We start from the raw sequence: 72,089 nt of genomic DNA, 5'->3' as shown, positions 1-72,089 counted from the left end.
AACAAATAATCATTATATAATGAATTTTATGTCAGATTTTAAGACAGGTGTAATTCTGCATATTGTCTTGGTAGGAAAAATCTGCCTGTGCTGGCCTGGAAACTTTGCATATGCCTCATTTTTATTGGACTTTATATCCAGCCAGCTGTTCCATTGAATTCCTTTTTTTCTTTTTTTATTCTGAGGATATCATTGGCTGCGTTTTACTCGATTTTATTTAGGTTTTCGTATTTATGAAGGTAACAGTAATACAGCAATAGACTTGAGAGCTTTGAGGTGGAATCTGGGGCTCTTCATATCCTTTGGAAAGGTTAGTGCCAGGCAGCAGATCCCAAGGCACTTGTGTGCAACCTGGTGCCTTCACTCCTGCATTGCAGGAAGGAAACTAATCTGCACAGGGAAAAGGGACTTTAAGCCACCCACCCAGCCCAGCGCTGTATCCATGGGTGCTGGTGGACTCTGGAGAGGTTTGCAAGCACATGACAGACACTTAGAGAGATGTGGCAGGGCGGAAGAGAAGTGGGCTGGCCAGGTTTGTCTCTAACACATGCCAGTCGTGGACATCGGGAGTTCACGGACCTGTTCATGAAGCTCAGGCAGCAGGAGAGGGAGACAGAGGACAGTGGGTGGTGGGGGACAGGTTTGCCTGCACTTCCCTCCCACTCCAGGGAGGATTCCTGGGCCTGGCTGTTGGGGCTCACAAGGCAGGCCTGCATTCTGAAACCCGCTTGGTGTTGTGGTTTTTTGGGGTTTTGACTAAATATAATTTGACCGTAGAAAAGCAAACCCTTTAAAGCTCCAAAGTGTCCAGAAGGATTCATTCCTCTGACAAGTAACTTTAACAACATGTCTTCAATTGAGTCCATGTGTCCGCTTTCAGATTATTTCTACTGAAAATGCCTTCACAAGTAGAGGCATTGCTGTAAATAATCAGATTTCAAACGCTACAACTCCTAGTCGTTTTGAATATAGTCCTGGAGTTGGAATAACAAACATAAAACTGGCTTCTCTAATACAGAAAAAGGGACTGTAAGGCCATCACCAAAACCCAACCCAGGAAATGCTGCCAACTTAAGGCAAAGTAAACTGAGAGCAGTAAATCAAACTGAAGCACATATTTTATTGTGGACCGAACAATACAGGGCCTAACATTTCCACAGGCAAGGCACAAATATCCTTTTACTATCAAAACCAAAAGCTTTTAAAGCTTCAAAAGGAGCTGCAGGCAAAGAGGCAAATAATAAATGACAGGCAGATCTGGTCTGACGAGGCTTTGTGGGTTGTGTTACACAGGTCTTGGACGATTCACAAATGTCAGCTGGCCCTCCCAGCATCACTGCTGACCATGTCATCCCCAGCTGCTAACACTTGCAGCAATTTTGGGCAGGTGAAATAAAACAGCTTAACAAGTGACCTCCCTTCAGTTGAGTTCTTGCAAGTGTTTGTGTGTGCACTGGTAGCTGCCTCTGCTGCAAGGCAAAATATATCCACTTGTATTTCTTTTGCTGAAGATGCTAAAATCGAACTTCTGATAAAGACTTAAGCCCGCAATTTGAGCTTGTGGTGGGGACTGCTGGCAGGGACAGCTCAGCAGAGAGGAGGTACCCCCTTGAGCTCTTCTGGCTTAGTTGCAGTCAGTTGAGAGCTCATGCCCAGGCTATTGCTGTGACCCCTAATTCTGCAGCCACTGTAAAGGTAAGTGTGCAGCTGAACCCAGTGGATGGGGTTGGATTTTGCTTTTTAATTTAATTTTACTTTGTCGTTCAGTGTGTCAGTTCTTCTGAAACCTTATACGTGGCAGAAATACCCCTTGATTGCTCCAGAGCCTGAGTTTTCCCAACCAAAGGCAGGCAGCTGTTTAGAAATGCAAAGGAAGATCCTAGCTGCTATCCTGTTCTGTGTGGAGGAAAAGCAGAGAGGGCATTACAGGGCATCATGTTCACATCTGAGCAGCCCAGACACCTTGTCATCCTTTTGAAGTGTGCTTCAGAGTGCTTCATGATGATACTCCAGTCTTAATAATCCTTTTTGCATCCCAGCTTGCAGAGCAGCCATGTGCTGGAGCTGGGAAGGCGATTGCAGCCAGCAGAGGCCTGTGGCTGCCTTTCCTGTGCCTCCTCTCCTTAAAGCTCCTCCTCAGACTGCTGTGGGTGACATTTGGCCCACACAGGAAGATAAGAATTAAGATTGAAAGGAACTTCCGAAGTCATCAAGTCCTGTCCCCTGCTGTTGAAGGCAACCACATCATATGATGCCTTTCAAACACTTATCTGGTTCCATCTTGAAGCCATTTAGGTTTCTTGCCCTCACTACTCCTACTGAGAGGCTGCCTTTCTTCTCATGGTTACAAACCTTCTTCTAATTTCCAGCCTAAATACGTCCAGGGTAGTTCGGGCTGTGTTTAATAGATACTGAGAAAATAAATTAATCACCAACTTGCTTTTATTTATGTGCATTAAGCTTTTGATACAGATGTCTAAGGCCCCTCTGCTGCTGCATGTATTTTGAGATCATGGGAAGATGCCTGGGTGAGGGGGAAGTGGGACAACCCTGCTGGGTGCCCGCGTGCACCTCAGTTTGGGGAGGAGCAGGCAACCTGGACAGTCAAGGAGAAACAGGGGAAAAGGGAACAGGCAGAGAAGGAAAGTGAGGAATGGGAAAGAAGAAGAGAGCTGAGCTGGGGAAAGGGTCGGGAGCGAGGTGTTAGAGGTGATGAGTCCAGGTAATGAGCAAGCAGAGAAATTGTGAAAGACAATGTGGGGGGAAAGGCACTTTTAATAGAAAGAAATAGTGATACAAATAAAACATAAGCAAACAAATAGTATTTAGGCAATAAGAAAGAAGATGCGAAGAAATGTTTTGTAAAAGGGGAGGATTCACAAAGAGTTTAGGGCAGGGGGATAAAGAAGCCAGTTGAGGAATGAAAACAAAAATTGCTTCAAGTGTTGGGATGTCCCACTTGTTGGGCGCGCTTTACTTTTTGTGCACAAGCTGGCTGGAGATAAGCTGTTCTCCCAGTTTCAGATTCCAAGAATGAAGGCTTAGTCCTAATGAAAAAAAAGAGAAACTTTAGAATACAAAAATGTGTTTTCTGAAAATAGTATTTCTGTGGAGAGTGTAAACTTGAAGAGTGAATGAAGTTGTTTGCTGGTACTTAAAAAAGCTTCTTGCTCTGCTGGCCTGTGAGAAGTTGATTGTTACTATGGCAAATAAGAGTACTAAAAGCGTAGCCATCCCTGTTCATCAAAACAGACTTTAAATTGTGAAAGACAGTTTCTAATGAATCAAATCCTTTTAAAAATGGATAGTGCTTTTCCCCCTCTCCGAGCCTAGCACCCTATGCCAGCATTATGCGTAGAAATGTATGGATGAAGTAAGAAAAATTTGGGACAACAGGAATACATGTAGGTGAAAAAATAGACCTTTGCACTAAGCCAGTTTTTAAAATCCTGCGAAGAGCAGTGTTTACTTGTAGTTCATGCCAAACATTATATTTCAAGTCAGTAGAAAACCGCATCTGGAGGATGAGTGAGGGAGCTGTAAGATGATGTGTGTCTGCCCTGTAACACTGTTAATAGCCATTATGGATCCTGTTGTGTTGCAATTACTTTACACAGAGCAAATGCCTGCTCAGGGGCCCTGCAAGCTCCCAAAGCCCTACTGTGCATGGATGGAGGCAGCATGGGAGGTAGAGACACCAGCCACATCTAAGCCTCTAGACCTTTAAGTATGTACTTTGCTTTGAGGAGTCCTGGGGACAAGGCAGGTGCTTCTGCACGGCATATGTGCAGGCGGCTTTGCGGAGTCAGGACTGCTGTGAGAATTCTGCATGTGGTGCTGATGTGATGTTCAGTCATGGGAATGCTGCCAGTGACCAGAGCGAGGATGGCTCGGGCTTTGGGATTGCCAGTATTTATTATAAACAATAGAGGGAAATGGAATTTCAGTTGTCAGTGGGTGATCAGGCTGTGATAACCTCAGCTTTCCTATCAATTCTCCTGCTTTCCTTGAAATACAATGTTTTTGTATTTGTTGTGAGGCTTTTTCCTTACAGTACCTGGAACTCAGTGGGAAAGAATCTACCAATTCCTGTCTTTCAAAACCAGAACTTGAAACAGATTCTTCTCAAGCTAAATAGAAGCAAAACAGGTCTTTTAAATGAGACTGGTGTTGTCAGTGCAGTCCCAATCTGCAAATTAACCAGAATTCATTCAAGAGCATCAGTCTTGCGCTACTGTGGATTTTTTAGAAGTCTGTTAGTTGTTCCATTATTTACTCTTTTTTTCCTCCTCAGATGCATACATATGAAATGGATGGTTTCTGTCCTTTTAGAAAGAGACCTAGTTTCCATCAAGCCAATTAATGAACAGGAGATGATGTTCAGTGTGTACACCAGGGGCTGCCTCGGTGAGCTGGGGGCATTGCCTGCATCTTAGTACAAGTCATCAGGTGGCACATTCACCAAGGAGTCTGCCAGCTGTTTAACTTCATTACAGTTTATCATTATGTCTGCCTCCTTTCTTTATTTCTACATTTAATCACCTAATATCATTTTTATCGGCTTGTCAGGGAGTGGGAGAGAACGGTGGGGAATTTGTTTCGCTTTCTCATATTACATGTCTATTTTGGTAAAATATTGTGGCAAGTTTATGTCTGCCCTACTTTGAAACAATAGGTTTCAAGTGAACTAATTAAGCCTGTGAGTACCAAAACATCTAATTAGTATTAACTCTTGGCTGTAAAACCATGATAGGTGTCTACACTGAAAGATACATCTCTGTATCATTTAAAATGTGTAATGAACCAGTCACTGTTGCCAGAAAGTTGCTTAAAGATGGCACCTTCCCAGCTCAAAGCAGCCACTTGCTTTTGATTGAAGCATGTCATTGTCAGACTATCACCTACTGCGAGAGAGCCAACCACCCGTTCCAAAGGTATGTTCATCTGCAGTTGGATGAGGCATCAAACCAAAACAGTCTTCATGGCTTATAGCTTGGCCACCAGAAAGGGAGATGTCTTCTCTGCATGCTATACCTGTATTCTGGATGTGGAAATGTGTTGCAGTTTTGGTGGAGGCCTAAGAATTGGTTAACTCATACAAGATTTTAGGAGAGCAACTAATAGAAAGGTTGTAAATTGAAATTCTAGCTATTTGACATTTGCTGCGTGTGCCATACCTGGTTTTAGATGCTATAATTACAGTGGAAATACGTTTTTGCAGGACACCAATCCCTGAATAGCTGTTGTTAAAAAAAAAAAAAAAAAAGAGAGATTAAAAAATCCTGTAGGTTTCTAAGCTATCCTTGCATCTAGATAAACTATAAAATTATGAATTTAGGCTGATGTGATGTGTGCAGTGGTGTTCATCTTTTGATTCAGGCAAAGGCTAATTTAAGAAATATCAAGGTGACACTTAACATTCGTCGTATCTCCTTGTTCAAGAAGCTGCTTCAAAACAGTGATCCAAGTTTCACTGGAGATTCCCATTTGCAAATACACTGTATAAATCACACTTTCCCCACCTTCTCCTCTGCCAGCTCTTCTGTCTACTGACTGCATTCAGAAATTACCTCTCTCCCAGAAGGTCAGAACAAGTGCTACTGGTGGTGAGATCCCCTCCTATGGAATCTCCAGTCTGATTCCCTGGGGGACTGGAGCTCTTCTGATTGTTCTCCAAATTACTGCATTTCTCTAACAGGCTTTAGTGTCTCAAAAATTCGCTCCATTCCTGACCTTCTCAGACCTCTCAGCTGGCAGTTTTCCACAATGCCATCAAACTGCATGCTGTAACCTTTTAAAAAATGTTGTTAACGTAGGTTGAAATCACAGATGCGTTTTAGGTTTGATTTCTCTTTTAGAAATTCCAAATTACACTGCATATTGGAAAGGCCTGGTTTGGCTCGGAGCCATTCTGATAGATGTCATATTGCTAAACAAGATGGGCTTAGAAATATGCCTCAGTGTTTCCTTTTTTATTTCAAACAAATACAAGCAGTAGATTAACATTTGGCTGACCCTGGTGGCAATTGCTAAATGTAATGTTTAGAGCAATCTAACACTCTGATATTCTGTGGTCCTCCACAGTAGACTGTTGTTTTCAAACAGCTTTCCAAGTTGTACAAATTGTGGGCATTTCTACAACAGGAGCTTAACGTGCTGACCAGAAGATCTGGTGGCACCCAAACCGTGTGGCCACGTGATGTTATAGGGGTTTTTCTTTACCTGGTTGTGCGAGCAAGGTGTTCCTGTAAGCTGGCCATTTGCTTGAAAGTGGTAGATTAAAAATCATACTTTTGTATCTGTTATGAAGTTTGTGTGATATCCTGCCCAGAAAAGCTTTCAATAAACGGGGAAGCCCGCGCCAAAAAGCGTGTAAGCAAGTGATAGAGTCAAATCACGTGAGAGAAAATTAAATTTTCATGTCTTGTAAATGAAATATACATTAGGGACTCCCTCCAGTGACCTCCAGATTCTGTAATTTTTGGATCAAAGCTAAAGATCTAAATCATGTAGCCACAATGGCCTGTAACACGTATATGGTGGGTATTGCCTTGCTATGGGCCTGCAACGGTAAACAAATGGAACTAGTTTTGGAGAACTGCTATTGACAGTAAAATTCTAATTTTGCTCCAGCTCCCAGAACAGATGTACCTCAGAGTCCATAGACTGCAATACTTAACTGCACCTACTCAGCTGTGACCTTCAGCCTCAGGCTCACTGCAATAAAATTTTCATGCAACCATATGGAAGAATATTTTAATAGAGATTTACTGTCAGTAACTGTCCCAAAGGAGCAAATAAGGAAGCTGTAACATATTGCGTACAGTAAATCAAGGGGACTTCAATGGAAAAATGAAACCTCCCTGAGGCAAGCATCTTTAAAATTACAGGCAACACTTTGTACAAATATGTGTACAAAGGACTAGATATGCACTCAGTTAAGCAGCTCAAAATGGTTTTGATTTGAAGATATATTTATTACAATTTATTTATTGTATTTTGTACGTGCTAATGGGGGAGGGGGTCATCTCGCCAGGTTCGCCAGCGACTGATGTGCAAGTTTTGGCTTCACTGGACATGATGCAAAACAGGCAAAAGCGGAGAGAGGGAGGGAGCAGGAGCGCAGAGTCAACGAGTTCACCTGGTAAATTGCATCTCCCAACAAACACAACTGCAACAGTGCTCTCTGAGCCCCTCTGACCATACCAGAGGATTTTAGTTAGAAGCAATTAGCCTCTGCAGTCACTGGCTGCTTCCTGGAACCTGGTAGTACCAGCAGGGAATGAGAGGGAAATTCCTGCTGGAGTGCTAAGAAAGAAGCAGGAAACATAAATGCCACCGCTTTGGAAGCATGTCAGAGCTGGTCCCTGTTGGCACTCCTTGGGGGTCCCTTGTGTGGGCTGACCAAATCTGAGAAGCACACATGCCAAGAGGCCTGTCTATTTGAAGGTCTTTAGAGTTAAGAACTCACTTTTTAGGGTTTCATTCTCGTACCTTTTCCTTTGACAGTCCTTTGTCAGGAATTTCTGTAAATGGATAAAGGCAAACAGGAGTCTGAATTTACACTCTACTTTTACACTGTACACACGCTTGTTTTGCTCCTCTAACAAAGCTACTAACATGACAAGGCCATAAATCAGGATCAAGTAAATTAAATACTCAGGGAGATAAGACTGAGATATCCTTTGTGATGTTCAGTTCTGCCATGCAAAAAAACCAACCTACCTGAAAACATACAGGTGTCTGCTGAGCACACTGACTCAGGAAATATGTGATGAAAGAAAGGCATAGCAAAGCACACGGGGGGAAAAAAAGTAGCCAAGTGGTAGAATAAAAATCTGCCTTTCTGAAAGAAAAGTGGAGCATTGCATAGGAGGGACCTGTCAAGCCACAGAAACGAGGCAATTGTCAAATATGATTAAAGTAAAAAAATGAGATGTTATTCTTCACTTAGGTAACTCTCTGAGGGCAGAGGGTTTAAGGAGTGTCCTGTGCTCAGCATAGCTGTGAGGACACACAGCTCAGGGCTGGGGAGAATTAATGCCTACTGCTTTGAGTGGCTGAGCAGGAGAAGTAGCAGGGGCATATGTCAATATAAAACTGTGAAGAAAGGAGTTGCAGCCATGCCACAAACCTGTGCAGTTTCGGTGGGTAAGCAAAAGTTACAGGACCGAATGAAAAAAAGTGAAACAACCAGGATGTTCTCCATTTTTGCAAATAAACAAGCTGTGTAAAAGAAACCTTTGCACTTCGTCTCCCATGTTATCTTGAAGAGTGCTCTGTGAGAACCTGCATTTTGACTAATTGCATGGTCCAAAGTGGCCCCTGGAAAGTAAAAAGCACTTTTAAATGCTTGTTTAAGCCTGGTCTCTGAAAACATTGTTCTTTCATGCCTTGTGTGATGACTCTGGAGGAGGCTGCTGTAGCAGAGACCTAGTTCCAAAAGAACTTGATGATTTCCAAGAGCTATTTCAAAGGAAGGACAGGTTCTAACTTTAGAATGTGCCTATTCTGGATATAAATTAGAGATGTTTAAAAAAAAAAAAGTAATTTTAACAGGAAATATTTTTAAATTGTGGTCCTCAACCATCCCTTTTCTTTGTACTTTGCAAATCATTCATTTCTGTTGTCTAAAATAAAATGGGAAATCAGAGGCAGCATCTGTGTGATCCCCTCCTTGCTCCTCACATGTGCCTTCTTATCTGTAAGAATCCCTCACTTGCCCTGAGTCTGAGTGCCTCAGTTTTTCTGAGCTCTTGCTGTGCTGTGAAACATCAGCTACAGGCATGTTTGAAAAGCCAGGCAGAAAGTAGATTTTAATGACTGAAAATTTTGTCTCCCCCAGGCAAAAATCTGCCAGTATGTATTAATTTTGTTTTGATTCTTTTATTGTTGTTTGATGAGGTTTTTTGGTACTATCCATAGTGTGGGATTCTGTCTAACCTAAGGAACCTGTAAGGTTTTTTCCTTTTTGTTTCTGTGTTCTTATTTCCATCTTGAAATGCTCTGTTCAAAAAGCACCAAAATGAGAGGATTACACAAGTTTTGTTTTGCTGATCGACTGTTGACAGAAGCTTTTGAGGAGAGACAAATCACTGAGTCTCTGAGCATCACGGAGATTGTCTCTTCTTAGCTCAGTATCATTTAATCACCTGCAGGCATCCCAATTACCATAAGCAGAATTACTATCCCAATTAAGCAGCAGTCCTTGCCACTTGGTGTCATTAGGCTTAATTTGGTTCCTTGGGAAGTGTCCTGATTAAGTTGATTACCTGATTAAGTGGGTGTACTCTATATGATGGGCCTGATGCATCAGTGCTTTATGCCAGTTCTGCTTGTTGATTAAAGTGCTATTATGGCAGTGTAGAAATAGAGCAATGCCAAGGTGAATCTGGCCTGTTGCTTTTAGCAGTCATTGTCCAAGCTTGCAAAACACTTTGCATTTTTAGCAGGAAGTCACACAATTTCCCCCATGGGTTTAATTTTATAGTGTTACAGAAAATGAAACTGGGGTGAAATTGGACAGGTTTTTTTGGGTTGTTTTTTTTTTTCCTTCTAGGAACAAGAAAGTGAAATTTGCTGTCTGCAAGGGTGTTGGCTGATGTGGTCGAAATAGACTTGAGAAATGAAAAATAGAAATATTTAGAATTTAAAAAGGGGGGACGGAGGGAAACCCTAACAGCTCAGGCTGCTACTTTTGGCCTCATTTTTCCTTGCTGGAAAATACTGGTGTAACATATCAACCCCTTTCATCCATGAACTAGAAAACTTTTGTCTGAGAATATAGTCACAATTATGTTTTTAAACACATTTTATATCTGTTTGTGTTTCTTGGCTATCTCTGGGTCTAACATGGAATGCCAGAATATTATGAGCCACAAGCGTTCACTGGTTGACATCGTCTTGACATCATCAAAAGCAACTATCATAGGAGAGGTTAATTAGGAAAGAAAAGACATTATTTCTGTCTCAGATGGAAGTAAGAGGGAATAGAGTCTGGGAAGACTTTAATTTTTACTTCTATTTTAGGAAAAAAAAAGTGAGGTACTGCTTAGGTGTTCCATCATTTGTTGAGACAAATGACAGCACTCAAAATCTGCAGGTTAATCTTTAAACATTGACTCCATATCTAAATGACACCTGTAATTGCATTCACCCCAGCTATCTTTGGGCACATTTGTTGTAGAAGTCTATACTGAGATGTTGTGTCTTGACTTTTTTCACATCCAGGGAAGAAATCTCTTCTCCCAGGCAGCCAACAACAGGACAAGGGGACATGGGCTCAAGCTCTGCCAGGGGAAGTTTAGGTTAGATGTTAGGAAGAAATTCTTTACAGAGAGGGTGATCAGGCATTGGAATGGCCTGCCCAGAGAGGTGGTGGATTCACCATCCCTGGAGGTTTTTAAAAAGAGGTTGGACATGGCCCTTAGTGCCATGATATAGTAATTAGAGTTGGATCAGGGGTTGGACTTGATGATCTTGGAGGTCTTTTCCAACCCAATCTATTCTATGATTCTATGATTCTATAAATAAAGGAGCTTTTGGCGTTGATCCAACCTCGTCTAGGTGTCTGCTTTAGGACAAGGTGCCCTGTCAGTGCAAAGCAAGTTCCTTCAGCTTGCTCAGAGGTCAATGTCTGTGCTGGAGGCACCCAGACTGGGCAAGGCCATCAAACCCTCCCTTTCACTGAGCTGGTGCTACTGGGCCACAAACATGCCCAGTACCTTCAGCAGAACACATGGAGGAAAGAATCTGCCCACCTGGCACGAGATGGAAGGGCAGTATCTCCTCTTACTTTTATCTCTTGTCCCTTTCTTCCGGAGCGTATTGCTGCAACGGAAGTTAATACAGCTATTGGCAATGATATGAACATATTCGATTTTTTTCCTCCCATTAGGTTTTCTTGGAGGACAGGAAGTAATTTTCCCTCCTGTCATGCCATTTATCTAAGGATAAAGGAGGAGGGATGCAAACCTGCATTAAACTGTCTTTGCTAACAGAAATCAGTTGTCCAGCCATATCTGTTTGATCTGTCCAGCTGATGGAAGAGATACTGCACTGACTAGACTGACACTGTGTTTTCCAGGATGTTAGCCAGCTTTTATCCACCTTTTGGTGCAAAACGGGCATTGTACAGTCAAAGGGCAGAAAGAGGAAGGCTTGCCCAAAGGGCTAATTAGAGCAACACCCTAGTTTTGGTGCTTTGAAAACCTAAATGTGATGGATATAGGATCAGGGGATCCTCAGTTTAAAAGATTCTTAAAATAGCACACAACTGTTATCATACTCACATCCTTCATTCTTACCCATTCCTCTCTAAATATCATTCATCCCTAAACAGTCCTGCATGAGGATTACTAGGGAATGAAGAGGTTTCTTTCTTAATTTTTCAGACTTTTTCCAGGGAGCCTCCTGGTAGAGGTCTAGCTGACTTCTCAGGTTGATCTAATCTGTGCTGGGAAGTGGCTGGATCTCACCAAGATAACCTTTTCCTAGATATTTTCTCTTACATTCTTCAAAGCAGATATTTTAACCCAGACCACATGAATTGAAAATACTGGTTTGGACAGCATTGTCGAAAAATGCCTTTTGAAGTCCATGAACCTGTGAGATAGGGGCATATATAATTAACTGAACTTTTAAATCTCCTTTTCCTTTGGGTAATTCAACCTACCCCTCATTCCTATCAGGAGAGTAAACAGTCTGAGATGAGGAAATGATTCTGAACGTTGTCTGTAAGCACTCATGGGTCAGATTGAAAACTCGGGATCCCCGTTGTGGAATTGGGCTGATAGACAGCAGCTGGAGAATCTGGCCCTTTGTACCGACATCTCCTATGTGTGAACATTCAGCTGTTGGGACCTGAGCATGTGCAGTACATTATTTCCTCTATCTTTGCAATCTGGCAAGAAACTGTAGTGCCCTGAAAGGTTACAGATGTGGCTATAAAGTTTGCATGAATACTTGCTCAGCTGTGTGCGTCACAGCTACGTGAGCCTGACTCCTCCTTGGAGTCGAGTAAAGGAGGAGCAGGGATTTCTGTAGTGGATGCACCTTTAAAATAAGAACATAAACACTCACTGCAGCATCCAAGTCCCTAGGCTAGCTATAATCTGGGCTAGAGGGCCATATTCTGTAGCCAAAGATCCATATGGGAGTGTTTCCTACTTGTATATCCAGCTGCCTTTGGCTCCTCAGCCCGAACAGTTTTCAGAGGCATCAGCATTCAGCACAAGTCTGCAAGGAGGCTCAGCCTCCCGTAGATTTTGCCACACATGCCTCAGCTTGGTTTTTGCTAAGTATTAGGCATAAACCATTTATTTATTCTGCCTCTTTGTTTCTTACTCCTGAAGATATGATCCATTTCCACAGACGTCAGCGATGATATTCCCATTTGCGTCAGCGTGGCACAGCCGGGACAGGCGAAAGTTGCCCCTGTGGCTGTTCCAAGTGTGTCTGCTCCCTGAGTAATGAGTGATCTGTTCCTTGTTCCCTGCATGTGCCACACGTTCAAGGTCTGTTGTTTAGTTTTGGCTGGCCAAACAGGCTATGAAGTGTCACTTCTCTGTGACTGGATAAATGTAGCACTTAAGGAGCAGACATCGAGTTTGAATATTCAGAGCAAATGCACTTAAAACACTTCCTAAGACAGTTCTTCAGTACTTCATTTGGGGTCACTGCCTCTGAAAAACACTGTTGCCAGCAAGCTTGTTCACTAGAACACTGACAGGAAGAAAACACAGAAAAGGTGAAAACATAATTGAATCCAATTCCTTTCAAAATTAAATGAATGAATGAATGTTGCTGTAAAGTATTTACAGTAACCTCCCAGATGTCTGTCTTAGACTTTGGATGGACTTGGCTCAGAAGTACTTTTTCTTTTTTTAGATTTGGCTTTTTATTAAGTTTTTGAACAACACTTTATGACCAATAATAAAAAGGAATATTAAATTCATACAATCTGTCATAGCCGATGAAAAAAAGTGTGCCGTATCCTACCAATATATCACCCTCTCCAGGAATACTTTGGTACCTCAGAATTGGGAATGAGCCTGACTCCCCCAAACTGAGTTCTTCCCAGCATTTTGTGGGGTAAGAGTATTAGAATTGTAAATATCTATTCCTACAGCTTTCAATGAGACAACCAGAATGCTCTGTGCTCTGTCATGTATTTATAAAATGAGATAAATCATCAGGATGTGTCTTAGGAGATTTCCACCACTACAGACCTCAGAAACTTCATGAGAGGAGCTCATCTCCCAGAGTTCATGTCTTGCAGAGGTCAAAATCTTGTAGGAACACAGCTATTCTAAAGAATTAAATGTGAACCTGATGTTAGTACTGATTTAATCTTGCTCATAAACTTCCAACTCGAGCCAAAACCTCTCTACATGCGGATAGCAGAGATGACAGCTTGATGGATCTGAAACTTTAAGTGTTGTGTACAACTGGGATTGCAAAGCAGGATGAGGGATATGTAGAACCTTGGATAGTCCTGTTAGGATGTATAAGCCCTTCACAGACTTGTCAGATGAAGAGAAAAGACAGATTTACGTGTTACAATGAAGGAAACTGGAACCTTCGTACCAGTAAGGGTTAGGAAACCTCCTACATTTTCTGCCATGAATTGCATGTCTGCATAAGCCAAGGGGATTCAAAACTGATGTTTTGCATGCCAAGAGCTGTAGCCTTCATAGAGTGCAAGTGGTTCAGGGAGACCCCTGGAAAATAATACAACCTTCAGATGATAAAGGGTATTTTTAGGGACTTTTGTTTGTTTGTTTGTTTGTTTTTACAGTTTAAGAAAATTAATTGAAGCCCTAACTTGATTTCTCTTTGTGGATTAATCTGGGCTAATTATCTCTATTAATAGAACAGTGAGCCCTCAAGGTCCTAAATGTGCAGAGACTTGTACAGCTATTTTGCCTCCTATTGAAGCCAGAACTGACAAACAACTGCCTGCAAAGTTAAATGTACATGTCATTGCAGGATTTGGGCAGGAGAAAGGGATTGGAATCGTGGTTATTTTAAGAGCACAAACAAAACAAGGGATGGTGGAACACATAAAAATATTTCTCTTCATTCAAACACAATTTCTGATCAGTTGATGTCTTTGAGGCTTTCTAGCTAAGCTTTGTGCAGGCGAAAGTAGTAAGGAATCACAAGTGAATGACAAAATCAGTCAAAGGCAGGAAAGAAAAACAACTTCCTTGTTTTTGATAAGTATCAGTCCTGTTTCCTATGCGTTGGCTTCATCCACAGCCATCTGTAATCAATAATGTTTTTCTCTTGACTTCAGAGCACTTTGGGTGAAAGCCTGTTGCTGCACGTGGTTGTTTTCAACTGTGAGTGTCTGAACAAGGCTGAACTATACCCTGGGCTGTAGCACAGCAGTCCTGGACCTCGTGCTGTGCACAGTGTCCTGCAATCATCCCAGCCCAGATCTGAGGCCGGCAGAGCCTCTTGGTCAAGGAGTGCTGCTGAAGCTGCACCACTCTGCAGAAACATCTCACACCATTCCCCTCGGAACAGCTTCTGACTCAAAGGGAAAATGTGCAGTGAAGGGCATCTCGAGAGAAGTGAGTGCACGGCATTACAGTGTGGCTTTACCTAGCCAAGCTGGTTGGGAAGTGGTTTGTTTCCTCTCTTCTTTTTTAAAAACCTCCCTATTACTCCCCCTCACCACGCAAAAGCCCTCGCAAACAGCCATGACAGATTTTTTTGATCCTACTGTAGAAAAGGAAAAAATGCAATTAATTTTGATAGATACTTGTTTTTCAGTTTCATATGGAAATGATGAAGTTCTAAATTACTGCAGAAAAGAGACTCTTAAAAAAGGATGGAGAGACTAAAATGTGGATAAAAATAGAAGCATTTTTCAAAAGGAAAACCTTTCTGGGGAAAAATTTCGACTGTATTTCCTTGCTGTACTTTGCTGTACCTCTAGCTATTGGAAGCAGAGGCAAGGAACTCTGCACAGTGGTTCATCTGGCTGATTTTATGTATGTACATATGGAACAAATCTCTTTTAAGTTGCTAGATAGGCTTGGAAGACACATGGCTTTTAGGAAGCAGACATTACACCTATGCAGAGAATAAAGCAGTTGTCAAGGCTTCTAAGAATGAAAATTTTTAACTTTCTCCTAAATGTTTAGGTGAAATACAAAACTGAGGTGTTTAAGCTAATTAGTCATCCTGTGTGTTTCATAACAAATAACTAGGCTGGATTTTCCAGAGAAGTCCAGATTTGCTAGGTACCCAACCTCAGTGAAAATTCCTTTTAAAAACTTGGGTGAGGGGCCTGATAATGAGGGTCAAAGCAGGGTTGTGTCTGTGTCCCTAATGGCACGGCACAAATAAAGATGGTTGTGATATATTGAAGTATTACACAAAAGAAAAACTTCAGCAGCGAGGGCCTTTGATGGAATTATGTGGTAGGGGATCCTCTCAAAGCATGGACAAACTGTCTCTTGCTTCATGCTATTTTGAGGTGTAATTTTTGAGAGGTTAGCTCTAAGCACAGAGGCCCCAGTTGTACTCCTGTCCTGATTGTCATCTTTTGGGATCAGGTAGAAAGAAATAAGGGGATTTTCAAGATGGGTAGGGGACCTAACTCAGAGATTTTAATTTTTTTCCTCTAGAACTGAAGGCACTTCCCACAAAAATTGAAAAAGTATGTTATTGTACATTCAAATGCTCTTCGGGCATTAAATCAGGCTCAGCTTTTAAATACAACCCTCACACCCCGTTGTTATTTATGTAAGACTGGGCCACTCTGATTCAAAGACTGATAATATTAAGAATAAGAACAGTGACTTGTAAAGAATATTGAGGCTGAATCAGAGAGCTGTTCTTCTGAAACATAACTTTTCATTAAAAAAGATACAGTGCTTTCTTAGCAAGGAATTGCAGAGTGCTTTAAAAGGCTAGTGATGTTATTGGTAGGTGATACATTTTGCAAATGGAAGACAAGGAAGAGAAAACATAATTTCCTCTAAATTTAGCATAAATTCTATTACTTCTGTTATTGTCCCATAGGCCAATGGCAGAGCTCTCCTAAAGCATCTGCTTCCTAAATTATATGGTACGGTTTGTTCTTTCAGAGCCCTGTATTGTTTCTATGGAGATCAGTGCAAACACTTAGCTCTTCATGCCTATGTAGGGCTTATGAGTTAAAGAATAAAAAAGGAATGTGAAGCTGGGCATCTACATGCATACTTAGGCAGCAGTAACTTGAAATCCACTGGTGGATCAGCAGCTGTGAAAATGTGCTTCATGTTTAGATTCAGGGAGGTGAGTCCCAGCCTCTCCTCTATCTAGAAAATCTTGGCCAGGGTCTGCAAGTTATTTACTGATCAGTTGCAATTTATCTTGATTCCTACCTCTTATTTCCTTTTAGTTAAGAGGACTCTTGCAATTAATCACAGCATCATATTTAGACACCAGCATTGCTGGGGTTTTACTGCAAAAAACTTATCCCGTGCTGCTACACAGGTATCATAAAAAGCAGGATAGGAATAGGAAGTTTTGATATTCTCCCATTGCAGAGAGAAGGTGGAGGTACAAATAGACGATGTGGTGTTTTGTCCAGAGTCTCTGGCAGACCTGGATAGTGACCTAAGACTCTATTTTCTTGTTTGAATGTCTGTAACCCTAGAATAGCTCTTCTGCCTTCTCCCTCACAGGCTTTATTTGCATGTGGTTGGACCTTGGTGTCCCAGTCACTCATGGTAATTATTCAGCAGTGTCTTACAGGACTTGGGTGCTGGAAGTATTAGATCTATTCTACATAATTTATATAATTTACTCTTGAATGTCAGAAGGGAAAAGGAACCCCTAAGTTTTGATTAGACACTAAATTCATTATTTCATTTTAGAATTGCCTTCACCAGAGGACCAAGGATACTTATTTGATTCAGTAACGAGAGCTCCAAAGGGTACTAATTTAGTAAGACTATTGACTGTTCATTACTCTGATGTTGCTCAAATAGCTGAGAGCATGTGTGGTGTTTAATGTGATCTTAAACATTACTATCTACGGTAAATCAGAAACAGGGCACAAGTGCTATAGCTGCTGTTTAATGATGTATGAAAAAGCTGCCTGGTAAAGTGCACCATTAAGAAAAGCTAAAACCAGTGCTGAACAAAGACCTGATGAAATATTGATACCTTTGCAGCCAGTACGATTTCTTCTTACTTGGAAAGTGAAGTCTGGGTTTCTGAAAAATCACACTTAACTTGAGCAAAGCAATGCAATCAGATGGATGGGAGCAAATTATCTATTGGGGGAAAAAACCAAACAAACAAAACAGAAAACAGCAAGGAAAAGTAATACAGTTAGTCTTCAATACATCAGCATTTAGTTTATAATCAGGAAGATTTCTGTTCTACAATTAATCCCTTTCTATTGAAATACTGAACTTCCCCCACCCCATTCCCAGCTCTTTTTTCTTTCTTGGAGAAAGAATCTAATAAAAACAAACAAACAAACAAAAAAGAGTAGGACAGTCCATTTTAAAAGATGAACTGAAGGATGCAAACTTCATCCCACCTTTGAAAGGTATAAACACACTGATGCCTGGGGAAGTGTTCTCAGGTCAGATGCCATCATTGCCTGACCTTCTCTCAGAGATTCTTGGGAAAATCATCACTCCATCTGCAGTGGATTTGCTTGTGCTTAGCAGGGAGGATGCTTCTCTTCCCTGCACACATGTATCTGAGACAGTGACTTTGTTCAGCACCGTCATTTGCAGTGTTACTTAACTCCAAGCCAGTAATGTGCACTGACTTTTGCCAATATTTTGCCATAAAGCTAGAGTTTGTTCTTGTAGAACCTTACCTTAGGACTTAAGGTGACTTAATTCTTTTAAGCTAGGCAAGCACCTCTTTGACTCTTTGTGAACCATGGCTCAAATATCTGTGAAAATTAGACTATTTTTCTTTTCCTTTCTGCTTCCTTGTTACATTTTCCCCTCTCCTTCCACAAAGCTTGTGTTTTTGTGTACCTGGGGCTGTGGCAGGTCAGTGTTGTTGCTCGTTTTAGCTGCTGCAGGGTCCTGTGCCCATATGAAGAAAGTTTTTACAAGTCGGGACTCTGTTGTAGTTGTGGAGGATGTCAGGGATGGCTTAGTGGTTTGAGCATCTGCCACAACAACACCTCTGTAGGTAGTGTTCGGGGAGATCTGAGGATTCTCCTCTACAACTTCTGCCTGTGGCCTTTGCAGGTCCCATGGAGCCCTGTATATAATGAATGCAAAACCGAGAAGGCGCTCGGAAACGGTCAAGGCAGGGAGTTTATAAAAGCAAGACCAAAAGGAAGTGCAAGGAAGTGCTTTTTCACACAGTACGTAATGAAATTGTACTACCCATCGACACAGGATGCTGAGGAGACCTGAAGAACAAACTGATTCAAAATAAATAAAATAATGGGATTAGGCAACTTTATTAGAAGAGGTCTATTGGTGATTATTAATGAAGTAGGTGGGAGCTCCAGGTCAGAAAATCCTGGAGCCATTGATTTTAGGGAACAGGACACTGTAACCAGGAAAGAATTGTGCTTCCCTGGCCTCATTTTCCCTCTGGATTTCTGTTGCTGAGGTATGCCAGGGACCTCAGGTTGAAGCAGAGCAGCCTTTCTGCTGGAAATATCCTGAAACTAGGAGTTTGATTCAGTCCAGGTGAAACCCACAGGTCTCTGCTCTGAGAGGGAGGTTGCAATCTGCACAGGGGCCAAAACAGGAGGTCATATTTCAGGGTTTGGCACAGTTCTGGAGAGAGCCTTTGCTCTCAGCAAAGGCTCAGTGGTTGTTCCAAACTTGGGGGAATACTTTGGAAGCTCCAAATTTAGGGAATAAAGGCCAGACACATGGTTACTAAATCTGTAGTGTGGTCTCTCTCCTCTCTGTTGCTGCAAGGCACTTTGTATAGTTCTGTCTACTCCAATATGCATGATAAATGTACAGAATATGTACACATGCATGTATATATATGCATGAGTCTGGGAGATGAGCAGAAGGAAAGAAGAATGAAGAATCGTGTGCTCAGTCTGTGCTCCAGCAGCATTTCAAGTTTTTTTAGGGCTGCAGCATAACTTTTTTACAAATGGATATTTTAAAACTAAGTAATAAAAGAGATTTCTGAGATATTTGATGTAGATCTGTGGTACTGTGCAAGAAAGTGCCCTGAAGGAAGACCCTGAGACAGGCAGCTCTTTCAAGTTGTAATTAGCTCACAAAGAGCAGGTGGGGGGAGGGAGAAGCCTCCAGCCTTTTTACTCTTCTCCTTAAACAAAGACCACCTTTACAAATATGTGTGTATTAGAGCCTTTGGTCTGCAAATTTCTCTCTTGCTCACACCATCATAAAAGATTCAGAGAGCTGTATCTTTTTGATTACTAATTTATGCTGTTTACAGGCTGGGTAAGGGGAAAAGAAGAAAAGCTCTGAAAACTCCTGGAGCTGCGCTTTGCCACTAGGAGAAACCAGCATTCATCAGTTTTGTTCAGCCTGATACAGGATTTTGTTTAGTTGGAGAGGAAGGACCAGCCTGAAAGCAGGATGTTCTCTATTGAAGTAGAGCCCAGTTCAGCATTATGGGTTCTCAGGAAACTAGCATAGGGTGGGGAGTGGTAGTGATGCCTGGTTTAGGGAATATGTGCTGATCCCACCTGGGACCTCTGAAAGTTCTTTTTTTTTTCTTATTTCTCTTTTTCCTTTCTGTTAGCCAAGCAGAAATATGACTTTCCTCCTCCACAGCATTGCAATACTCACATCAAAGATATACATATTGTAATCCCTTTGCAACTTTTTCCTGGATTTCTTAAACTCATTTGATCATCTAAATATGTGAGCAAAGTTTTTCATCCCTTGCCTTGAATGGATCTAGACACTCTTATGTTAAAATAAAAAGTGGTATTGGGTGTTATCACTACTTCAGAGAAGCCAGAGGAATCAAATTAGGGCCATCACCTCCCTGATTCACACATCTGTGGGAAGGAAAATTGAAAGTTCAGCACCACGATTGAAAGATGGACTCCCAGTTTGTCATCTTCTTGTCTTAAAATATACACCTTAGGGATTTGACAGATCACAAGGATACCTATCTCTGAAACAAAGAAGTGGGAGATGCTCTTTCACTGGTGATGCAAAACAGCAGACACAAGCAAGCCTGTTGAGAATGCATCCTCTGTGAGGCACATAAACAGTTGCACTGAGATCTCTTGCTGAAGGTTAAGTTTGAATGTTGGCTAGACTGGGACTCAGACAAAACATTACAGGGAAGATGCCTCCATGAGAACATGAAAGGATTAATAAAATCAGGGTCACACTTTAAAATATTAGTGCTGATATGACAAATACAGAGTGCAGAATGTAGGTTTCTGTTAGCACACAAGCGGGCTCAGCTACTCTTTTTTTTTCTGTAGTTTTATTCACTAGTACACACACAGTCTGCAGATCCTTTGCTTTGAAAATGTATCCCCAGTACTGTTCTCTTTAACCTGCAAGGAGTTTCATCTAATAACCACCAGGCTTAACCAGCTCCATCGACAACTTACTTGCCTTTTCAAAAATCAAAAGGGATTAGAGAAACATCTTATTGAAAGGCAAGGCTGGCTTTGACATCTGTAGAGGGAGGGGGAAAGTAGCTGTCGTAAGTAGATCTTTTATTTGCTTTTCTAAAAGTTCAACAGGACTCAGTGGTCGGGCCTGAAAACTCGCAGCGCGCTTCCAAAACGTGCTAACACCCAGGCACCCGCACGCACAAAAATCCGCCCATCACGCCAACACATGCTTCTCTAGTTCAGAATAACCTCCTTCCCTGAAGGGCCACGTGCATAAAGTGCCAGTACATAACAGCTCATGTAACTGAATTTTAAACTCCTGAAAATAGCATCTTAGATTGGAAGTGCTGACATAGGCTTAGTGACAGCAGTGCCGATTTAACAGTTGTATGCACTGTGGAGTGTTCTTGCAACATTCCTCGTTTGAAAGACAATCTGTGCGTGGTATAGACTAGTATGGTTAAAAAAAAAAAAAAAAAAAAAGGAAAGGAATTGTGGGGGGAGAAAACCCCAACTGTGGTCTTGGCTGACAAGCTCTGTCAACCAATGCAATCTGTGCTCCTGATGTTTACTGCTTGAAGCTAAATAGGATATTTAGCCAAATTTCAATTCCTGCTACAAATAAAGCCCAATTTGTGTGTGTGCGTATGTGTGTGTGCGAGAGAGATGATTGCTCATTTAAATGACAACTTTATATATGATAATTACAGTCATTAATGAAGACACAGTTACTTTACCATAGATTACAAGGATAAAAGAAGATCGCCCAAGAATCACGTTCTGGTATAGACTAGAGTCAATAAGAAAATTAGTCCAAATACTACCCGGAAAATTGTTCTTAAATAATGCCCTAAAGGTTAAAGGAACAATGGGTGTAAATTCAATGGAAGAAATTTGAAAAACACACTAGAGGTCACTGTTGCTACTTGAGCAAAAGCTTTTTCTGCTTCCTTTTAGTTTAAGACACTAAAGATCAAATATTTCAGCAGAAAAAAAAAAAAAAGTACTTCTGTTTCTATATATTTCACAGCATGTACAGTTTGATATCCTGAAAAAATAAACAATATATTGATACAGAATGGATGGTCGTGCTATGATTGTGGAAATGGTATGTACTGTGCTTACGAAGAACTTGGAATCATAGGACAATGCAGTTCTATTTCATGCAGCATCTTTCATACAAATGGCATCCCCCAACACTTTATAGCTTGTAGCATTAAATAATATAGCTTCAAATTACAGAGATAAATAATCAGTGGGAGAGAAATTAAATGTTATGGGCAAGGGACAAAAGAAATGTTAGATATTTGAAAGCTGTGTGAAGGCATAAATTGCAAATCAGAGCCAAAGATAAATGAGGAAGCCAAACAATTAAGTTTTGTGATGCAGGAGAAAATAGTTCAGTCTTTTCAAATTATTCATGAGCTGGAGTATTAAAAAGGAAGCAATCGTTTTATATCATAAATACAGTGCTATGCCTGGTTGTATTTATGAAGATGTGTGTATGTGTGTGTGTAAAGTGTGTGCCTGAGTATATATATATATTTATATCTGCAGAAGAAATCCCTCTGAATGCCCAAGGGTGTAGACACTCACTATAAATGCAGGGCTAGACCATGGCATGTTGCATTTGTTACAGCCTTCAGCAATTAAAAAGGGCTGGATTTAGCGGAACATTCTTGCCCATTGATATGGAGAATAAAATGATACACTTCATATAGTAGGAATATTACCATGGACTTCAAAAGCAGAAGGTGAAATTCTCCTGCAAAATACAGCTGTTTTCTCCGAGGTCTTGGTGTTCTCTTGAATGCCATTAAATTTCAGCAGACACCCTGTTTCCTAACAGCTCAAGGAAATAATCTACCAGCGTAAATAAGAGTAACTCGTGTAAGTGAGTGAGAAGGCAGGTAGATTGAATATTTTCAGTGAACACTGTGCTGTGTTTGGTCTTCAAGCTCTAATTATCCTTTCACCTTTCAGAGCTGCCACTGAATTGGATATGGGTTAAGCTGATAGTTGCTGTTCCTGATGAGTCCTCACCCACTGACGTCATTGGGATCAGAATTTCCAGCTCCTTGGGAACATTGATACTTTTCCAGCTTTCCCTCAGACAGTCTTCTTGAAACCATGTGGATTTTACCTCTGTAGAACTGTTGCCCACTGTGAGCAAGGAACTCAAGGGTTATTATCTCATACCTGCTAACTCATTTTTAGTGATAAAGCACATCCTTCACAATTTATCGGTGCTCTTATTGTCCCTTTTGTTTGTATGTCTGGGATTGTCTGGAATCTGGCAGCCCACTTGGCTACTGCAGTCGCTGACTGGACTGTCTGGACAGTTGGCCACTGCCACAGGCATGCAGATCATCTCTGTATCTCTTGTCTGTTGTGGTCTGGCATCACTCTGTTCTTGGGGTCTTCAAACATCGGAAACTCAGGATTATCCCAAAATACAACATTGAATTATAGAACTAGGAAAGTAGCAGCAAGAATTTAACTGCATGTATTCTGTATGTATACAATATCAGTTTATAGATTTAATACAAGTCAAGGCTGTGTTAAAGCCTCAGGCTGTTCTTTTTTTCCCAGAGTTGGAATATTATTTTTTTTTTCTGAGCCAGTTTCTTCTTATAGCATTAGGCATGGCCCTATCTTTTCATGTGACTCCACCCAGACCTGCAGTGTGTTATATTTAGACATCTAAAGCGTTTCCTGGTACCAAAGCAGCTTTATTAAAAAGTGCAAGTTTCTTTGGGTGAGGATTAGCAGCTGCTGAGGGACATGGGACAAAAGTGATCAGTTTTCCACAATGATGTTTGTGTGGCTGTAATTTTTCTCTCGGCCATCTTTGGACTGAGAAATGCTCTCCCTTCCAAACAAAGCAATGCTAATGAGGGAAGCTAGGATGGCAAACTGGGGAAGTCTCCCAAACCAGTATGTAAGATCTGAGGTGTTTGAACTTGGATGCACAGTCTGAGGCACCTTTGGGAGATCTTATTTTGAGAGAACTGAACAAGCATTTTGTGGAAAGCCAGCTCCAGTGGCTTCTTGTGACTGTGATTTCAAACTGGATGTGGCCTGAGAGCAGTGTATGAGGGGAGGAGGGAATAAATAACTTACAAAGGCTGGCAGAAAAATTCAGTTGTCCACCTCTGATTTGCCTGTTTGTATTGGTATAGCAGTGGTCTTTGGCTATGTAACACCTGGCCTTGAGTCCTTTTATTTGGTCTTCTCTCGAACAAAGCTTTACTTTCCCACTCTCCTTTCCAACCCAGAAAAGACCAGAGGATCACTAAAGCAGAAAAAAAGTGTTGCAAGAGGACTCCTTTCTGGTTTGGGATAAGTGTGAGGAATTCTGTGCTGTAAGAAAGGCTCAGTGGCTCTCTGTGAGAGAAAATACAGGCCACAAGATAAGATATTTTGCCATTAGCTCTCACATCTAGTTTATCTTCTCCAAGTTTGTCAGAAAAGCCCCATCCCTCTTTCCTTTCAAGCTCCCCATCTGACTCCATTCCTAAAATACAGTCTTCAGTGAATATTATAACCAGAGATGGAAAATCCTTCATGTTCCTTTCCTTCTGTCATTCATCTTTGTCTCTGTATATCAGCTGCAGATGTTTCTTGTGCAGACATCTTCTCTTCTTCTGTGTCAAAACCAAGACCAAGGTATTGTGGTTGCCAGTGAATTCCACTGCATGGCCCAGCAGCTTGGATTGGGAATCAACACATAAGTGACCTGGTGAATTCCTAGTCCTGCCACCAAGCCTGGGCAGGCAATTTTCTCTTTCAGTTTGCCTCCCATCTTATTTTTTTACAGTAATTCTTTAGGATTGGGAATATCTGCTATTCTGTGAATACACATCACCTAGTGTAATAGCTACTAGACATTACTGCAATGCATATTATAAATAATTGGAAGATGATTTAGGATTTTTAAGGACCACAGTATTTATTTTCTTGCCAGCCTTTTTTTGCATGGTTATTTTTCCCTTCTTCTATTCAGTGATAGCTTTCTCTGAATAAGAGCAGAATCTTACTCTTTTCATGAAGCATACAATGAAAATGTGAAAACTCTAGGTACTGTCTCAATATTATTGAGAAACAATAAAAACATGTCCTAGTATCTAGAAATCACTGCATGTGAGAGAGAGAGGCAGGAAATAAAAGAATCATGTTGCATGCCCTTACTGAACAAATATTAGCTCTTCAGGGTACTGTGTTATCACAAAGCACTTAAGAAATCTGAATTATTCTAACAGTCTGAACCAAACTTGCTTAGTTCCTTCCCTGTCACACAGTCTCAGCTGCTAATGTTATTTTAATCAAAGATTTGATCAACAATATTAGGCAGAGAGTTAGCAGTGAAAATTAACACATACGCTTCTCGCTAGGGAGGAGATTATTATTTTTAAATCTGCATTTAGTTTCCCACTACCCAGAGTGATTTCTTTGGAGACAAGCACAGCAGCCAAAATATAATGTGCGCTATCTCAGTGTCAGTAGAAATAGACACAGTACCCAGAAATTTGCCTCAGGTTTTTGAGGGTTTTTGAGGTCTTTGAAAGAAAACAATTCATATCAGTTTTAGTATAAGGAGATGAAGGAGCTTTCCACTTCTCAGCTTTATGCTTTGCATGAACGTTATTGGATGAAGGCTATTCCTCTTGCAGTTGGATTCACAGGGTATGCCATAGTATTGGTCTTTTAATTAAAACTGGGTGCTGGAATATTAGAACAGCCACTTTGGGAGTAAGAAACGTTTTCTCCATTTACCCTATTATCCTCTCACAGCAGGGTAACTCAAGTGAATCTTCCTGTTTCCTGTGAGCATCAGGGAGACAAGAAGTCCAGGGCTTGGAGGTTGCTGTGCCCAGGTACTGGAATTAGCCCTTTTCCTTTCCTGCCTGTCATTCCTCCTTTCCCAGCTGACTTGGGCAGACAGCATCGCTGAACTGTGAAGAGTGGCTGCCCGTCCCTCTTGGAAGGAGCTTCCACTATCCTGTGCCATTGCCTTGGCCAAGCAAGCCTGGAGCAGGATATGGGATTTCAGTTCCTCTGAATAGCCAGGGGAGAAGCCTTAAATCAGCTCAGTACATTCAGATCCAAGTAGGTAGCGTGGTCCAGAATCCACATAACAGAGCTGAAACATGATGGCACAAGACATTTAACTGATGTCAAATTTAAATCCCTATTAAAAAGAAGTGTTCTCTAGTCTGCACCAGGCCATCCATTCTGGTAATCTCATTCCATATTTCTTTTTTTTGTTGAAAGAAGACATAGATTAATGACAGAATGAATCCCAGTAGAAGGAACGCGCTCCTTATAAGGGAGGCTTGGGGGGGAGATGGTGGAAATCGTAACATAGGACGACTTTGTTGGCAGAGAAAGTTGCATTTGTACCGTTTATATTTGAAAATCCTTCACTCAGGTCAGCGTAGTTCAGCCAAATTAACTCCATCTGGGTAGATGGAGCTGAGGATTACCTGTCAGGAAAGGACCTAGAATGGCATATCGTAACTTAGGGACACGTTTTAAAAACCTCTTAGTGACTGTGGCAGATCCATTCAGACAAGGTGGAGCTGAATGGGAGAGGTACAACAGGGACTCCTCAATGGGATGAAAAGGTCTGAACAAAGCCTGCTTGTTCAGCCCTCTCTCCCATCTAGTCCATCCCGACTTGTTGTTGCCTTTTAGAGAAATATGGTCGTGGTTCTTGATGGTCTTGAATTAATATACAATCTCACCAGACAAGTGAATGTTCGCTATTTGCTCCGCTGTCAACACATGATGTTTAGTGAGATTCCTGTGATGATTTCCAAAGCCTCAGGCTCTGGAGTCACATGAACACAGACTCATCCCTAGCTTCTTGTAAAAAAAAAAAATCCAACCCCAGCAATAAAATAGAACTTTAATCTTCACGAGTGTAGAAGAAAAGGACAAAAGTGCGTTGCCAGTTTGCGTGTTAAAAACAATGCATGGCAAATGAAAACAAACCACTTATTTATAACAATGTCATAGTCTTAAAACTCATCTTGTGATGGAAGGAAGAGACTGGTGTGAAGGTTCAAAGTATCATATCATGGTGTGGGGAAGCTTGTGGTATCTTAGTACCAACTAGTCCAGTCACCTGCAAGTATTTACGCTCTGGTTAAAATGTAGGACTGCAGATGTCCATAAAACCTGGCAGATCTCACAGAACAGGCATTCCCCTGCTGCTCACTGGCAAAACCTGGGCTTGTTCGAGGCCACCCAAAACATCAGCAGAGAAAGGAGGTAATGCTTTTCCCTTCCTATTCCCCCTCTGTTAGAGCAGTTCCCTGGGAGGTGAGACCCTTCCTCTACTGAGGATATCTGTGCTCCCATCTGCCTTCTGTCCTACAACTGCTCCAATGGGCAGGCAAACACATCCTCTCAGGTACAAGTCTGTGTTGCCAAAGCTGGTGGAGATGCAAGGTTTTGTTAAATATTCATTGGCCTGTGGAGGGGATCACCGAGATCATAATCCTGAGTGGAGTAAGGATGTGTACTCCAGTTTATCTTCAGATCTCAGTAGCAAACTCAAAAGTCCCTTTTTTAAGTAAAGACTTCTCTAGCTAATGGTCTCCTGCTGTCCACAGAAAACCAATGAGAGTGCCTGTGAATGGACCACAACTTCCTAAAGTACCTGGTAGCCTAGTATTACCAAACACCAAATCATTATATGTTTAAGGACTCTAAAGGAAGAGAGGCTTAAACTGCAGGGTACATGTCCTCAGAGTGTGGCACAGGGGGAAAACATGAAGGGAAGGATAATGTCTTCGTCTCTTTTTTGTACAGAGTTTGCAAAGTAGCTGTTCTTTTTAATGTATTTTTTCCTCTTTTTTTTTTTTTCTTACCTCCTAATGGAAATGTTACATTATGTATGTATTACCCCTATGGGAAAATGTTTTGGAATTTTTGTGGAGGAAGAGGAGGACAGAAAAATGTTCTATATCAACTGAAACAGATTTTGCTTTCCTATTTCAGCCACTGAAGTGAAAAAAAAAAAAAATCAATGATTAGTACAGACCTAATCTGGAGATGTATATTTTAGGGATCACATTATGCTGAATATGTGCATTACATACACAAAGTAAAAATCCATGCCATTATTGTGCCTGATCAGTAGCCACTTTTCAAATTGAAATATCTCAGCCATTTTAAATGACGTTTTTATTTTTGCAAAGACGCTAAAAGCAATTAGAGGGCAATATTGACTGTTCACTTGCCAAATTCCACTGTTCCAATGAAAGCTGCTTTTGAGTTACTGTACACAAGTGCAAAAAGCATCCCAAATCATTTTACATACATTACAAGCAAAACCAAAAAGAAATCACCATTTAAAAGAGAAGAAAAAGCTGTTTATAAAAGAAATGCTTGCTCCCAAGTTGAAACCATGTGTCAGCCTAGAGCAATCTGTTAAAGTTGAGTTATGAACCCCTGGAAAAAAATAGTTGTTTGCAGTGCCATTGCTGAGACTCATAATTAAACCAGAGACATGGTGCAGAGAGGTCTCGTGCTGATGTTCTGCATAGGGAAGGTTCTTTAAATGCCTTTGATGGGAGAGACGATAAATTTTGTCTCTTTTCTGTCAGTAACATTTGTTAAGTTACCTCCTTTAGCTGTTTCTTTCTTAATAAAAAAAGAATAGAAATATGAAACTCTAGCATACAACCATATACAAATGAACAGGATAGATTTTCTGTAATTTTAAAAAATTATGGTCAACCCATCTTTCCAGAATTCAAGGCTACCTCCAACTGACCTGAAGGGCCATTAATTTCTCTCCAGTGTGAATTTATGCAGCAGGGTCATTCTTAGAGAGTTGAGTAAAGGCACAGGTAAGTCAACTCAAAACTTTTCTGAGGAGCTCAAACACAGGATATTGTTCACAGCCAGAGAAAATTATCAAGGTGCTATTGCAAAGGTGCTTTTGTTTGGGTTGGTTGGTAGGTTATCCAGGTTGAGCTGGCAGGAGTTTGCAGCAGATACTGTTGTACCTTGGGGATTTGTTCTCCACCCACACTTAGTCCATGTGGTATAAAGGGCTGATACCCTTGGGATCAAATTCTCAGGATCCATAGTTTTGTTAAAATCAGTTGAGTTCCACTGTTGGGGTAAATCATAGGCTCTACTCTTTTGTCTGCCGTTAATTATCTGTGGGCTATGAGCCAACATCTTCTCTGACTCAGGGTTTGATACTCATGAATGCTGATGCCTCTTTACACCTTGGCAGTGAAAGGTGACCTTGCAGCAGAACTTTATTTACACTCGTTTTGTGGCCCCTTTTTTCACTTCTGGCACACTTTTCCACCTTTGCAATGCATAGCTCTGAAGAACTCACTGGTGTTTTGGTCTTGGACCAGTGTTTTCATGACTGTGTTGTCTTCCCTCATGCGTGGAAAACAGAGACTTTTGTCTGCCAGAAATGAATGAGTTTTAGTTGTAATGGTCCAAGCAAATGCCATGATTCAGAGCATAAGAGGATCAACAGCATAGATGAGCTGCACAATGAGTCTGTGTAAACAGAAGCTGAGATGTGAGAAGGCGTAATGGCTTCCTTTCCTTTCAAGAAAAATGTTATCCTAGGAGCAAACTGGGGTTACAGTTTCTGAATTGGGAAAGACTGCCCTTATTTTACAAGGCCAAGTCGTGTAAATACAAATTTCTCATCTCTTTTCTCTCCCCTCCCATTCCATCCCTCTCAGATCTTTGGGGAGCTGAGTTTTTTTTCCCTGGGACATCCCAAACACAGTTGATATATCTCTGGTATTTTCTGGTGTCTGCAAAAACAATTTTCTCCTTCATTTCAAAATAACAATTGAGTGCCACACCATGTGCCTTTGAGATATGAGACAGGGTAACCCTGTAAAGAATTAAACCACAGCCATGCAGAAAAGGAAAGGGGTTTATTTGAGTGGAGTGACACAAGGGCGATGGTTAGTAGGCTGCACTGAGCCATTGTTCATTGGAACATAGTCTTTATTTATAAATTATAAGTAAAGATCTGCTAACTGCCCAACTGAGGACACTTACTCATCTGCGCACTTCAGTCCAAGTGCAATAAATACAGATCAAATGTTCACCATCCATATAATAACAAGGATCTGATCCAAAGCACATTTTTATTTCTACAGGGTTACCTTCGATCAAGTTGTGTTTTGTTGTGTTACATAGGAATGCATCATTATTTAAAGGAAAACAGGGGACAGAGATGAAAACAATTGTAATTTCCACTTGGAACTCTTGATACACGCTCTTTGAAAAGTAGTACCTTAGCCAATATCTATTCATACTTTTTTTTTTTTGCGTAATTTACAGTGCCATTTATTTTGCATCATATCATATTGTTTCAGCTTGCTATGAAACAGGTTCAGCTAGTTTTGAAACAATTAAAATGGAAAATTTAAAAAGAGCCTACTGTCAGGAATTTGAAGTAATATCCAAAGCTCCTATTGACTGCAGTGAGAATTACAGGTGCTCTTTGGCTCTAGGAATGCAGCATTTGTATTTTGCTGGGTAATCATAAAGAACTTTATTGTACGAAACTTTGTGCCAGATTCCCCATGATGCTGCAGGAATGCCCTGCTTGCAAAATGAAGAGCTCAGAAATGAAGCAGTAATGTGGTGAGTGTGGCAGGCCTGATACACCTCCCTTCCACAGCCACATTTTGATTTGATCTTTTTTTACCTAATTTTGTATTGCTTTTATACAACATCCCTGCCTAATTGGGAACACCAGATGGAAGACGTGTAGCCAAAAAAAGCAGTTTGTTTCACATGCTTGTCATTGAGTACAGCTTTAATTTGTTACATATTATTCATCTCAGTATAAAATAAGTTTGGGGGGGGTTGCATTTTTTTTTCTTTTTTAAATAGCCTTACCCATGGCGCCCATTTTTTGCAGGTTATCAGAGAATTTGCAGGTATCAAATTATATTGATACTGAATTGAGGGTATCAAATTCTTTGAAGGTTTTACCTTCAGAAGTAGCCCTGGAAGTGTGTTTGTCCCAAATTCACATGCATGGATTTAGACACTTAATATAAAGCACTAAAGTCTCCTCTGGCTAGCATATATTCACTACAGGGAAGTTGATGTCACGAGAGAGCAACTCAAAGTAGGCAATAATTAAGGGTGTAAGGGGAGTCCTTGGCATGTGCTGGTGGAGGCATCTGTCTCTCCCCCATTATCCTAGGGCTGTAAGGGACATTTGGGGACAAGAATACAACAGAGTCACAAGAGTCTGCTAAGACTCAGGGAATTAGCTAGGCTAGTAGCAAATATTATTATCCCAAGCTGTTCTTCATCACTCATGTCCTGGAGATTATTGTACTCAGGAGCTCCATCAGCAGCAGAGAGCAGTGAGTGCTCCCTGCTCTGCCTCGGTGCTGAGCCTGCAGGTGAGCTCTGACTGCCCTCATTGCTGCTCTGCCCCAAAGCTCTGAACCACGCTGAAGGCAACCCATGTCATAGAATCATAGAACCATAGAATGCTAAAGTGTTGGAATGGACCTTAGAGGTCATCTAGTTCAAACACCTGCTGCCTTGGGCAGGGACGCCTCCTACTAGACCAGATTGCTCGAGGCCTTATCCAACCAGGCTTTGAACACTGCCAGGGTTAGGGCATCCACAACCTCTCTGGGAAACCTGTTCTAGCATCTTACCACCCTCACAGTAAAGAATTTCTTCCTGATACCTAACCTAAATTTCCCCTTTCCGTATGTACACATTCCCCCTTGCCTTATCACTACGGTTCCTGATGAGGAGTCCCTCTCTGACTTCCCTGTAGGGCCCTTCAGATACTGGAAGGTTGCTTTGAGGTCTCCACGTAACCTCTTCTCTAGTCTGAACAGGCCCAGCTTTCTCAGCCTGTTCTCACAGGGGAGGTTCTCCAGTCCCTTACAGGAGGTGCTCCATGTCCTGTTGATTTGCAAGACTCTGGCACAATACTGCACTCACAAACTGAGCTCTTTCTTGCTTGGACATACCTTTGACTGACTTTACGAGCCACACCCTCAGGCTACATGTAACTACGAGGCAGGAGCAGAGATCCTCCCAATACTGTTTAATGTATTGACTCTCCTGTTTCACCTCTTTCCTGCCTGAAATCTCAGGAAACAGAATCATGCAGGAGTTAATAAGAAAAAAAAGGAGAAACCTGTAGACTTGTAATGTTTCCACTCCTGGGGTATGAGTAAGGTTTCTGTAGAGATTTTTGTTTTGTTACGGGTGGGATGTGCCTCATGTCATTTTAGATGCCAGTGAAGTAGATTCCCACGTCTAAGCCAGTTTAAGTGTTTTATCTAGTGAGTGCTGGGGAACAGGCACTTGTCACTTGCGACTGATCTGACCTGTTTTGGATGCCTACCATGGCAGGAGCTGATTCACAGCCTAGGAGTACTTCTGTCCACGTGCTAGAGGGATGACTAGCTGGCCCCAAGGGCTAACTCAGAACTGGTTGCTTGCACTTGAACACTAAAATTGGAGTGGACTTCTCTTCTTGTCTTTGGAGTGAGTCTGTCATATTTTTGGGCCCCTGCTCAAGAGAGCAAGAGGGCTTGTTTTACTTTAAAGTGCTGCTTCCAGGCTTTGCTGTGGGGATGAGGCATTGACCACCCACACGAATGCCAGGCTGAAGTAACTTCTTAATGTTCTTTTAACCAGATGTTTACAAAGAATAGCAAAAAAAAAAAAAATTCCACTACATCCAGCTGTGTGCTAGACATCAAAAAATGCAGCGAAGATCAGTCAGCTGAACCAGAATTACAGAAGCAAGAATGAAAATGGAGTGCATGAAGTTACTTTTTAAAGCCCTGTTTAAACCCATGAATACAGGTCCTCTTCTCCAAAGCAGGGTATAGCTGTTTCTGTTATAGTTGCTACATTTTTCTTATATCTTTTGGCAAACTTTAAAAATCCTTTTTGCATCATTGATTTTAACAATATTACAGAAACGTACTTTTTACAGCTTTAGGAGAATTTCTTGGAAAACCTCTGTTCTGTCATCTATTACCACCAATGGTGGCCCCCACAAAAGAAGCATGTCTTCTTTACAGAGTACCAAAGTTTTTTTAAATGTGGTAGCAAAGAAGAATTTTCATGCTGTCTTTAGTTAAACTGGACAATGTATTTGTTTTTTTCTGGAACAAGTCTTCCATGTTTCACCTAGAAAGGAAGGAAATCTCTTAGCTCTAGCTTCTGTGTAAATATTTGCACAATGTTAATTCTTGAGTTTGTGTGTGATCATCTTTAATTGTTTTAAATAATCATAATAAAGAAAAGAACCGCTGATTTTTTTACCAGATAGACTGCATGTAATTATGTAGGGAGATTGAAGTAGTGGCTTAAATGTACAAAGTTCACTGAAATATGGAGGGAATGGATTTGGCTCAGCAAGTCTGAGATGAAACAGAGCTGTTTTGGGAAAACCATTACAAGTGTCAGCCTGGAAACTGGCTGTCTCTGCACCTGCTAAAGCACCACATTAACACCAGTTTCCACTGCACCATCTTTTGGTTGTATGAATAAGAACAGCACAAATTTGGATTTCAGAAGACCTTACTGATGGCATAGTAGAAGAGGGTAAAGATATGATGACTTCAAGAACAACAAAAAAAAGAAAAGGGTAGAGTAGTTGACAAAGGGTCCACTGTACGTTCAGAGGGGTTTGAAAGCTAGGCTGACATTAAAATTAAGGTTGTGGACTGATGTGAAAATTAAGACTTATCTCTTTGAAGCTTCTGGCAGCTGCCCTGAGAGCCCCGGTTGTTGCTACAGTTGCATCAACACAGTGACACCCTTAGTTACCTGGATTTTGCCCTGCTTATTTCTTACTCTCTTTGCTTGAGGCTAAGTTAAGATTGTTTATTTGCATGGAATAGGCCCTTATGAGTGTTCTCTAGGCTTTGATTGTTTGCTTTTACAGGATGTCGTTTAAACTCAGGGCTGGCCCTTCAGATTTCACGATACTGTTTAAGAGTCAAGAGCTGCTCGGGTGAGTATCACCACTTTCTACTGCTCCACCCAAACACCAAAGGAAAAGTGTCCTAAAGTGTCCTGAAAGTGTCTGAAAGGTGCTCTAGTTTTAGAAGTGTTCCTCACCCTAACAGTGAGCTGATTTGAAATCCTGTGTCTGACCAGCTCCAGGCTTTCCGAGATTTGAAAACTTAACTTCAGATCTGATATTTGGCTGAGCTTCTTAATGAAAATGGAAAATTGCATTTTGAGCCTCAGCCTTCCTGAAGAACAGTCTGTGCCAAACCTGATGGGCTGGAGATAAAACCCAGGATTCTCAGGACGCTGTGTCCCAGCTCAGACAGAGGTCAGCAGGAGTTTTGAACGGAGTGGGACTGGCTCCTCTAGCTGGAAACTTCTTTATTTGCCTCTCATCTCCACAGCCGCTGGGGTTTGAGACCTACGCAGGTGCGCGGTGGGGAGTGAGCCATTTGTTTTGCTCAGAAGAGGATATTTGTGATGAGGGAAATCACGGATTTTATGTGCTCACATTTTTTGTTTCCTTCTTAGGCAAAAAGGGAACCTTTAGAATGCCAAAATCTTGTCTTAATATTTCACGGAGGTAAGTCTTTTATAAACGCATGTTGCAAATGGCGCTATAAATTCTCCGCTATGGAAAATTGCTATCTGGTTTGAAACTAGGCAGGATAAATAGAACTATAAAAGGTTACCTGGAGTAAACAGATAGGGTTTCCAAAATGTACCACATGAGATAGATTGGAGCTCATAGTAATCTGTTTTCCATGCTTAACATACGCTCAGCATCAGCTGAACTCTGTAACCGAGCTGCCATCTGTATCAATCCTGTTCCTAGATGTCATGGCCCTGTTAATGAAATCTGGAAGTGGAATTGTAAATGGATTCAGTGAATGGTAGATGTCAGCCATTGCGTGATGGGCAATCATCAATCATCCACTGTCAGTTATTTCTGTCTCAGTGAGTAAGCCTTTATTTAAAGCATAAAGTAAGAATGTTGCCAGACCACAGGAACAAGCCCTGAGCTGTTTGCAGGTGCTGCTATTCACAGCTGCCAATTAAACCCCTGACATTTCCATAATGGCCAAGAGGCAAAGCATATGCACTTGATATAAACATTTTTGTAAAAATTAATCTCAGTTTATCAATACTTCACTTTTTTTTTTTTTTTTTTTCCCAGAGCGACATACAACATCCTACTTGGCCTATTGTTTGTTTGCTGTAGAAAGAGAGAAATACGAGTTGGAAAGCAGCCAGGGCATTCATTTCCCCAGGATATACAGTAGATTCCAGTGGCTCATTTCAACCCTTAATTGGGGAGGGAAAGCACAGTAGTGAGGAATCCCAGCTTCAGAAATGGTGTGTGTGCCCCTTTACCCCCCAGCCATGTGCACGTGCTCAGCTCCAGAATTTCACATCACAGGTTGGCCCTTAGCTGGGTAAAAATGTGGTGTTCAGTTTGGCAAATGCTGTTCCTGAAGTTACCCAACCCACTGTGGTTCTTCGCTGCTCTAGCAAAATTTTGCCTCATCTGGATTTTCATACAGATCTCTGGGTATACTGCTTCTGGCTTGCCCTTTTTATTACCCCTCCACTATCCAAAAAAGAAAAAATCCAAACCACCAAAACCTAAAAATGCAAGCACTTTTTAATATACTCATTATTTTCTTTTGGGCAGGAGAAAAAAAATAAATTGTCAACTCAACTTATCAAAAGCATTCATCAGTACCGTTGCAAATTTATATCTATTTCATAAAATTGCCAGTGACGAGCTAGGTTTTTTTTTTTTCCCAGAGAAAATATTTTCATGGGAAAAAATTTATATATTTCTACAGAAAAAATAAACTGCCTAGTATTGCCACCTGACATTTATAGTTTGGAGGACCTAAAACTTTTCAGAGGTTCTTTTATTTTTTACTCTCAACTGTTTATAGTTCTTTGGGGTACCCTGATCTGTAAGTAAATACAGAAAAAGAAAGGGCTGCATTCACTTTTTCAAGGAGATTTCATCACTGGCTGATTGCTCTACCCCATTTTGCTGCAAAGTCTAGACAAGGCAGAACACTGAGTGGGAAACTGGATAGCATCAGGGCATTTTAAAGTTGTCTTCTTCACTCTTCATGGTACTGAGGAAGATCACATAAGTCATCCAGCAATTTGAAGTGGATTCTCACGTTTCGTACAATCTGGCTGTAAAACACTGCACTACTGGATGAAATCAGTTTCTGAAACCTATAGAATTCTGTTAACATGATATATTTGGAGTTATTGTTAGAGGTCTTGCTGGCATGTGGGTATTAAATTGGGTGTGACTTTTTGCCTGATAGCTGTGCCAGTGTCAGTGTTAATTGTCAGATGCAGAGATGCCAGTGCAGTTTTATCAGCATAGTTAATTTTACTTCACCTAAATGAAACAAACTATCCTGCCTTAAGCACTTCATGGCAATGGAAGTGTATTTATACTGAGCAGTTTCTTACCTATAAATGTATCTGAAATTTTATGTACAGATCGATCCTTGTTCAGTTTCTTTTTCTTTTTTCCATGTAGGTGCCTTGTGAATTTCCATATCACTTCAGATTTCAGGGATAGATGTTGCTTCAGGACTGATTTGGAGTTAATTCAGGTAACTTTATTACACATTTCTTAATTTTTTAATTTTTTTTTTTCATTCAAAACCATTCAAAATGCTTGAGATCTATGAAAACATAGTCTGTAGATATTAAATATGAATGTTAAGGCCTAAGTAAGGTTGTTGATTCAGTCTCTTTAGAACCTGAAGGACCAAACTGGCTGAGTTACCCAGGGTAGGTCAACTAATCCCACATATACCACTTGTTAATTTTAAAATAATAATAAAAAAACCCCAAAGTTCTACAAAAAGGCTGACTTACTTAAAAAAGTTTTAAAGCAAAAATCTCCCAAGTGTCAACATCAAGTGCTTCTATGTAGCGTATCTTTTTGCCCACAAAGTAATTTCCTGGGTTCAGAATGACTCAATATTCACTATCACCCAAGATGACCATCTGCTTTGTATACCCTCACGTGAGCAGAAATCGCTGAGGTGATGCTGCAGTGTTGTCACCTCGTAGTTGGCCCCCCTGCGCTGAGCTAAAAGGCTAAGGTAAAAGGTAACTGTCCCCCTTCTGGGCTCAGTTCCTGTGATCTTGTAGACGTTAAGGCAGTAATAACAATATTGCTCTGACTGTGTCCACATGACAATGCAGAAATGCCCAGGCTGGCTGTAAATGAACCGTTGTGGATACTGGACGCAGTCAAGATGAGACAGCAGAGAACACCAAGAGGACTAATTTACCCAGCTTTTTGGCAGTGTTAGCTCCATATGGACTAATTTATCCTGCCAGAAAGCGGGCTCATTTATGGTTAGCTCATTTATAGCTTGTTTGAGTACCTCTTCACTGTACTGGAATTTGCAATGTAGACATGCTTTCTATTAAGGTGACAAGTGTGTGATTGTATTAAATAAAAATATGGAGGCTGGAATTTTGAAGGCACCTGAGGGCTCCTTCTGAAGGTGGTTTAAGAGGTTGCCACCTCCAGTGATTTGCTTTGCAGCTTCTGCTGAAGATGACATTCCCCATGGATCAGAACATGGGATCAGGTGCCCACCTAAGAGCCTCATGAGTTTACAGCACAGTATTTTAGCTTGAATCACTGAAGAGGTTGTGTTTGCGTTAAAACTCCACACGATGAACTAAATCAGAGCAGATGTATCCACTGGTATGGCACAAGCAGGCAGACAGTTTGGGTAGTAATGTTTCATATTGCTCCCTTTACAGAGCCCAAAGAGAGAACTGTGTGCCAGAGCCCATGGAATGTCCTTCTGCTTTACAGAGCAAAAGGGGGTGAGTACCTCATTACCCTCAAATCCTCTCAAAAAACCCTGTCACCAATATTTGTCTTTTTAGGGTTGTATAGATTCAAATGTCACTATCTAGTCATCTACTGTAAAGTCTGATCCTGACCAAGAAGCCAAAGCACAAACCCAGCATTCCAGACTGGCACAAGTGAGATTTCTCAGGTGCTTAAATCTTTTTAAAAACAGTTTTAAATTAAGATTTGTTTGGTCGAGCTTTGCATCCATTTACTTCAGGGTAGTTAATACCCATGAGTGCTTCTGGTGCAAAGGGATACTGGCACGTAGAGAAGGATTTGGCATCCAAGTAAGTGAATTAGTACCAGTTGCCTTCCTTTTATTGCTGCACTCACGTACAGTGAGCTCCAGGTTTGTCTCTTGCTTCCCTGCTCCTGGGGCTGCCCAGCTATGATCTACTGTGCTGACCTTACCAGCCAAGTAATGACTTTCATGCTGCTGAATCCCATCAGCAGCTTCATGTCTCTTGTGGTCGTCTTCATCCATGGCTAACTTGTATTATCGTTGGCACGCTTAAAATTGTGATGTTATGTTTCAAGTGTTTTTAAAGCCGAAACACACAAGCTCTTTTATTTCTCTTCTGCCTTGTAGGATTATTTCAGCTCTACACATGCGAAACCTCATATTATGCAAGAAATTAATCATATCGGGGTAAAGTAGCTACTGAAAAATTGCCAAGCACCATAAACATTGGTCAAAATGCAGGCCAGCCATTTGCACAGCAAGTAATTGAAGCTAGAGGTTCATTGGAGCGACGCGTAACTTTTCATTATGAATTAGAAAGCTTTTCAAACATAAAAACGATATCTGAGAAGACTGCACTACCTAAAAGGTTTCAGTAAACACTGGAAAAAAAAAAAAAAAGTGTTAAAATGTGCTGGAGAGATCAATCATGCTTTGTGGTTACTTGCTCCACGTAGTTTCACACACATTCTCTGATAAACAATGTCCCACACACTCTGCCCAGACCCATTATTTTCTTCAGCACCAAAGCGTCAAGGGCCAGATCTTCATTTGGTTTAAGTCAGCAGAGCTCTGCTGAGGTTGACTGCTTGCTGGCATTGATTTATGCCAGCTGAAGATCTGGCCTGAAGAGTGACAAAAATATAATTTTATGTTTTATTTATGGGTGTAAAACAATAGTCCTAAAGGGAGCAGATGTTCCATGTCAAGGGAGGAGGTTTATTAAATGCAATTCCAGACACAAAAGCTAATCTCTGTGGTCAGGGAAGGCATGAGGCCTGTTTTACATGATGAACTTTAATTGAAATCTTGCTCTTTTGTGTTCATTTATTTCTTCTATTTGGGAGCCGACAAGCATCATTTAAATTACTTACCAGCTGCCAGACACCTTAAAACAACAATAGATAGTTGTCTTAGACACCTGGAGAAGGTTAGACAGTCTTCATCTGTTTTTCCACTACCTGCTGAAATCGTATTAATTTGGTATCACATAGTTTTAATTAAGTGGTCACTTCACTGAAGAAATTTCCATCTGTTTCAGATGGAGCTGTAGGGAGAAAGACCGTTCAGTTTTATGGAGGGTTTTGCAATTGTAAAATGTCTCTCTTTTTTTCCAATTTGGAATTAAAACCAAAGGATTTTGAAATTCTCTCAGGAAGAGAAGGGAGTGTCTGCCTCTAAGTCTCAGACCCCAAACCTCTTATTGTCCCCAGCACCAAAACTATTCCCTTTGTGGACGATCTTCCCTCTGTAGACCCTAGAGAAGGAGTTCCTTGGCTGCTCTAAAGCTGCTGCCAAAAACTGAATTTAGGGAGCTGAAAGAAAATCAGTGGTAAAAGCCTGCTCGCAGGAATGTCATGGTTTTTGAAGCACTCTTCATCATGTTTTCTTACAGTGAGCTGACATTTTTGACTCCCATGCCACTGTACCCACCCTGAAATGGAGAGAGCATTCAGTGATGTATCTTTTCCTTGGCTTTATATGGCACAGACACTTACCACGGTGATATCTGAGCTCTTCAGAGGCACACAACAACAGTCAGCTGAGCAGTGCTGATTCACATCAGATAAATTTTGGACCCAAATGGACAAGGATGAGTTTTTCTCCCTGACCTTCTGTGTTCCTTCCCACACCCTTGCGGTCAAGGACGGTACATGGAGAGCTGGAGAACAAGCTGTACTTATCAGAGGCCAGCAGTGACATCTAAATTACAGCTTCAGTAAAAAGACGACAAGTGGAGGAAAATTGGAATTGAATATTCCTGTATTTGATTAACAGAGAAAAACAAAAGTAAAGATTGAGAAAGGCTGTGTATGAAAACCCAAATGGAGCAGGCGCTGACTCGCGTGTGTCAATTTAGCTGGAAATCCCAAATTTAATGTGTGATTTTGTTCTGAAGCAGGCTGAACATAAAAAGCTTGAAATTTTCTATGAACCAAAATTAGCAAAAAAGAAAACCAAGTCTAAACTGGCAATGAGATTCAGGGAACATTAAAACATTTAATTCATGTTTTAGCATGATTTTTTGTTAATTCGTGTTAGAAATCTGGAGCCTCTTCATTGTAACACTTTTCAGCACAAACAGCAGCAACAACCACAACTTTCCATTCTATAAACATCAAAGCAGGATCTTCCAAGGTTGTAAAAATGCCTAATTTTTGTTAACCTCCCTGGATAAGAAGTTAGTGGAATAAGTTTTTCACAACAGATTTAGTTTGTTAGACGTGGTGTTTGTTTCCTTTCGAAGCCACTCTGGACAACATTTCCAGTTGCACATTTCCAAGGGCATGATTCATTTCATGGGATAGGATATGTCTATTGGAAATGTATTCATAGCTACCCTGGTCCTTCCAGACTCCCTTGTAAATCTCCCAGTAGAGAAACAGGCCCTTTAGGACACAGTCTCACCTGATTTAAACCTCTGCTTTAGGATGATGTAAATTAGACTGTGGAACTGTCTTTCCCCACCACCAAAAAGTAGTGTAGGGTGACTAACACCAAGGATCAACCTAATCTCACCCAAATATTCTTGTCCATGGGGATAGCTGCTGCAGAATACTGTGGAAAAGCAGTTCACATCTCTAAACATCACATGCAGGCAAGTGAGAGAAAGAAGGTTTATGCATTTAAGCCACTAAAGAGTAATAAAATGCTCCAAAAATAGCAAGGGCTTAGTTAGAAAGAAGTATGAAAGCACCTAAATGTGTACAAATGCAAAGTGCAGGAGGAGTATGTTATATGCTTAATTATCACTTCAAATGTGAAATGCTACTTAGGGAGAATAAAAATTAATGCTTTCCAGAGGAACGAAAGAAAGAGGGTGGGTTGTGATAAAGGGGGAAATAATTTTCCTATCAGATAAGCTGATTAGTCTGGGGAATAGGTTTCAAGAGAAGCAGTAGCCTCAGAGTTTGAGTCATTTCATACCAGAGCTTGGAAATGCACAATAGAGATCACTTCTGTCTAGAAAGGGAATGAAAAAATAGGGTCCACCAATCTCATCCAGCCCTCACTTCATTCAGTAGGAATCTTTTCCACTGGCTGAAGTGGGATTTGGATCAGACCCTTTTCAACCTACTATGTTGATGGCTGTCTGAAAAGACTTCGGAAAAGGCACAAACTAGAGCCCAAGCATGGCACCGAGAATGGCTTTTTTGGCTGCCGTAAGGAAAAAGGCAAGTTGCAGAAAATGATGAAGCGGGCAGCTGGCAAATCAGAGGGACTGTTTTACAGCTGGGAGCTGAGTCAATCCCTAAAATGCCTTTACGGAATTAAGTGACATTAAGCTTGGGTGTTGGTAATTCCCTTAAAACTGTAAGCAAACACTTCCCGAGCAGCAGCTCTAAGGGCGGCGTCATCGCTTGGCAACTTTTGCTTTCGCCACAGCAGGGGCTCTGTGTATCCAGCTTATTTTATTTATACGCCCAGCATTTGAGAGAGGTTTTGTTATGGATAACAAAACATAGCTACATTTTATATCTGATTCGAAAGGAAATAATAATAATAGAAGTGGGGTAGCATTTCTGTATATGCCTGAGTGATTCCTTTTGCCTGTTTTGAACCTACCTAACGGCAAACCTCACTTCATTCTACTCTGCTCTAATTAATTTGACAGGACTGGAAACTTGCTCTTCCTGTTCACACTTATTATTCATCTCTTCAGAATGCCCTGTAGGGAGTACGGAGCACAATAAAGCAGTATTTACCAAATCCCTCAATGCTAAATACACCTTTTAAGCTGACTCTGCACAATGCCAGCAGTGAGAAGATCTGACTAAAGGGCAGCCAAAGAAAAACAACATTTTCCAGAGCATCGTCTCTTTACACATGGTTAGCAGGTCTCAGGCAAGGAAACTATGTCTTTTTTTGCCCCGCTTCAAATTCTACAGTAGGCTCTGGGGATCCCAGCTTATTCCTACTGTATCTGAAAGCTTTGCCGTAGCCAAAGCAAATGACAGAGTGATCATACTCAATAAGCTCTGATGTTACTTCACAAGAGCCACTGAGTAATTTCATACAGGCGTATCTTTTAACCTTTCATCACCCAAATTAGAAACATCATAACACAACATAAAACACATCTGAAAAATCCATCAGAGACGGGAACTCAGAAACATGCAAGTAGAAATAAGCGTTTAGAGAATTAGAAGGTGTTTAGAGAAAACAGTGAAATTGAATGTCAGGTTTCCTTTTTTAAAATTCTCGTTGCAGAAAGGGACCTTTTACAAACACACAAGGTGATTAAGGAATTTAAAAAGTGAAACACTCTTATTTGCACACACTGAGGAAGTAACTCAAGACATTTCATATTTTAAAAGTGAAAGATCAATGAAAGAGATTTTCAGCAGCAAGTTACCAGTTGAGTCCTCGACTCTAATCACCATGTCCCTTTGCACCTTTATGCCTCTGTAAATCTCACCTTACCTGAAGCTAAAGGTTAAGTTTGCAAAGTACCTGAGAAAATTTCTACATGGCACAGGGCAGCACTCTGCAGAAATACCCACATCAGCCCTAAATGAACCAACTCAAGCACGAAAAGGGATGGAATTGAAGTAGGGCAGTTTTCTCAGCTTTTTGCTCCTAACCCCCAAACCTTGCTTTGTGTGGCATTCAGCCAGAGTTAGATGCCACAGTATGCAAGTCACTGTTGAAAATGGGGACTTGGAGCCAATTTTCAAAGAGGTGTGGAGAAGCACATAGGTATTCAGTGGGATTTTTCAAGGCTCATGTAAAAATGGAAACTAAGTAACTAGGCCTAGGTGCTTTTGAAAATTAAATATTTTAAACATCTGAAAAAATCAGAGAATTAAATTCCTGACCTGCTTCTGAAAAAATTTATGTTGAGTCATTTTTCCTAGTTCCTGAACCTCCTTCTTCATGCTGGAGAGTAGCAGATCCCAGCATGTTTTATGGACAAGCATGCAGACAATCACACATGGGCTTCCTTATTTCCTTTAGTCTTGGCTTTTTTTTGTTTATCCACTTGTTGACCTGTGGAAAATTTAATCCCAATTCCTTTGCAGGCACAAAGTTCTTACACTGATGTTACATTGTTCATCACTAGGCAAAGCCTAATGGAGACAAACAGGAGACTCCCACCAGTTCAGCTTGGGTTTGGATCACAGAGTTTCATGCTGTTTCACAGAATATTTTGAGTTGGAAGGGACCCACAAAGATCACTGAGTCAGATCCTAATAAAGAGAGGAATTGGGATTATTGAATTGTAGATAGAATAACAGCTCAATTCCTTCAGGCGTAGCTCCTCTCTGAATTGCTGTAGTGGAAAACCCACTCTAAACAGATTGAATCTGGAATAAAACCTTGGATAATTGGGAGTAGAATGGGTCCATTGACTTCAAGGGGAACTACTGCATGAATAAAAAGGTGGGCTGGCATTGGCCTTTGCTGTGTTACATAAGAAAGATGGTTCTTGAAACTAATTAATCCTTGAAAAGATCAGCTGACCCATCTCATTGTTAGCAATACATTTTTAATTATTCATTTTAGTCAAGCATCATTTGAACACAAGTCAATTTGCAATTTCATTAGAGTACAGAAAAGGCCTGGGGTCTATTCCTGGTAAAAAGGAAAAAATCTCTGGCAAAATTTCATAAAGGATGTTAATCCTCTAATTAATTTTATGTATCAAGCAAGAATTAATGTGTCCTGCTATTTAGGCAGAAGTCATCTTGCCAAGAAGTGCATTTTGTCATACCTTCCCCTCCAGGAAAACCTCTTTACAAGCTTTGTGGCAAAATACCCTGGCAACTAATGACTAGCTTTGAAGCAACATTCACAGACCATTTGCTTTGATGACATTTGGAACTTTTTTCTCCCCCCCTACTCATTCCAAAGTCTATTGTAAGTGTAGTGCTCTCACTGCACTGCCTTTGAAAACTAATCAATAAAGTAAGATTTGTCAGGTTGCATCTGAGGAGTATCACATCTTTTAACTCCCTTCTTGGTTGAGCTGCTGTACACATTTTTAAACTAAACCTTATGAGCAGATTTGAGTATGTTGTACGTGCTGTATTCACAGGCACACGAGTGTGACTCCTTCCTTTTTCTCCCTTACATCAACTTCAAAAGCTCCAAAACTATGCCAGTTAACCTTCCGTAAAACTGGCATTATATGGTCATCATACATAATCAAGTGATGGATTGCATGTCAAAAAGTCACAAAGAGCAAATGTTTACCCCGTTATAACTATGACAATTATGGCATTGCAAAAATGGAAAAAAATGACTTCACCCACTGCTAAAGGACTCCAAAGAAAACACATCCATATTAGTAAATACTGAAACAAATCTTGAATACCTCACTAACATCAGCATAAATCCTAGAGTGAGGCAATCTGTACTCACAGCAGTGGATGGAGATCAGAATATGGGCCACAGAGTTTCATCTTTATTCCAACTTTTGACTTTCCCTAATCAATGCTAAAATCTTTAGGTCTGATTTCTCATTTTGATGGCTTTGTGTAATGTGTCTCTACCGTGCTTCATCTAATTTAATAAGATGCAAGCTAAGGAAGTACTTAAGTTACTTATCAAGGGTTTCAGATGACACATTATTATTGTACTCAAAAGTCAATATTTGCTAATCATGTTAGTACAGGAACTGATCCAGGGCTACAATTCTTGAATTGCAAAGGCATTTAAGATTAATTAAACCTGTCTCCTCCTCACTCGACACATACACACAGAGCACACACCCGCACCCCCACCTCTCCCCTGGAATGGGCAAGTTGGTGTCTTTGAAAGAAAAACCTGTCGAGTCCACAGCTTTAGGATGAAAAACTATTAATTTTCTCAGCTTTCTGCCTCCACAGTTGAGCTGGTCATTCAGAACCTGACTTCAAGCACCAGGGTAGCTCACCTTCAGCACGTTGGGGTCGTGCCCTTTCAACGCATGCAGTTGTGTCCTACCTGTGATCTTTGCACAAGACTGCTCTCAGGGGAGAGCTGCACGGTGAGCAAAAGCAGAGCCAATCTGGCAGCATGATGCAGTTTGAGAAAGCCTGATTGCTCATTTTGTTTCAGTGGGGATTGCTCATTTTGTATCAGCTGGGATTGCTCATCTATCAGTCTCACGAGTTAAAGGTACCGAGGTGTTGAGCAGGTCTTGTTCCACACAGTGGCAGGAGACCAGTGAGTTCACACTGTATGATTTGTTGTAATTTTTCTTTTATAATACATAATGGGAACAGTTAAAAACTGATCTATGTCTTTCTTTCCCTCTTTCAAAGCTGTTGGTGAATTTGGCATGTATAACATGTCAAGATTTAGTGCATTTCCTACAATGTGAGCAGGTAATGTGCAAGCCTTCACACGCAGACTTGCCAGTGCATTTTCAGGCTGGATTTGCAACCCTTCCACCATGCCAGCCTTGGTCTTCTCTGAGTGTACCATCAGCTGCACAGAGGCCATGTCTGTGTCTGGGCATGTATATTTGATAAGCGTGACTTCCTGATATCATATATTTATTATAATTATTCCTGATATTGTATATTTATTCAGAACCTGGTTTAGAAGGAGATACAGATTTGCCCTGAAGCAGGAATCTCTTAGGGGCCAAAATGTGACTTATCTGCTACCCAGCATGTATTACTGTAGTTTGTATGATATTATGGTTTTCCCTTGCTTCTTTGAGCCATTATTATACCGGTATAAACAGAGTGGATTAAAGTGTTTCTATGAAAATAATAGAGCAGAGTGGAGAATTGGAATCAGACACCACTGGGGGAGATTCTGATCTATGTAAAACGGGCAAACAAGAACGGTGAGTCTATCTGCACTGGATTAGCCCAGATTTACACTCACAAATGGGATAGCACTGTTGGAAGCCACAGGTCGGATTCACCAGAGTTACCTGTAATATCGGTGTGTTGCAAAGACTTATGAAGTGGGAAGTGCTCACTGCTTATCAGGAGATAGAGCTGATAGTGTGTATTAAACCACACAGTGACTGCATGGGTTATGGTAAAGACATGTAGAACATCAACATGCGCATTAAAAAAAAGCAACTGTTTTGAGTACTGTGATATCCAGCCTGCATTCATCTCAAATCAACCCAGTATTAAATAAAATACTCAGATGCACATTTTATGAAATCAAAATGTCACGTTCTGTTTAATATTCCAATTACTGTTGAACTATTAATCTGAATGTGTTAATAGTGGCTGTCATGTAAGTCTAGCATCTGAAAGCCTCTCAGCAGTAATCCACTATCCTCAGGTCATTTTTCTCCGTATTAATTCAGTATAAAATATTAGACAATTTACTCTTTTAAGTGGTTCCCCCCCCTTTTTTTTTTAATTAAACATTATTTTATGCAAGTCTTTTAACTTACTAATTTATTCGTTTAGACCTGCCACACACAGGCTGAGTTACAAACTGCTTTTATTTATTTATTTTTCCTTTAATCAATCACAGTACCATTTTTAATGTTCTTTGGAAGTATTAAAAATCTTAGATTTTTCTGTGTGGGTGCACCTATTTGCTTCAGTCAATTGCTAAGAAATGTCACACTTACCTTTACTGGTCTATGCAAGCTCAGTTTGATAATATTAGCTCATCTCCCAGTGGAGTGTGTGCTCGTGTCACAAATGTCACCTTTGAAACTGGCACTAATTGGCATTCATGTTGGAAGTCTCAGTAGAATGGCCATAGACACAAGGTGAAATTTTGGCTCTGTTGAAGGCAACAGGAGTTTTGTCACTGACTTTAATAGGGTCAGGACTTCTTCCAGAGACTGAACTGCCTCTCATACAGATGTTCATACTGGGCTGGGAGCTTCAATCCCTCTGTGATGCCTCATGATTAATAAAATGTGGATTTCTGCTACCTTTCATCCTACCTCTGCCAGGATCTAATCCTCTTTTTAAAGGGGAGAGTGAATAAGGTAAGACCTCCAGCTTCCTCTCTCACTGTCCTCCCCAAACCCCATTTCCCTTCCCTCTCTTTATACTTGGTTAGTTACAAAGTCTTTCCAGGCCCAGTGCAAGCTCACTGTCTTCTGTTATCACCTGATTCTTCTTCCATACTTGTGTATTTTTGACAGCTCTCTGTTTTTCTAGACCCTCTACCATCAAGCATACTCTGTCTGTAGAAAAAATGAAATTCCTTTAATCCAGTCTATGTTTTTAACAACCCACTGATTTCCTCAGGTACGTCTCCACTTCCCCACAAGCTGCTCTTTCTTCAGACTTATAAGAAGCTTCTCAGTGTCTGGTAAGAGAAGCTAGGCTTCTCCAGCTACTGTACCGGGCTTCATCTGAGGACAATCTTTGTCCTTTTCTTTACTGGTCTCTCTCTCCCTCCCAACCCTTTGCTTCTGTAATTCTCTCTTTCTCATTTCTAATTTGCTGTGGATACAGACCCTCACTGACAGCTCCTTTATTTTATTGTCTCCCTTTGCCACTTGGTCTCCCCATTGCCTCACAGAGGTATCCACATAAGAATCCTTGGTTCACTTGCCTTTCTCCTCCACTCATTCTCCTCTGCTCATCTAGACTTTCATAATCCCCTGCTTCCGTACATCCAGCTGCCACTTTTATAATAGCTTGGCCTCCTAAGATTACTTATTTAACACATCCTCCTGATTTTCAGATTCCTCTATTAGTTCTATCACACTGGCTGTATCCTGGGTTGTCTCATAGACCATCTTTTCTCTCATCTTGCTTTCCCTTCTGCCATTGATTGTCTTCCCTATCATGGTGGAAATTATGATTTTTTTTTCATCAACATGAGCTAAAAATATTATGATCATCTCTGTTCTTGATGGATGATGTCATCAAGATCTCCTGATTTCCTCCCTTCCATCTAATATACTGCTTGCCGATACTGCCTTGTCTCCACCAGCCAGCAGCTTCCTTCATTTTCTACTGCCTGCTATAAGAAATGCAAGCCATTAAAAAACCCTGGGAAATCTATTGCTTGAGGTTTTGCTGCCGTTTATCTTCCATTCCATTTAGCCGACTGCTTCTCCCATTCTTCTCTTTTACAGGTTTCCTCTGTCCCCTTTTCCCTCTGTCTGCACTTTCTGCTGTGCTGCTTCATAGACAAGGAAGCCCTTTATTTTTTTTGTTGTTGTCATCCATGAGCAATTTTTTCTTTTGCTTCCTGAAATATTTCATTAAACCTCACCTCTAAACTTTGAACTGTCCCTTTCAGTCAAGCAGAGGCTTTAATGCAGTGGAAGACAAAAACTGTGATGCTGGCCAGAGCCTCATTAATGCAATCTCTTTCCTCATGCCCAGGCACAGCCTCAGTGAAGTTAGGTAATGTCTCCCAAGTTACCTGAAACCTAAGGAGATGGCAGAGAGCACTGACTGGCACTCATGTTTGAAATACATGGATGGTGCTCAGTGTGCTACAAGATGCCGGTAAGAATGTAGAAGAATCACTCACTGAGAAATTAAATAAATACATTTGCCATATAGGAAAAAAAAAAAAAAAGAAAGAAAATGGTGAATATCTTGAAACCTAGAGCAAAGCTGAAAGCCCCAAATTGTGCAACTGCTATTACCTCGCACTGAAGCACACTGGCTACTGTTTTGAAAGATTTCCTTCAGAAGTTAGGACTGGAGTTCTTGGTACACACAATTGCTTTCTGTGACTTGGAAAGCGTTGTTACACAGAACTTCAAGTTTTACTGGGTGAGTTTTTATGACTAAGACTATGTAGGAGTCAGAATGAGGTTATCTCAGTTTTACAGAGCAGGGTGATTTTTTGCACAGGTTTTCATTTTGTTCTGCATAGGTGCCCCAGCCAACCTAAAGTGAGTGCTGGAGGAGTGGGACCACTCAACTCCCTATGACAGAAATAACAAAATACTGCTGTGTGTCGACCATTAAGTGAGATATCAGAAACATTCCCTCTGATACAGGGAGAGTATATGATGCCACACAGTGCTGCAAAATGCCTCATTCTTTAGTGTCATGATCTAGAGGCTGTACAGGCCTTGACTCAAGAGTCCAGGTGTGTTGCAGACAAGGGAGTCATTTTCCAGTTCATACAGGGCTGCCCTTGACCTTATGAACATCAGGTCAGACCAGTATATTCTGTGTTCTGCAAACGACTCTCTTTTTGTGTCAGGACCACAATACAGTTTGTACAAGGTCTAGAGTTGAAGCTTTTGAGCAGTGAGTTACACAAAAATGAATGGGAGAGTCCAGATTTCAATCTCCAACCTGCTTTCATGTATTCACATGCCACAACCTCTCTGGTACTCAAAACTCCTCTAGTACAGGGCATCAGATTAATTTAAATGCTTGGAGTCACTGCATGACCTCTGTACTGTGACTTTCTTATCTTGCAATCCATGTCTTGTCCTGATCCATTTTTCTTACAGAGTGTGTTAGGAAAGGTTTTCCTTTGGAAACACTGCAGTTCTGAGCCAGCTTTGACATCTGACTTGGAGTTCCTCACAAAGAAATCTGAAGGTGACCTCTGTCCCTCCACTGGGGCTCTGTGGAACAAAATCCTGTCTTCTCCTCTCCCACCTGTCTGTGTGTGAACAGCAGGTCCAGCTGGCTGTCCCTTGCCAGCCAGGTCGTAGTCCTGCCCTCTCAATCACAGAATTGATTTTAGATATGTTTATATGATTTGGTTTCAGTGCAAGTTAATTACTGCAAATTCCCAGCCTCTGAGCCAGTCAGGGCTAATGGAGCCTCACAACCCCTCCAGTGCAGCAGTGGATGGCTGTGCAGTACCCGTTTATCTAAAGACACTAAAAATCTGTGTGGGTTACCCCATGCTGTGTGGGTTATCCAGCTGCAAGTAAATTTTTCCAGGCCTTTAGAGTACACCTTAGAAAGGAACTTAAAAAGGCATCTCTCTGTTACCCATGGGACCATTGCAGACACCTGTCTTGACCAATAAAAGGTGAAGCACACCTGTGGGGAGTGAGAAATCACAGGTTTCTCACAGAGTTCAAAAGAAAGTTTGCATGTTCCTGCTGTGCAAGGACATTTTATGTATTGAAGCTCAACTTTCTGCACTTTCAGACGAACAAATCCTCCAGTTTTGTAAAGTGTCCCCAGCTCCACAGAGGGGCTGTGACAATTTACACTAGCTGAGGTGCTGCTCAGCATTTTTGGTTATGGACCCTATTTGCTCATGGCTAGTTAGAGTTCCCATGGAGTGCTGTTACAGCACTGTGTGAGTGTAAATCTTGCCTTAGATGACTTTGGAGCAGTTGGGAGATAGCCGGCCTGTCTCTAAAGTAGGAGCATCCTTGAGCATATGCTTGCCATAACCCTGCAATAGAATGGTGCCACAGCAAACTGAAATATAGCTATTTTTACATAAATGAAGACCTACGAATAATGTCCACTAAAAAGTTGCCACACAGGATAATTAGGTAGTAAAAAAAAATCTGTTTGTGTTTTGGCACACACCATTTCATTCATGTCTGAGTTTTTAAGCAGTCACAGCTGAGAGCAAACCTAGCTCCTCATCTACACCAGTATTGTGCTGACTTTCCTACTTTTCCTTCTAGAAATTGTTTAGTCAGGGAGTGGAGTCAGCCATTCTTTTATTGCAAACCAGCTGAACAGCAGCCTGAAGTAGGCAAGGCCTGAGGTACTGACACGGAGCAACAGTTTTTACTCATTGCGGTAAAATAGAGTCAGTGTAAATAAGAATTCACTTGTCTGGCTAGAGTGTTAAACACAGCTACTTTCTGTGTGCTCACAGAGGTAATTCACATTTCCCTGTGGTGGGATACAGCTGTGCTGCAAAGGCTGTGTGGCATTTTCAGAGCAATACAGACATTTCAGAACACATTCCTCTCCCCTCAACACCATGAGTGCTATCAGCAAAAAAAATTAGGGCAAGGAAACCATTACTGGCCTTTGTAAATCTCCAGCATGCACAAAGCCAACAGTGAGCAGGAGGAAGGAAAAGCTCATTCTTATGAGTCTTCATCAGTTGTCCACTCCTCAGGGGAAGCTGGTTCTGCAAAGCACAGCATGACATTTCAATGTGTTTTCTGGACATGGTACCCAAATTGCAAGGGATACAAAACTGTCCTACAGAAAGATGCATTTCTAGGTAACACAAAGGGGGAACAGTAGGCCCCCTTGAAAAAAAATATTTCCCCGGCATTTTTTAGCTTTAAAGATATTAAATTACAGTACAACTTCCCAAGAGTGTTCTTGCAAGTCATTTATACCATAACACATAAAATTACAGTAAGCCTCCATTAGTACTGTGGCTACTCTTGTAATCAGTTTTGAAGAATGTGCTCCATCAGTGGAAATATTTTGATTTAAGTTCATATTGAGGAGCAATCTAAAACGTATACTCTAAATTACACTTTAAAATAAGTCCCATGGTACATCCCTACAATATATATGGTGTGCTGACTTGGTGTAATTAAATTCTTGTCTAAAGTTGTCATTAAGTTGCAGTAAATATTGGAGCTACCTTCATTTTAAAATAGATTTACTTCTTGATTTTAGCTGATAAATATTCTTGTATAGAAAATTAACTAAAACATGTACACGTATATAAAACAGGGTAGGACTGGTGGTTTCAGCTGTTGTGACCAAGCAGCCTGGCAGTGGCTTCTATTAGCAGTAAGATTGAAAACAACATGGAGAAAAGCACAGGACTTCTCCAGGTGAGAATGAAAGGAATGAAAGTCCCAGGCCCTCTCCCATCTTCTCTCATTTCTAGATCAGAAATAACATCAAATTCATTATTAATTAATTGAAAGGCTGCCTGTGAAGAACAAGAATTAGACAGGTTTGGAGGATGGAAGTGGTCATTTCTCATAGGTGCTCCAGCCATCATGGGTACAACACTACCATCAAATGAAAAGGATGGAGAAATTTCACTGAGTAGACTGGGTGAGAAAAGGGTCAGCTCTTTAGAGAGTCTAAAAAATAATGGTATTTTTTCAGAAGTTTGATGAAAATGATGATGGAGGAGGAAGTCTCAAAAAATCCTGCATCTGCTGAAGAACTCAGGTGGAGTTCTACAACCATTCTTACTGGAGAATCCATGCTGGATTCTGGACTCAACCAAAAAAAGCTTCAATTTGAACTTGCATCTTTTAGTACCTCCATTAATTAGTCTGTAGGAAATCAGCCTTGATTACTTTCAGTGCTCACAAAACTACTTGTGTTTTTTCTGGAACGCAGACAGGCAAATTGCAGAGATGACAAATATACCTGACATGTCTTCCAAGATTCTCTCTCTCCCTTGTATGAATGCTTGAACCCTTCATTTCCCAAATGTATGCTTGTTTGACAGTTTTATAACTAACAGGTGTTTTATGTAGATTTTTTTGGTGCCTCAAACTTTTTAAGAAAATGAAAAAGGGTCTGTCTTTATCTGCTCTACACTGATTGACATTATCTTAAACCATCTTCAAATTTCTTTCCATTCACCTCCATAACTCTTTCCACAGGCTGACCTCCAAGTTTTCTTCATATCTCTCTGGTTATCTATTAAAGAACTGTCCCTTGGTCAGACTCTTTTTAATGTGTTATACATCTCTACAAATTTTTCATCAGTGATGGGGAACCCCTAAAACATTTAATATCCGTAGATTTCTGTATAACATGAACTTGCTGTTTTCACTCACTCCACACACATCCTTTAGACACAGTCCAAATATTCCTCTCCTCCACATCTAGAGATTACAGATTGTACAGTTTTAGCACATCAGACTTGGGATCCTGAAATGTCAGGGGTGGATGACTTATGCATTAGAGAATATCTGAGTTACAAATCTAGCTAAAAATAAATGTAAGTTTGAAACTGTAGATAGCTCCGATCTCCCATAAAGGAGCAGAAGTCTGTTGTTGTGGAAGCCTTAATAGGAAAAGATTCCTAGTTAGATGTACAGAGCACACTTAAAAGACCACATCAGACACCGAGTTACCAAGGAATGGAGAAGACAAGAGCCCTCAGGAGTTTCAAAGAAAGCCATTATAAAATTTGGATAGAAGGTTTCTGCGAAGAGCCTAGGACGGCCTTTGGGACCCAGAGGAAAATAGTACAGAAAATGTGTCTGTGGCATTTCACTCACAGCCCATGAACAACCACAGCTTTTTTTCCCCTCTCTTACTCTTGCTTGGCAATCTGGCCTCACAAACAAGGAGAAAATCTTTTGAGACCTTTTGGAATTGTGCTTTGGAAAATGAGGCCTTTGCTGGTTTGACTGTCACTTGTGTTGAGTGGTGTACATTGAAGTCATAAGTACCAGTCAGCATGCTGAAATTTCAGAGAGATAGAAAACATAGTAAAAATTGTAAAATAGTAACTGTAATTGTAAAAAATCAGGGTCATTTATTCACTACTAACACCTATTCAAATTCATTAAATGAATAGTTTTTGGTATTAATGTTGTCCTCATTTAAAGCATTATAATTCACAAAAACATCTGGCCCTATCCAGGTATAGTATAGCCTATAAGAAGCAAGCCAAGAAGACAGGAATTCAGATTTGTGATATTTCTAAGCATATTTCAGGCCTTTGCTGCAGAACATAAGAGCTAATTTTTAATTTTTTTAAAGTTCCTTTCAAGTCCTTATTGGAAAAGAAAGTGTTGACACTTCATCTGTTGTTTCCAAACTGTTATGCAAGCCTTGGAGAACACATTTTTTTTTATCTCTCATTATATCCATATATATTCAGCTTTCTGCAGGTCTCTAGCACCCAAAGGTGCAGCTAAGTACCCAATGGCATATTTAAAGCCAACTGTTAATCAAACTGTTTATCACACTACTCTGAATCACCAATGTAACTCCCCATGAGTAAATTCCTTAAGGTGCTTAAATATCCTCAGACACTTGACCCTACAGCCCTGATTCTGCAGAACATCCCAACGTACCCTCAGCTTTAGGAATGTAAGAAATCCCACTCTGTTCAGTCAAAAAATTGAATAATACCCCAAACCTTACTTGCTATGCTCAGTTGGAATACAGTGTTTTATTTGGACATCCTCTGTTCATGGAGAGTGTGGCATGCAAAGCTTCATTCCCATGTCTACATGGATCCTAATTTTCCAGGGTTAAAACTTGAATCAGATTTTTCCTTTAGTGAGGACAAGCTGCAAAGAGCAGACAATTTCCTTCATTAAAAAGGAAATCTATAAATCCTGTAGTCCTCAGCTCTGTTAACTACATTGTTTGAGGTGAAAGCTGTTAACTGTGGCCTTTAAGAGGTATGTGTAAATGCAATGTTTATCCCCAAAAACCTTTGAAAATGTGCATAAACAATAATATTTTATGATAAATGCCATGCTGTTTTACTAGATTTATGTGCTGAAGACAAGAACTACTTGCAATAATGAAATGCACGGGCTTGATTCTTTAATTACCTGAGTGACCCCTTTACCTCTAGTGGTTAAAGGAAATTGCTGCAGGAGCAGGATCAGGCCCTTAATGGTTTGCCAGCTCCATTCTGATATTATACCCAGACAACAGTCACCAAAATTTATATTTAGTTCCATAAGAACAGTTCATTAGATATCCTTAAGTGTTTTATGAGGCAGGACTTTTCTGACTGTTCTGACAGAACCACCAGTACGTGCAGAAACCAGAGCTGTGAACAAATATTGCAGTTATGATTTACAGCACAATTGCCAGAGTCTTCCCTGGCTTCATCTCTGATGGCTACTTACTCAGGCTGTCATTTTTAGCTCCACAGATTATATCTGCCTTGGCCTCTTCCACAAACACTGGATTCACTGGAGTGTGCTGCAGACAATACAGCTTTCAAACAATGAAGCATTTGTGTTCATTTTCTCCTATTTTATCTTTGGAATTCTACTATTTAGGTCACTATCTGTTGCTTCCAGCTATTCTTTCCTGAAAAATCGTAGCTCTTTTTAGGCTTAAAAAGATAAAATCAATGAATTCATCTATGTTATTCCTCTGGGTATAAAGGTCTAGATGTAATAAGTGGTACACATAGTATAAGATTACATTGCTATTCCTGAACTGCAGCCCCAAGATTAATTGTGCCTTATAGGCCAAAATTTGAAGAGCTGCTGGGTGCTGGCCTCTCTGAAAATCTGATACAACTAACACAATAAACCCCCAGTATTACTAAATTTCTCAAATGCTTTAAACGTGATCCCTCACCAGCATGAACAGGAAGGCCGTGAATGTGTGTGTATATTCCACAACACTGAATTTTAGATACAGATAAGGAGAATAAAGATGAACAGATCCTAATCTTATCTGCCTTTCCTATAAGAAAAAAAAAAATCCACCACAGCTTTTACTCGAGAAAGATAATACTTGGATTTTAGTGAGCAACATCACTTTTGAAATCCATCAATATCTGTGGAATAAAAATTATACTTTACTTAGGTATGAGGACATACAGGAATTCCATTTACATTTAAGCTCACTGATTGCTCACGTAAAAAACTGCTATGCTCTGAATGAAAAGAAGATGAGCGCTTAAGCAAACAGTCATAAATTAATTTATAATGAAACATGACAGTCATAATTTAATTTAGAGTGTATTTAAGATTGTTGTTACTATTTGGATAGGTCTTTTTTGCCTGGAGGAAGATTTGGCTTTACAGTGAAATGTCAGCTATTGAAATACTAAACTTCTTAAGCGTACACATGTATTAATTAATTAAAATTATGTAGATTCTTTCCTAATGAAGATCTGTTGTCTACTGCAAGCAGTCAGACAAAAGACTGCATGATCGAGGCGTATCAGTGGGTCATCAGGAACTCACCAGGAAGTATGAAGGATGCTGAGAATAACCTGTAAAATCTGTAGGGTGGTGAAGCTGCTGCTCAACTTCCTTTCTCAGCGGTGAGGAGAGGAAGCAAGTCAAGTCACAAAAAGAAGTCATTCTATTCAGCTTGTTAACTGAGAGATGGTATGCTAGGACATTTGGGGATAGTCAGGCTGTGACCAAAAAATACCTTGGTGGTTTGTCTCACCATGAGGTAAGACAGCACGCTCCCAAGAACTCGTGATTTCTATTGGGAAAGTAACGTTTAATAAAAACCAAATTACGGGCCTTTGAAGTCTAATACCTATGCTAAAAATAGGTACTTATAAAAAGTAAAATAAAGAACAAAATCCCTCTGTCGTGATCAGATTAATAAGGCAGGGCAATGGATGCATTTGCCTCACTGACAAAATGCATGTGTTTCATGCTGATCAGCTAAGAGAGTCTTTAAATATGGTTAAGCAGCACACAGGAGGTACTTGGGTTAGTAAGAAGTGACAGTAATTGGTTAAAATGGAGTTTGTGTCTTCCTCCAGTGGGAAAATTTGCAAAGGGTCCTTTCCATACCCCTTATAGAAAGAGCATTCCCCTTGTTATACATTGAACTCTCTTGCTAAAAAAAGACTCTCCAACACCTACAACAGTTCCTTCCTTTTTAGTTAGCTCATCTTCTCCAGTCATAAGTATAATTAGCCAAATTACCCCTGAAAAGAAAAATCACCCTGAGTTCTTTACAGAATTATTCCTAGAGAAATATCCTGGGGAGGGACATCCCGCTAAGCTGAACGCTGTCCTAGCAAAAGGCCCATTTTTATCTTTCCCAATAACATTTGACATTCTTGTGCATCAGTACCTTAAAAGACAGTTTTACAACTCTCATATTTAATACTGATAGCAGAAGCCTCTTCTCATTGCCATTTTCTTGGCTAGTAGTGCATCTGGCAAGTTACCTGATAGTTCAGATTCTCCTAGAACACCACAAAGAGAAGCATATCCCTCAGCTACACAGAGCAAACATTTTCAGGATAAAATTTTTGCAATAGGCTCTATTTGGGGCTTACATTTATTTGTCAGACTGGACACTAAACAGTTGTGTGTTGAACTAGTTCCTCCAGAAAGGATTTTTAAGTTAAATAAATCAAAGGAATCACTTTGTCGCCAGTATAAGTAGAAAACTGGGGCATGGAATAGTCAGGAAAATTACCAAGTGAGGACATTCAAGTAAAGTTCATACGGCATTCCCATTTCACTCCCTTTTACCAGTTTCTGTAGTATAGTACTTTCCAGAACAGATTAGAAAAATGTAAAAAAAAAAAAGTTTAATAATGACTTACAAATATACAATACTTACATTTTTAAGAGTTACAAAAATGGCACATGCTACAGAAACCAAAAGCTTCCTCCAACCTTTGGTACATTTTATAGTTATTTATTTACAAAGAAAAATTACAGTCACTTTTCATAGTGTCACATGTTTACATATAAGCATTTCTCAGTTGAAAAATATCTTGCAGCTTACCCAGAGGCAGTTTTGGCAGTTTGATCTCTACACCCATCTATCACATCAAAAATTCTATCAGCCCCTGTTAAGCTGACATGACATTGCATTTTTATGTTTCAACAGCCCTCAGCCTGAAAATATGTACAAGCCATAAGGCTAAACCGATGCAGAGCTGTTGAGATCTCACCTGGTGTATTATAATTGCTCATGGTTTGGTAAAATGACACAGCTACCTTTTTTAATTAGCCTGTGTTTAGAAAAGGGTGTTCCAATTTTGTCAGGGTATTTCCAACTCTTCATAAAAGGAATTTAAAAAAAATACAACATGTCCTTTGCAGGATGCTTTTATACCTTATGAAACTTTTATATTAAATTTTTCCTTCTCTGTGTACAATTCTTACCTCAGGTAACAGAGACAAACTGACCTTTCCAAAGCCTGTTCATTTCCATTAGTTTTCCAATTGTTGTATGTTTCCTAGATTGTACTTTATTTCAACCAAAACTTAAAAATTGTCTTCTACCTGAGAGCAAACTTCATTTTGTATTTCTTAGTCTGTGTGCACTTGAGAGTCTTCTTAAAGATTAGGATACTTGCAATAACACAGCCAAAACATACAGTCTGTTTTTGACACCTTCATTATGTGTGTATACCAATGATGCTTTCATGCTCTCATGATTTTCAGACTATGCAATTTCAACATGTAACAGTATGTGAACTCAACATTATCTTCATCTTGATGAAGGTAGTTTGGGACTACACATTTACAATTTATAGTTTTTAATTAAGACTAAATACCACCAGAGTATTAGTTATGGTTCAGGTCCAGATTTTTTTACATTGAGAAACAGAAAAAAACTTGCCATTAATAGATGTGAATGGAGTTTAAAAGGTGTCTTCCAGCCTTACAGTATTTCCCTCTCACAAACTTACTCCACAGAAAAAATAAACTCCAAATTCAAGCATCTTTAAAGAATGCCTGTGTTCTGGATTTTCTTCGTGCAAGAGCTTCTTGTTTTTTCCTCTCAATCTCCTCTTGAGAGCATTTTCTATTTTTTTGTTCCACCACAGACACTGTAAATAAAAAACACATATTAGGAGCCTTCAGGTTTGCTCAATATGTATTTTAAGTTATCTATTTTCCGTGTTTGAAGATCTATGGCAGGAGCACACTATTCTGACATTCTGGGCACCCACGTTAAAAATGGCTCATCTATCCTGTCCCCAAGGCAGGAAGGGGGATAAAATGCATGACCTTTGTAGTGCTACTGATTACTACCTCCCAATGAAAACACTGGGATGCAGACATTTGCTTCAAGGAAATTTTACTTGGCTGCCCTTCAAGTGAACCTTATGACATCAGGAGTCAACATAGGAGATGGTGATGGGTTAAGAAAATTAAGGCTATCAGAGTGAAAAGGGCTCCACAATTTAGTGAGCTAGGCAGAGATATGGGCATGGAGATGGTATAGACACAGGGGTCAGATACAGTACAGGTGTCACACAAATAAAACAAGGAAGGTTGAAAAAAGGTCAAAAGTAGCAATAAAAATTGGCAAAGGAGACAAGAACATGATAGCTGAGCATAGCATTTTATATGTTGTGTTACAGAACTATAAATTCCCATGCTATAAAATCCTGACCTCACTGGAACCAACAGGAACCCTCCCTGCATATATCAATAATTTTACCATTTTTATACACCAATTTCCAATTAATGTATTTTTAATAAGTGTTCAAACCAGATAAATAAACCATTTTGCTTCTCACAAAAAGGTGTCCATGAAAAATTAAACATCATTTTTGAAAGGATCACATAACATCCATCTTTTTGTTACAGCAATGTCCTTTCACTCAAAATTTAAGATGAGGACAGTTGTTCTTTGTCTGTAAAGAAAAGCTATGCTATTATTTTCTTTCCTTTATTCTCTAGAACATTCACACAGAATAACTAGTTACCTCCCTCCTCCTTTCCCCCTTAACATCCAAAATTGTTATTTTCCATTTATCTGCTGCTTTGCTGGGGAAAAAACACAAATAAAACACAGATTCTTTGATAAAACTGGCTGATGGTTTGCAGGAATTGTTTCATTGTTCTAGTAACAATGTTTCCTGAAACTGGAGGTTGATACAGGATACTCTAAAAGGCGTGTTTTATCAAAATTAATACTGATTAAAACTTTGCCAAGATGTGAGATCAAGTGAAAACAAGACTAACTGGAACCTGAGCGGTTCTACATTTCCCTAGCAAGCAAATCCAGTGCATGGAATATTCCTGACTGTTGCTTGATGATGAAGAAGCACCTGATCTCCTCCTCTGGATGACAAGGAAATGTTAGTGTTTAGGCTGATAAGAACATTTCACTGGCAATTTCAACCACAGAACAAACAACAATACAGGCTGAGGTTTGAAAAGTGCCAAGTAATTTGAGGTTCCAAATTCCAGGTGTGCAATAATATAAAAAAACTGGCACTCAAATCACCTGGTGTCTTCTCTCCTTGCCCCACCATTAACTGGGGTTTTACTGTGTATCAAAACAACAGTATTTTTAAGTTACAATTTAAGAACACGGTATGCTTAGTACTGCATCGGCCTGCACTTGAGCCTAGTGAATCTGAGTGCCTGCGGAGAGAGGGTGTGAAGCATTCAGAGAAGTGGAATGAAAACGGGCAGGAATTCAAGATACACGTCAGGACAATTTTATTTTGGAGAAAATAACCTCAAAATTCTTGCTAGAACATTTGCTAACACCTAAACGAATGGATGAAGATTGAAGCCTGTTGTAACACAGCAACACAGCACGAATCTGACATTCTGACTACAGTAAGGAAACAAACGGTAACAGTCTGAGAGTGATACGATAAAGACAAATACCTGATGAAGGCTGTGCAAAAGACTCTGAAAAGTGCCTCTTGAAAGGTGATTTCTTATTGTCAAGCTTGCTGTGCAAAGTCATGTTCACCTGATTCTTGCTTCCTTCCAAACCCTGCAGAGTAATTCCAATGCCAGAATGATTCCCTGGATTTTCACACCCTACATGAAGACCACCCGTAGAATTGTTAATCTTTCGGAATTTAAACTTTGAAGGCACAAGTGACGTTTTGTTACTAGAAGTGCTACTTGGTATCTTTCCCATATTATACAAGAGATCTGGGCTGTTTAATGTTTTGCTGCTAAAAATGTTTACTGCATCAACAGGACTTACTTCAGAAGCAGTGTCTCCTGCTGGCACAGAATTTGACCTGTACCATTTCCCCAAAACAGTCTTTGTAGTATCTTCAGAAGCATCCTGATGACAGTTTTTAGTCAGTGTGTATTTGCTCTCTGTAGAAGGACCTGAGATCACAGTTCGAGGACTTGAGATGCTCTTACAGTTCACTGCATGACCCGTTGTGGCCAGCCCACGTATAACCTTTGATGAATTCCTACAGGAATCATTTAGAGAGACAGCCTCCTGTTTTGCATTTGGTTTTTGTGCCAAGAGGCGATCAGGTAGTCCTTGTTTAGAACCTGGGAAGCTCTTACCAGCATTTGATCTGGAGTTACTACTGGCTCCTTGTATAGTTTTAGTTCTTTCATTTCCTTGTTTAACATCTTGGCTCTGAGTTTGCTTTTCTATATCATCACACACCTGATACAACAACTCATCATCCTCAAAGTTTGCATCCCAAAGACTATCGGATCCGCAAAACATATCTAATATCTCATCAGAGAATTTCGGTTCGTTCCATTCATCAAACGGCACGGGACATTTCTTTGGTATTTCAACCACTTTAGTTAGATCATTAGCTTTCATATTGGTAGAAACACTGGATGATTGACAGGAAACAGCATGAGCGCTATTTCCAGGTTTTTCTGTCCGTTGTCTATGAGAGTTAGATCTTGAAGCAAAAAGGGGGTCACTTTTAGGCTGAGGAGTTTCATGTCCATTCTTCACTTCAGATTGCATTAGAACAGGAATACATTTCAAATCACTGGTTTGGGCACTTTTCCAAATAGATTTTATTTTATCTGGTTTAACATCACATTTGCCATGCAAAGATGTGGTCTCTGAGTTTTCTGTCTTACATGGCTTTTGTAAAGACAGAGATTTTACAACATTTTGTGTGTTTTTACTAGAATGTTTCAGAGGTGAATACTGCAAACTGTTAGATTTGTTTACACTCCCCAAAGAAGTTACCAAATTGCCACTACTTCTCTGCTTTGTTCTGCTTGCATCACTGAAATCATATCCAGGTGGATTTGCAGGAACTGGTGGTGGTTCCTCAGCACTTATCAATTCAGGATTTTGGGTTATTTCCATCACAAAAGAGTCATCTGCCAAAAAATCTGTATCCCAGTCATCAAAGTCATCATTAACTACTCCAGCCAGCTTAGTGGAGGCCACCAATTGTGTCTTCAAAGAAGGAGGATTTTTTTTTGTCATATCAGGTTTCGGTACAGTCTGGTTCACGCTCCCCACTGCATCGTTTTGATGTGCCTCTGAATTACCACCTTGCATGTCTTCAGTTTCCTCAGGAAGCTGCTCCTCCTCCAAGGTACTTTTATTTCTATGAAAACTGTTATTTAAAGAAATATCTGACAGTCCTTGGCTCAGCTGCCCACTACACTTTTGGGTAGAACAGTCAAAAAGAGCATGAAGGGCTATTTCAGACTCAAGGTCTACAGACTTTTGACTGCTGGATTGACAGGGCCGTGCAGCAGGAATGCCAGTGCTCTGCCCAACTGGTTTCAGGGACAGGGCAGTATCTGTTTCAGAACCTTCACCAAGGAGTGGTTTCTGGTTCTTCGTGTTTACTTCACCTTTAGAAACATTCAGAGGCTCTGAGGTGCTCTGGATGAAGTTGTGACCAAGCTTCTCCTGTTCCTGAACAGCATCTAGCTCCACTAGGTTTTTATCAAATTCCTTAGCCAATTTCATAAGTTCCTCTTCAGGAATTGTTATCTTAAGATCCCTGGATTTAAAAAAAAAAACCAACAACAAAAAAACCAAACAAACAAAAAAACAAAACAAAAACAAAACAAAAAACCCAAAAAAACAACCAAACAAAAAACCAACCAAACAAAAAAACCAAAAACAAAACAAACAAAAAAAAAAAAAAAAAAAAAAAAAAAACCCAGAAAAGTCAGAGCTACTGAGAGAGTTTAGCCAAGCTCAATAACATGACTATGTGAGCTATTCATTCTCTAGTTTAACAACTACAGAGAAAACAACTGAATCCCACAAGGTGCAGTCAACATGCAATTGTTTTGATAGAAATACCCCATTAAGAAGAGATAACAAGACCAAAGCATTCTATATGCTAATGTACAATTACATGGTTCACTATATATAAAAGACCACAAATCTTTTTTCATGAAAGCCCAGTTATGATGGGCAAGAAAAAACTGTAACTCACCTTGTACAACTTAACTTTGTCCTAGCTCGCACTTTTACTACTCCAGGTGTATAGGGAATAGCATCCTCACCAATCCATGTTCCCAAAATGGAGCCTTCACTACAGGCTGATTTGTCATCCTGAATGATAAGATTTATGATGCTTAGAAATTTGATGTCAGATAAAGACTGGACTAGACACACACCTTGCGTGAGTTAAAGTTGCTAAACCAAGTAAACATCTGAAACCTGTTGAAAGCCTCAGACAGAAGCTAAAACAATAAAAGTTAATTGAGATTAAACTTCAATTATATTGTTTTAAAACAGGAACTTCAATTAAAATAACCGATTTTTACTTTGGTGCTCAAATCTAATACTCTGTTTACACATATTCTCCAATACTCACGTTACAAGCCGTGATCTAGTTTACTTCAGTATATAAAACTAAGGAGCTGCCTGAGAGGCACTGACTTGATCCACTTAAAGCAGCATTAACAGATTAGAGAACTTAAAAGAAATCACATTCTGTATGCTACCAGAAAAAAGTTATGACTTCTTCCATTACAACCCATTTACACAAAAAGCCTTCAAACTGAAGCAAGTGAAGTTTAGAAACTAAACAAAGTTGGTTTAGAACTTCAAAGTTCAAGCTCGAATTTGAATTCTGAAGTCTAAGAGATACAACAGTGAAGTGGTAAATTGTCTACAGCAGCAGAGCAATAGGATGTCGGAAATTACTGCATGTAAGCCAGAAAAATATTTGAACTTTACTAACTACTGGGGTACTTTGGGGTAGGTTTTCTTATTCTTCATAAATTTTTTTTTTCTAATTTATTTTTGTTTAAGCAAAAAAGAGCATGAGCAAAAGATAGCTGCAAACCCTGATATTATTTACATTTATGGCAGGGCTGTAGCCATTTACAGGGAAGGCAGTGGCATCCCTTACCAAAGGTTTCCCAGTTCTTAAGTATAATTTCTCACAAATATGCCAAACAGTGAATACAATTTAAATAGGCCTGTGAAATAAGCTGGCATGTTTTTCAAGCCAAATATTATACATCTGTTTTAGGAATTACATGTTCTCTTCTTGCACTTAAAAGGCAACAATAAGCAAACACTTTCATTTTCACTTTCTAGGTTGTGGACATCAGGTTCAGGGCAAGAGGGAAAGGGCAGAGATCTTAGGGTGAAAAGGCAAATTATTTAGAGTACCAAAGCAAGGTTATTATGTTTATATTATTGTAGAGTATCTATCTCATCCCAATCCTATTGTTGTACTTCAGCAGTCAATCAGGACCATTCAAAGTGCTTAAAAACAACTGTCAAGTAAATCCAGTATGTGAAAAACTCTTACCTCTGAACAGATGAGTGACTAAGGATAAATAAACACAATAGTATTCCTAAAACCAGGGGCAATAACTTGCACTCTGACAGTAAACCTTTCTAAAATGGAGCTGCTGCAAGTCCACTTTCTTAATGCATCTTTTTTTACAGTATCTGTCACTCATAGAGCAACCAGTCAATGCTACACTTTCAATTTTAATTCAAACCAGTTTTATGAACATGTTACTAATTTTCTACACACTCAACTCTTACCATGAAACTACTGTAACTAAAACCGAGGCTAAGGCTGAAGTACTATTCTGTTTGGTTACTGCATGTGCAGAGAGTTGGTTTAGAAAGTAACAATTACCTGAGGAGCAATACGATTAACAATTTCTGAAATTTCTACTGCGCACCCACTGGTGGACTGTTTGGTTTTTCCACTGCCTATGAAAACAAATAAACAAATAAACAAACAAACAAACTTCTCGAAAATTGCAAACCAATTTAATTTACAAAGTGCAGTACATCTCAATTCAAATCTATGTGTTAAAATCAGAGCTTGGTTCAGCTCTATATCGAAGGTTTTTAATAAAAATAAAACCAAACAACTTAACCATTGTACGAGAAAGGGGCCTTTCTCCAAGAAACCTTTGATACCTTTTAGTACACTCACACTGCATGCCTCAAACAGGTGTCCTGAAGCTTGGATTTTGATCTTACCTAGTCTGTGTGAAATTGGTGAATGAGAATCCCAAAAGATTTCTTGCTGTGTATCAGTGTCATTAACAGGAGAACTGAAAGTAGGTATTCGGGATTTCCTACTCAAGGACCTCTTTGGAGTTTTATGTAAACATGACTCTGTGTAAACAGAAAGAGGATATTTATTAAAAAAAAAAAAACAAAAAAAAGGCCCAAATCACTTAGAACATACAACAGGTCAAGGCATAAGAGGATTTTTTGAATGAATGAATTAGGAAATTCAATAAAGTTTACACTCATCACCATTATTTACTCACAACAGGAATATTGTTCACAATTAGATATTTAATACAGAATTAGGACTCTTAGCTTTGCCAGTTACATCATCGCAGATATAACATGATCCTGGCAGCTACACACTCAGCATCTAACAGTAAGGATGGGAACTGTCAGTCCTTCTACTTGAGAGAATACTGACTTCAGCTTACATTAAGAGAAAAACTATGTATACCTATGTGAGAAAATATTTTCTAATCTTGCTTGCTTTGGATCTTTCACCCAGACTGATTTGAGCTACAACTTTAATGGGCCTCCAAACTGCTCTGGGCCATAACCTGCCTTCACCTATCCTTCCTCCCCTGGGCCTTTCCAGCTAGGACTGTTGGAAGCAGCAATATAGCTTATTCAAAACCTGCTTGCAGCTGCCTCTGGTCACCCCTGCCCTTTAGAAATGATGTTGCAGATGTGAAAGCCTACAGAAATAATTTAAAAGATGTGATTACTACGCAGGAAGCATCTCAGGAGATGTTTTGCACCAAAGTGCCCAGCGCAGCCAGGTTTTATCCTCTCCTAGAGTGGATCAACGTCCTCAGTTACTTCTCAGTGTCTCAGTGCCACACAAATGACAGAATCATAGAATGGGACAGGCTGGAAGGGACCACAGTAGGTCACCTGGTCCAACCTCTCTGCTCAAGCAGGGCCACCCCAGAACACATCGCACAGGATTGCATCCAGATGGTTCTGGAGTATCTCCAGAGTGGGAGACTCCACAACCTCTCTGGGCAACCTGTCCAGTGCTTTATTATCCAGCACAGCGAAGAAGTTTTTCTTCATGTTCAGGTGGTACTTCCTGTGCATCAGTTTCTGCCTGTTGCCTCTTGTCCTATTGCTTGTGACCACCAAGCAGAGACTGGACGATTCTCTCAACACCCCCACTTCATATATTTATACACTTTAATAAGGTCCCCTCTCAGTGGTCTCAAGGCTGAACAGGCCCAACTCCCTTATGAGAGAGATGCTCCAGAGCTTTGAACAACTTGGTGCCCCTTCTGCTGGACCCGCTCCAGGAGCTACATGTCTCCCTTGTCCTGAGGAGCCCAGAACTGGACACAGCACTCCAGATGTGCCTCACCAGGGCTGAGCAGAGGCGCAGGACCATCCCCCTCGACCTGCTGACAGCGCTCTTCCCAGTGCCCCCCAGGGCACCCACGGGCCTTCTTGGCCCCCAGGGCGCACCGCTCTTGACAGGAACAGCGCCTTCTCAGGGCACACGGGCGGGGGACGAACGGGAGTTTCACATCACGCCGGCCCCTCCTCACGGCTCGGCCGTACCTGCAGCGCGGGGCGCGCACGCCGCCTCCGCCGCGGGCAGGCCTCGGCCCGCACCGCCTTCCGCCGCCTCCTCCTCATCATCCTCCTCCTCCGCCTGCCGCCGGCCGAGCTGCTCCTCGCCGCCGCCGCTGCGCCTCCTCAGGGCGGCGGCGGGCCTGAGGCAGAGCCCCCTGCGCCGGCTACCGGGCATGGCGCTCGCTGCGGCAGCGCCGCATCCCTCCCGCCACCGCCGGCACCGCCGCCATTTTCCCGGGCAGCCCCGCCGCCGCCGCTGATTGGCCGCAGCCTCGCCGCCTCGAGCGCCCATTGGCCCCGTGAGGCGGAGGGGCGGGGCGGCGGACGCGGAGGAGAACTGCGGCCCCGCCCCTCCTGCCCTCCGTGAGGGGACCGCGGGTGCCCCCCCGGCCGGGGACTGGGACGCATCGTTCACTCCCGGAGTGCAGGGAAATAAAAGCTCGGTCTGCAGAGGCATTAGGGATAGCGTGTGTCCTCCGCTGGGTCTCGGCTGTCGGCTTGGCCCGACGTGCCCCGAGTTTTGCCACTGGCAGATTTTGCCGCTACCAGGTTCACGGAGGACACCCGGCTGGGTGGCATTGTGGATCTGCCGGAGGGCAGGAAGGCTCTGCAGGGAGGTCTGGGCAGAGCGGATCGATGGGCTGAATGTGGGCTAAACCGTGTGAGGTTCAACGGGGCCAAGTGCCAGGCCCAATGCTTTGGCCCACAACATCCACCTGCAGTGCTACAGGCTCGGGGAAGGATGGCTGGAAAGTGGCCCAGAGGGAAAGGACCTGGGGGTGATGGTTGACAGCGGCTGAACATGGTCCAGCGTGTGCCCAGGAGGCCAAAAAGGCCAGTGGCATCCTGGCCTATATCAGAAATAAAGTGGCCAGTGGGACCAGGGAAGTGATTCTTCCCCTGTACTCGGCACTGGGGAGGCTGCACCTCAAGTACTGTGTCCAGTTCTGGGCTCCTCACTTGAGGGAGGAGGTGCTGGAATGAGTCCAGAGAAAGGCAATGAAGCTGGTGAAGGGTCTATGAAACAATTGTTATGAGGAACAGTTGAGGGAGCTGGAGGTGTTTAATCTAGAGAAGAGAAGGCTCAGGTGGTGGGATCTTATCACTTACTACAGCTGCCTGAGGGGAGGCTGTAGCCACGTGGGGATCGGCCTCTCTTGTTTAGCTGCACCAGGGGAGATTTAGGTTGGACATTAGGAAGAATTTCTTCTCAGAGTTACTAAACATTAGAATGGGCTCTCCACGAAGGTGGTAGAATCACCATCCCTGGAGGTGTTTAAGGAAAGACTAGATGTGGCACTCAGTGCCACGGTCTCATTGACATAGGGGTGTTTGGTCACAGGTTGGGCTCGATGATCTCAGAGGTCTTTTCCAACCTAATTGATTCAGTGATTCTGTGAAACCTAGGGAGGCATAAGTCATTTCAGCCCAGTAAGGAACTGGGACTGGCAAAGAGAGGCTTACAGAAGCCAGATTTGGTAGGTAGAAAATTAACATGAGGTTCCTGAGGGCCTGTGGTATTACATCATTATTTCAAACAATATAAATGCAAACACATGTACATATTACTTCATGAGGTGGATATTTCCTCCCTGAGACGCTAAACCTAAATGTACAAACATATCTACCAAGCATATAGGGTCGAGGGGTGAACTACTTGTATATTGGTCACCTGCCTGGTTTTTATTTAATCAGTTTGGAACACTTGGGGATCACACTTCATTTGTAAGACGTGAGCAATGGATAGCAGTCAAGGATCAGGAGTAAGAAGTTTTGAAGACACTAAAGAGTGATTCCCTGAACCATGAAACCTCTTCTTTTCACCTGAGGCCTCAGGCAAACCAGTATGTTTTTTGACTTCTCCATTCTCATGAGTGTAATTAAAGTCAGTAGAAGATGTTTTAACAAGGAAAACAAGTTAAGTACTATGCATTAAACTGAGAAATTTTATTATATACATGGTTAAATTATCACAGTTAATCACAGGAAGTTGTGACATTTGATTAATCAACTTATGCCATACTTATCAAATAAAAACTGGAGACAAGACCAGAAAAAACGGGTCAAGAATTAGAATCCAAAATCCATCATAGACATCTGAATATGGCTACTACGTTGTAATCATACCAACATGGCTTGATCTGTGCATCAGCACCAAGTGTGGTGAAGGTGTGTGTGACATTTTTGAGTGCAATATAGTAATTAAAAATTGCAATGCATCACCCAGCTACTGAAATGGCTTACCTGGACTCAGTGCCATAGGCACTATGTCAGTTACTTGCTCCTTGTTTCCAGCTGAAATGGATTCTAAGAAACTTTTTACATCAGTGGTAGAAACATCTTGAGGGAAAGAGAAACACTGACATCGACACAGTTACTAGAAAGCGCTACTAAAATCTTTACGTCTCCTAATACCTCCCAGTGACCTCTTGGTAGCTGGGTACTGTAAAGTCTTCTGCTTTTACACTCCACTATCTTAACAAGTATAGTCTGAAACACTGTCATCAATGATTAAATTTAAGTGACATCTGTCATAGTCACTGAGTATTATGAATTTTTCTTCCTTTCTCCAAGCTCATTGTTCACTAACCTCATTCATAAAATGTGAATATTTGCCACAGGTCTTTCACACATTTGTGAGGTTTTACTCATGTAGTAAAAAAGTAAAAGTTTGATTTGGGGCTTTTTTCGTTTGGTTGGTTTTGAGGTTTTTTTAGTTGGTTTTTTGGGTTTTTTTTTGGGGTGGGGAGGAAGCATATTTCATGTATAACTCGTTCTGCATGAGAAACCTTGTTGCATCAGTTTAAGCCTATGTAAGGTTGTGTTACCAAAGGTATATATATAAAAAAAAAAAATCTGCATATGTAGAAAAGATGAACTGGTTTATGATGGGGGGGAAAAAAATATCCCACTTTCCTCATGAACAAAAGTGTGTGTATCTCCTTGCATCTTAAGAACTCAACTCTGAGCCAATGCTGTTTATTAAGTTAAGAAACACAGTGGTAGAAGCCTGTGATGTTGGAGGGTTTCTCTGTGGAGCTGTAGCCTCAAGGAGGAGGGAGTTTGCATTCCCTTGTCATGGCACGAGCAGCTGGATCAATGGCTAATTGTGGTGAGGCTGCGTTCCAGGGACTTGCAGCAAACTCCTTGTGCTGCAAGTTGTGAGTCCTACTTTCAAATCAAGAGGGATAAATAATGGAGGAGATTGAATGAATAATAAAGTTAGTTCAGTTTTTAATAGTAATATAAACTGCCCGAGAAATTTTCACAGTGTTTTATGAGACAAGGATCTAAAATGAAATGAAATAAATGTGCAAGATCTGAGAAGTTTCCTAAGAATTTCCCATTGGTGTAATGAGAGCACTGAAAATAAGAGGGAAAAAAGGCTCCTTTTAAAAGTTCTTTGAACACAGTGAGCATTTTTATCTTGGAAAGTGTGTGTCTCATTAGTGAGTTTTTTCAAAATATCTAATGTATCACATCGACGTAACTAACAAAGGGAGGTGACTTTATGTTATAGTTCATCTCTCATTCTTGTTAGAGCTGTGAAAAAGGGAAAATCAGTAACAGTGATTTCAATGAAAATATCAAGATTTGCAAGAGGATGGAAGTTATTATAAATAATGAAATTAATTTGACAAATACTGCATTTTTCCAGTATGTTTCAAAATGCTCTGTGATATTTTCAAAGTGAACTGTGTTGGGCTTTTTTGTTCCCAAACTAAATTTTCATTTCAAAATCGATTTCTTTTTAACCACTGAAAAAGAAGGAAGCCAGACACACACACACACACACACACACACACACACATAATTTGTCTCCAATGAAAACATGTGTGCATGCATTTTGATCACCTAAGACCAGGTGAAAAGGCAAATTCTCCAAACCACATTTTCTTTGGGTATTTTGTTTAAAAAAAAAAAAAAAAAAAAAAAAGGTGTGGGTATAAACTCTAAAACTCAGTAAAATTATATGGTACTTTAAAACACATTTTCTCCCAGGTAAGGAGCACTTAAATAAAGAGTGTGTGTAACTACACATGTCTCGTTGAGTATTTCTGCAGAGGGGGGCTCAGCAATGCTCAGGGATGTGCAGAGAGACAACGAGGGATGTAAGCTGGGTACCTGAGATCTTCTAGACAGCCTTGCCCCTTACTGCAGCATGGATTGTCCTGGGGATAACTATGGAGCCACTGGATTCAGCAGCTAGGTGAACTATATAAACAGAGGAGAGAATTTAGATGCTTAGTGTGAGATGCATTTATAAACACAGCCCCGTGGACCCAAACAAAAATAAACTAAGACACTGCTATGCAATTTAAATATGAAAGCATATTTTTTTAAGCAACGATTTCCCACCTTTTTCCCTCCCAAAAATCCTACTGGTCGATGTATTCGCTTAAGAAGTCTCGGAGTGTTTACTGAAGTGGAGCACTACATGATAGCAGATAGTTTATACAAGTTAACAACAAGAGATATGTGTTCTGTTGCCTTATTAGGAAAAACTCTGAGGATATCTGAAATGTTAACTTAATGGGCAATAATTTTTTCCATCCATAGGGAAACTCAGGCATCATGTGCGTATTTTTACTTTTATTAATAGCATTTTGATAGCACAGTTATAAAGCTTGTCCTTGGCTTGTCTTGAAATATCATACTGGCTTCACTTATTACAGAATGTTACTTTAATTTTCCAAGGTGAAATGCTCGCAGAGCAGAAACTGGTGAGGAAAATATGGCCAAAACAGTTACATATACCTTTATTTTTAAAGTGCTGTCCAGAAGGGTTTGCAGCAATTTTTGCTGATGCATAAATTGACCTAGACAGTAAATGATACATGGCCTTAGAAATACCTGAAGTAGCCTTGCTCAGGAATTTTTAGTGGAGAGTTATTAAATGTCAGAGTAATTTACACAAGCATAGCCTACTTTATGCTTTTGCATTCTCTTTCCCTCTTTCTTTCCACTGTGCCATCTGAGAACTAACGGAGCTTTAAAAATATTTTACATATATCTCTTTCCTTTTATTTTTTCTTCTTCTTTTCATAGAGGCTCATCCTGTTTTATTTATCATACTCAGAAAATCTTCTTGAATGTGGGACTATAATGTATCTCACAAAGACCTGATCCAGCAGAGCACTTAAGTACCTGCATAACTTCATTGTAATGACATTTTCCATTGCTCATTAACTGGCATTTAAAGAAAATATTCCATTGCTTGGTGTCTGGGCATTTAAAGGAAATTGTCAGCCAAAATGGGTGAGCCATTTAGAAGAATTGGGTCAGGCAAAGAGTAGATATAAATAAAGACAGGATCAAAAACCTGTTCATGAAATTCCAGCAGCAAGGTTTTCTTTCATTTTCCTTTTTTTCTTGTTGTTGTTTTGTTTTGTTTTGTTTTGTTTTGCTTAAATCTGTTGATCCTGCTGTATTACAGCTCCAGGCTATCAAGTAGTGAGAAATAGGTTTTCTGTTCTGCTCTCTTAGTTTCTGGATTTTTTTTTTATCCCTTGTCAGAAAGCAAGTTAGAGGGTTCTTTGAAGAACAGGAAAGGATAGGTTTCCAGCTTGTTTGGACAGCCTGACAAATATTGATCTACTATATATCCTGTAGGTGATTTTTTTCATCAGTGACAAAATCAGAGCTGCATCTGAGAACTTGACTTGCTAAAACTCTCACATGGTACAGTGTAAATTAGTGAAGTATTTTTTCAGCTACCAAACATAGAGCAGTGGATGGTCAGAGATGATCAGCTTTTTGATCAAGCTTTCTGGAGAAGAAAATAGGCATTGCTATTTTATTTAAAGCATACTTGGCTTTTGATTGATACATCCATTCCAGGAGAATGTTTAGCTTAAACAGCTTACTGAAAAATCAGTGATCAAACTAGTATGAAATTCTCCAAATACA

At 40.6% G+C, this 72,089-nt stretch overlaps 1 protein-coding gene across 3 annotated transcripts; it reads right to left on the bottom strand.

Annotated features, from left to right (window-relative positions):
* Positions 1 to 56,955: 56,955 nt before the first annotated feature.
* On the bottom strand, positions 56,956 to 66,390 carry ETAA1 (ETAA1 activator of ATR kinase). Of its 3 annotated transcripts, none has more exons than XM_050314623.1 (7): positions 66,165 to 66,390; positions 64,575 to 64,712; positions 64,222 to 64,298; positions 62,551 to 62,669; positions 60,357 to 62,106; positions 60,026 to 60,137; positions 56,956 to 58,224 (listed from the first exon to the last, which is right to left on the bottom strand). In XM_050314623.1, exons 1-7 carry the CDS (start codon positions 66,352 to 66,354, stop codon positions 58,109 to 58,111), a joined length of 2,502 nt encoding a protein of 833 aa, XP_050170580.1. In that variant the 5' UTR covers positions 66,355 to 66,390; the 3' UTR covers positions 56,956 to 58,108. The 3 variants fall into 3 exon arrangements, 2 of the variants coding, with proteins under 2 accessions (XP_050170580.1, XP_050170579.1); XR_007628849.1 differs by having other exon boundaries at positions 58,088 to 58,224; positions 60,026 to 60,184; XM_050314622.1 differs by having other exon boundaries at positions 60,026 to 62,106.
* Between the last annotated feature and the right edge of the window lie 5,699 nt (positions 66,391 to 72,089).

Source organism: Myiozetetes cayanensis, unplaced genomic scaffold, assembly GCF_022539395.1.
Source record: "Myiozetetes cayanensis isolate MyiCay16 unplaced genomic scaffold, myiCay2020 scf2-11, whole genome shotgun sequence".
NCBI lineage: Eukaryota > Metazoa > Chordata > Aves > Passeriformes > Tyrannidae > Myiozetetes > Myiozetetes cayanensis.
The sequence above is the reverse complement of the archived record's forward strand: the minus strand, read 5'-3'. Positions and strand labels throughout refer to the sequence as shown.

Coding starts and splice junctions, on each gene's coding strand:
- ETAA1 (XM_050314622.1), bottom strand. CDS start 66,354: ATGCCCGGTAGCCGGCGCAGGGGGCTCTGCCTCAGGCCCGCCGCCGCC. Junction 64,713..66,164: donor GTGCGCGCCCCGCGCTGCAG/GTACGGCCGAGC, acceptor CTGTTTACACAG/AGTCATGTTTACATAAAACT. Junction 64,299..64,574: donor ACCAATTTCACACAGACTAG/GTAAGATCAAAA, acceptor TTGTTTTCATAG/GCAGTGGAAAAACCAAACAG.